This window comes from Grus americana, chromosome 2 (assembly GCF_028858705.1).
Source record: "Grus americana isolate bGruAme1 chromosome 2, bGruAme1.mat, whole genome shotgun sequence".
Lineage (NCBI taxonomy): Eukaryota > Metazoa > Chordata > Aves > Gruiformes > Gruidae > Grus > Grus americana.
Window position 1 is genome coordinate 38,861,559 of NC_072853.1, and position 72,089 is coordinate 38,933,647.

The 72,089-nt window shown below is 40.1% G+C and overlaps 1 long non-coding RNA gene across 1 annotated transcript; it reads right to left on the bottom strand.

Annotated features, from left to right (window-relative positions):
* Positions 1 to 42,625: 42,625 nt before the first annotated feature.
* On the bottom strand, positions 42,626 to 51,462 carry LOC129203680 (uncharacterized). Its single transcript, XR_008576108.1, has 3 exons — positions 51,285 to 51,462; positions 45,586 to 46,031; positions 42,626 to 44,668 (listed from the first exon to the last, which is right to left on the bottom strand). It is a non-coding gene; the product is annotated as an uncharacterized LOC129203680 (long non-coding RNA).
* Between the last annotated feature and the right edge of the window lie 20,627 nt (positions 51,463 to 72,089).

The window sequence follows — 72,089 nt, forward strand, 5'->3', positions numbered from 1 at the left end:
ATCAGTGGGCATGCAGACAACGGTGAAAGTAGTTCAATGATGGTTTTTACTCCATTTTCCTGCATTATGGCACTGCTGCTGCTGTTCAAAACCTCATGGTTCCAGATGTACGTTTTTTTTTAAAGCTGCACTTGAATGTGTATGTGGCCCCTATATGTTACACACTTTAGTATTTTCTGGTTGATTTCTCTATTTGCATCATAACTGGAGCCCAACCACTGTAATTTTGTGATGATTTTCACTTTGCCTTTGAAATCAATAGAGTTGTTCTGCCATTCGCATTCAGGGGCTTTGGTTTCCCCTTACCACTGATAACACAGCAAATTTCTGAAACTGTCAGGATTAAGTGGCAGTCCACAGGGGAAAAGGGGAGAAAATGAAAGGACAGGTTGTTACTCTTTAAATGAACTTTCAACTAATGTTCACACAAAGCTATAATATGAAATGCAGAGGATAGATTTAGTTCAATCCATTGGTGTCCCACCTATGGGACTTCCCTTGGAATGGATCCCAGACCAAGAGAGTGAAAGCCATTTCGAACTGATGACTGTAAAATGAGTGTAGGAGGTCTTTGAGTAGCTGCGTAATTGCAAAATTATTCATGATAATAAAAGCACTAATCTAGAATTCCCAGTTTCTTGGAGAATTTCCTGAGATGCCACAGGAAAATTGTGTAACTTCCTAACATCTTGGATATGCCAAACTGGTCCAAGCACAATATGAAAAAGAAGAGAAAGTTCATGGAAATATTTTTTATGATAGAAATATTTTTCTCCCGCTTTAATGCAGAAAAGGAAAACTACTTAGCAGAAAACATTTCAAGAACTGCAAATATGAAGTTCCTCTAATTCTTATAGACATCTAGACAGGAGAGCAAAGCAAAGGGAAAATACAGGTATCATTGACACCCGTCATTATGTTTGTGATCTAGATAATAAAGTAAGCAGACCCAAGCAATTCGCTAACACTAACGCTATTCTTTACATAAACAGTAAATGTTTAGATTTTCCTGTTCACTGACTAACAGCACACATATCATAAACACTAAGCTGTTATAGTACGTTTCGTGTGTTGATTCACTTTAACAGTTGTTAGTGTGAAGACAGGAAAAGAAAAGTGGGTGTAATGAGACCATGTGCAGTATGCTGTGAAAACAGAGGCCCTTATTTGGCATAATGGGTTGCACCATAAGGGCCATAAAATTGTGCATGTGTTAGTATCATTTTAATTATTACGGGTGCCACATGTTAAGCAGAATAGCGGAACTACTAAAACAGCTTCAAAATCCTTACTGCTGATCGCTGCATTTAATTACAAATAGGAACATTTGGAGATAGGTCACCATAAAACCCTTCTGTTGTCAAATGAGCTCAAATCTGATTTTTGTAATTATGTTTTTATACCACAGATCCTGTTGAATAACTATAGGGAATAAAATTTTAATAAGTACTGATTAAATGCAGGTACATCTTGCTTCCTAAGAATATTTATGAATGTTCTTCGCTACTTACATCAAGGTACCATCACTGCTTCTGTTTTGGTCAGTGGTGATCATTCAGCCTTAATGCAAATAAGCTGAATAACTTTATGTGCCATGAAATATTGTTTTTTTTCAGTGAAGCATAAAAGCACTGGATTTCAATTATTCATTCTGTTTGCTAGAGCTGTGTACTCTAATCCTCTAGTACCAAGGCACTTTCATTATAAAACTATGCGTAACATGCAGGAAGATACTATAATTAACGTTCCTAAGGCAGAGGTTTGGTGTAAGGAATGATAACTTTTATTGGTCTGTCCCCTTTTCCATTGTACTAGCATGTTCTTCAGTTCATGTTAATAATGTTCTTTGTTAGTCTCAAAATGAAAGTTGAAAATACATTGAATTTGCAGTTTAACAGGTTAAAAATCACTAGGATATTAAAAGGTGCTAAAAATGGTAATTTTGGACTTAGATAGGCAAACTTGCATTTTATGTAAATTTCTCTAACCAGACATTTATCTTGGGAGGAATGAAAAAATTAAAGATGTATTCAGTGATATAAAAGGAAAGTAGAAATTAAATAAATATGTAGATTCATCATAGGTTGTAGGCTGGATTTTGAGTTATACTGAGGACAGCAACATTGTATTTGACTATATTGTTCAAACAAGATTAAAGTGAGAATATATCTACCTGTATATATCCCGGCGCATTTACTTGTTCATACTCCATGTTTCCTTTTTGGAGATACATGAAAACCTAAACCAGGCTTGACCTTGTTGTTTTTCAGTTTTAAATATTGTCATCCATTAGAATGTTAAAAACAACTAGACGTTGTAATGCCTAAGGGAGGAAATCTTTTTTGTGAGAGATTACCATTGGACTCATGGGCTCACACCCAGTTCAGAACATGCTCCAGCGCTACTGCATGTACACTGGCTTCAGGAGACCATCAACTGGAAATAAGTAAATATACAGTGCCTCCTGGAAAGAGACTGATGTAATTTGTAAAATGTTCAGTAGAAGAGAATGACTTTGCCAGTTTTGATGCAGACTGACTGCTCTGCATCATGTAACTGCATGGTAAAAAACTCATTTAACCCAAACAGCGGTCCAAGAATCTATGGCCTGGCTCACAAGAAAAGAGGAAAACTCTTGTTGACTTTCATAACCTTTTCCAAAACGTGATTGAATGAGTGCTAAATAAAGACCTCCGGATGTACTGACTGACAAGAAAACAGCCCAGAAGCTTTGGGAATGGCAGTAGGCAAGTAACACTAGAAAATAATGAGCTCCTCTGTACTAGAACATTTGCAGGTTGTGTGCACGTCATGCAGAAACATTTGTACCCAACAGGGTAAAGACACAGATATTGATGGAAGTCTGGCTCCTTTCTGATCCCAGACCAGTTTGCACACTAGTACGACTCCGTTGGAACTCATATTATTTGTAGTCCTCTCTGTGAGGGCAGAATGGACTCCTTGTCGCACTCTGGCTCATCATTGGAATAATGCGCTATCTCTATGTCTAATGAAATTGCCTCTCACTAATGTGAAAATCTCATATGCCAATGTCACCCTCCTTCTAAAACACAGGTGGCTAAAATGAAACACTTGGCTTCAGTACTTCTGTTGCCACTCTGAATCCCATGGAGCTCTGGTTGTGATCCTATTTCACACTGTAAGGCGTGCTTAGTGTTGGACGGAATTATGTCCTTGCAGGGGAAAAGTAATAATAAAGGAGTGAGAAGAATACTCAGCTGATTCACCATCTTGTAGAGAAGGAGAAAAAAATGACATAAAAGATGCGTTTTATCTGTGGGGTTTGTTCCAGGTTAATTCCATGAACTGGTCTTGCTCTGCAATTGCAAGAATACGAATCACCTAGCAATAAGAGAAGAGGGAAGGGGATATCAATATAAATGGGAGATGATAAAGAATGGTAAGACATTATCTTACACAGTAGCACTACCGAGCCTGTAGGAATCCATTTGAGCTGAGTGGCAGATCTTGGGTTTTGATGTTGAAATGTGTTGAGAAGGGGAAAAGGTTAGAAACAGTAAAATAATGGTTCTAAACATGCATTTCTTTCCTGGGAAACAGACTATTTTACATAATCATTTATTTAACTTTAGTGTTTTGCTTCTTCACCAATCAAACCAATCACATCTTCTCTTATCTAATTTGTATCATTTCTCAGGGAATAAAGACCGTCATCCAACTGGTCACTGGTTACATTTAAAATCTGAGTTTATTACTAACTTTTTAGTAAAGAAATTCTTTGATAGTTCCAATCAGAGGAAAAATATCTTAATATGTTGCTATAAATTAAAAAGTCTCATCACAGGAACCTACAGTTTCAGTGACTGCATTAAATATATTTTGTGTTCTTACTTCTCCATCACTGGTACCTTGTAGGCAGTTGAAATTTTTGCTGCTGAATTAATTACTTTTGCTCAAATTTACAGGTACTAAAGCAGAAACATTTGTGGAAACTTAATTTTCACCTCCAAGTCTGTGAAGACTGTGAGAGTAAAGCATACATAAATGAAAGTAGTTTTGCTCTATAGATATTATTTCATTGTAAAGATAGTTAAAAAAAAATACCGATATTGGTACTCATTGGATTGATTTTGCAGAGCATCTCCAGAACTCTTCATTATTAATTCAGCCATGGAAACTTCATTTCAATTCAGAGTGGTTGGTGGCCCAAACCTGTTGTGGTGCTGGTACCCTGGCTCCTGCAGAGCTACTTCAAGGATAAGAAAGAAGACTAACTTTCTATCCTGAAAAGCACAACGGACAATTTTTGCAGGTCTCAGTGTTTTCCAAGTTTTAGTGCCCTACAGAATAAGCAAACTGAGTGGACATAATAGTGAAAAATGAGAATAACATATCAGTCAGCTGACTGACTGTCATTAAATGCAAAGAGAATTTTTTTTGCTACATAGTGAGAAGCACACTTGTTAAGACGTTCCAGCTGGGCCACTCTCTTGGCAAGGCTATTGATGAGGACTGCTGCTTGCAATTGTACCACAACACTCAGAACCTATGGGAAGCTCACAAATTTTGACAGTGACTTCAGCAATGGACATTAGAGAACAACTCTGTGAATTCCTGCAAATGAGTCTTTGAGCTCTAGAAAGGGATTTTCCCCTTGCAAAATGTTAATAGATGCTGGAGCTGAAATTCACCAGTCCACTAACTTTGCTTATCTATTAACTTCATATTCAGAAATATTTGCAAAATGCTCAAGGACCTTTTCGATATTGTGCAAAAAGTACTTGTCACTAACAGCCCTGCTTGCTGTATCATCCAGTTACTAGGGGTAACTTAACATGTCAATGCCTTTTGCTTTTAATTTTGGACACCATTAACAAATATACATTAGCTCCAGACTTGACCTGGCTCCTTCAGGTGCCTCCTCTGATCCATTAGCTTCAGGCTGGTACTTTGTGAACGCAGAGAGCAGCTGATGCCCATTCGGTACAATGATTGAGCTAACTAGCCCTGCAGAACCCACCCAGCTCTGTATCAATGATCTCGGTTCATTTTTCCGATAAGGGAGAAATGGCCATCGCCTTGTACATTGTGCATTTTTTTTTAATAATAATTTAAAGGAATCTCTAAACTTTTTTCATCTGTATCATGCACAGATACTCCATCCTTCTGAGCCAAATCATGCCCTAAGAAAAACTCTCACTCTACTTCCAGGAAATGTTACTTAGTATGCAAAAGTGTTGCCTGTGTAATTTTATGTGGAATCTTTCTGTTCCTCTCAATCTTATTATGATTGATTTGGCTGAGCTGTCTGCAAATATCAGATTCTCTGCTTGTCTTAGCCAAGATATTCTTATCCAGCTCTGTGTTTTTGTTTCATGGTGAACGTCTATCAATCACTTTATTAAAGACATTTAAGACTTTCCCTTCATCTAATAGCCCAGCTTATGTGAATCACAGTGCTTCCCCAGTTGTTATATGATGATGGTCATGAAGAAGAAATGCTTTACTTTCCTTGAGAGGCAACATAAGCGTATCATGGTACTCGGATGCATGCAAAATACCTGAATGACCCTTTAAAAGGCTCAGCAAGCAGACAGAAGTGCTAGCATTGGAGCAGGTTGTGACAGAAGGTAATTATTACTGTCCATAATACAGTAGAACTTAAAAGACACCACCAGATTGAAATTCCATTTCCTGGAAGTGTTCGAAGGGATAGAGAGATGCTCTCCTTGCTCAGAATCCTTACTATTTAATTTAAAGAAAGATGCCAAAAGGGGGGCGGGGGGGAGGGGGGGGGATCTTTTCATTACTAGTGCAATGATAATAAACAGAATAATCTTACAGCTTCACATATTCACAAACTATTAGTACCGATTGCTTAAAACTTTTTATTAAGGGCATATATGGAATTTTTAAGAATTCCATGTCAACCCATAGCCCTCTGTGCTCCCATTTTACACATTTGTCATCCCAGAAAATGTCAGTGATATTTCTCTGGCTATTCTTTCTATACTATTTATTCCTTTACTTATGTATACAGTTGAAAAGATGGATAAATTGTTAGAATAGGTAAATTATGAGATGGCATCCGTGCTGAAGCAGCTGAAAATGGGATAACCCAAGAGGATAATTCCTGTACTGAAACAGGAGCAGATGTCAAAAGAGACAGCTTGTCTGGTTTGTTTGGATGATGATTCTCTAGCATGTATTGACGGAGAAAGATTGTCAGACAGCCTGTTTGTGAAGTTCAGTGTTGCCTGTCTTAATCGTTCTTTATGGGGAGGTGACATTTTGTTGCAGGCAATTGTAGAGTGAAATTTCTGTGAATTGTTTAAAGTAAATTAAAACTGTCCTACCAAGCAGCATTCTTTGCAAATATCCAAAGTCCAGTGAGAACAAAGTGCCATTTTGACTTCTTCAAATTAAATTGGATGGGCTGCCCCATCTGTGCACTGTGTGCAGAGTTGTTCTGTTCACTTCCTCTGGTATCCAGATGAGGAGGATTCAACTGACAACAGTGACAAGGAAGGAGAGATCCATTCTAGACAGAAGGTTGGGTAAACCGAGTCATTTAGAAAGTAATATACATCTGCTACATCTAGGGAGACATGCTTGCTCAGGATGCAGCTTGTCTTATGATGCAGTTTTAGAGGAAAAGAAAATGAGGAATCTGAAGATTTTGGGGCGCTTAGTAGTGTCCAGAAAAACAAAATTCTACCTGGCTGACCTTGGCTGGTAATCATATTTTCAACTCTCTGCTGTCATGTGTAAGTAAACTAAAAAAAAAGGTGAAACGTTCAGCTGGAAAACTGATGTTAACTTGTTAAAGGGAATGAAGTTATCCCTCAGGTTTTATGAATCCCAATTAAGGATCAAGGCTCTGCTTAGCTTCTTTGTAGCAAACTAAGGAACAGAAAATACTCCCTCCCAGAAGAATAAGAAAGGAAGGTTTGTAAAACCCTGTCTTCACAGACAGAAATTTAGGTTTTAAGTTAACTTGACATGGTCATGTACACCCACCCACCTCCCACAAATTATTTTCTTCAAATTAAATCTTCTTTCTTAGCTACCTAACTCTTCAATTGAATTTTTCAGTAATTCTTTCACCAAAACACTTCCATTGCCTCAGGTTTTTTCTCCTCCTGATGCTGTGGTTGCTTTTGTTTGATGTACACAATATTCTGCTCCCCATCTCCTTTTGTCCTTCTCCCAGTTTCCTGAAGGCCATAAAACACTGATGATGACTTCAGATTTCACCCTTTGCATTTTAAATCCTTGTCTTTTGGATGACTAGGATTTTTCATGTCCAAATTGTTGGATTCTGCTCTCTCCTATTCCTGGTTTACTATTAGTAATGTGCTTTCTACTTCATTTGTCCATCCATGCACTTGTCCCATCATCCTTTGTGTGAGCTTTCCCATGTCCTTGAAACAACCTTCTGCCTCCTTTGTGCCAACCATCAAGCCCCGCTTCTTTCAAATCCATCCTTAACACACGTTGTTGCTTTTCACCTGCCAGTGATCATTTTGCCATAGCATAGGCCAGTAGAGCTCACCAAGTAAATAACAAAACCACAAAAAGACAAATCAAGACACAAGATTTGCAAATCTTATACTAATTCTCCTGCTCGGCATAATCTGCCCTTCCTTTTTGTATCTTTCCTGTTTAAAAGGATGTGGGCTAGTAGGCATTGCCTTTGTTTTTCTCCTTTTCTTTTTGTCTCTAAAAATGATCAATTGGTGTTGATATCAAGGTTTATACTAGCACCATATCAAGGCCTTCAGCTGAAAGATCCTGAGGTCAAGGACTTTGTTGTGCTTTTTCCTTGCTAAGTGCTATATATATTTCATTCAACATAGAAATAATAGTAGCAGACTGAATGAAAAGGCCTTCGGAGGTTAAACTTAACATTAGTAGGAAATCTGTTAAAACACAGGTGTTTTAACTACTGGTGTTTTTGTGCCAGCCATGACACACAGAGCAGACACCAAGGAGATGGAACTGAAGACTATTGTTAGAATGCATTAGTGTCATTTTACATTTTGAGCATTGCAATCTAATTTGCTAATCCAATTTATATCAGTGTACAAATGCTTATGCTTAAATGTATGATGAAACAACCACATATTTTAAAAAACGACGTATTTTTATTTACACTTAATTTTGCACTTCCTAGAATTATTCTGTCTTTTCATATTGCCTTATGGTGTGTTGCTTGACTCCCGTTCTCTGTAAGTGTGAAAAGTCAGGAGGAGAGTTCACAGCAGGTTGATGGCCTGGAGATTAAAAGTCTGTCTAAGGACATTTCAAAGTTGTAAAGGTATTATTCTCACATGTACTTATTTCTTGGTGGGTGTGAACAACAGCTACTCACCAAGCTGGTGTAGTGTGAAATAGTTTCCTGTGAAATGATGTGCAGACATATGCAGAAAGCCACATGTACAGCACATGCACAGACTCATCCCTGACTTATGATTACTGAGATTCTTGCTGATAACTGAGTTAGGAATGACCAGTGGGGCACCCGATGTTTTAATTACCCACACAACTATGTGGATTTTCCATATTTACCAGACTAAAACCATGATCCTGTCCTGATGCTTTGAGATTAACACACTGGAAATGACCTTGACTTCTCAGCAGTAGTTTGCTATTACTAGGCCAACTGCAGACTGAAGAATTTGCTGTGTGCATGGTTATTCTCTATGCATTCCTTTGTTTGTCAATGCCTGTGATCAATTTTTCCCATGCCCCACCGAAGAAAGTTTTATTCTACTAAATGCTAAAAATTTTTCTCATTCAACCTAAACATGTCAGCTAAGTTAAACGAAAGAAAGTCAGATCTTTTGAGCAGTTTTCAAAACCTGGGTAATAATTTGATATCTGGCTATTATGGGGATTAATATAGTAGATGAATATAGTATATAGAATGCAGTAGAACTGCTGCTGCTAATAATTTGCTTATATATTTTTAAGGCAGTGAATAGGATGCTGGAACAAGTGGCTCCAAGTCTTTTGACAAAGCCTGCCCAATCACGGAAGCCCAGTGTGACTGTGACTGTAACGAGGCCCCTTTTCAACATGCACAAAAGTGAGCTCTTCCTGCCCTACTGCTGTACACCAGCACAGCCACACCTTTCTGGTGGGCCAAAATTTAGTGTGACACATGCCAGAAATGACAATAAGAAATGAAAAGGCCATATGGAGCTGTTGCTGCCTGCCAGTCATTGCAGTAGGTGGCAACTGGGACAGGAGACATATTGGAGAGGGCCCCACACATTAGGGGACTGAGACAGTAATGCAAAACCTGGATATAATTCCTGGCAAATTTTAAATTATTTCCCTTTTTATGATACTTTTATCAGTTGTAACGTATTTATTATGCTAATAATGCCATATTAAGGATATACTGGAAACAGATCTCTGATTTGCTACAACTGCTAGGATGACAATATTCTTGGAATAGTATTTGGTGGATATTTACTAACATATGCAGATACTTCAGTCACCTGAAAGTCAGGCATTTCATCTGAAATAGTTGTGTAGACTTCCTCTGAAGTCATTGAAGAGGGCTAGATGACTCCAGGAGGGGAATTCTCCTATCATAACAGAAGCAGATTGGGTACGTCATACTTTAGTGGGGTTCATCTCATTCTAAAGTACTTGTCCTGGAGACCAGATCAAATGTGCCCTGGAAAAGCTGAATTCTGTCAAATTACTAGAGTGACTGCTTAGACGTGGATAATGCTCGGATGAGGTTAATCCAACTCCTGGTAAATACTTTCTGGTCAAGAACTTAGTGGGATGTATCAGCATTGTGAGGTCTTCTCAGATAATTCCTGGTAATTATGCATAAGGATAATTATAAAGTAATTATGCATAAAGGTTAAATTCAGATAAATTCAATGTAGGAACTAATGACGTTTAAATGGAAAAAGCTATTGCAGTATGAATTTGTACATTGAACTCAAGATACAGGCACATACTATAGTTCTGTTACTTTGATAAGAATATTTTACACTGAAGATGGAAATAATCTTTGATTTTGATTCCTAGTATACATCGCTGATGTTGCTTTGCTGTGGCATTGCCAGAGTTCTTTATTCTTTTGGGCTATCAGCTTAATTAATCTTTCCCTATTTAAGAATTTTTTTTTTTCTGAGATTTTCTGCATATTCCCTCTTCCCATCTTTCTGTCTTTTCTCGTATCTGATCCACTCCCTTTCATTAACAGAAAATCAAAATAAAAGTTTGGTAACTATTGTCTTGAATACTAAGGAGTTTAAACATAACTTCTGTTTCACTTAGCATGCTAAATACATATGTTTCTAAATACTAAGACAAACGTGATGAAAATAAAATCTCAGTGCATTAGTTGTTCCCTCAAGTACCTGTTGAGACCATTCTTAATTTTTTTAATACAGGAAGACCTCTGTGCATATAGAAAATCACAAATACTCTAAATGATTTCTTAGGGTGCTGTACTGTACCACACTTGTTGCCAGATATCCCACCTCAAGCTCTAACCTTGCACCTTGTCCTGTGGAGATCAACCTCTGCAGAACAAACTAATAGTTTCTACATTTTAGGAGATTACTCTGAGAGCAAATAAACATTCTGTGTGAATAAGGCTGCCAGACTGTGATCCTAAAAAGTATTCATTTTTGTTCAGCTGTAACCTAGCTTAAGCCAAGGAAGATCCAAACCAAAGAGAGAAGTGCAAAGTTCTTGCATGACATTCAGCAACCTCCAGGTGAATATCCCCATCCATGCCAGTCACTAGCACATTATCAAAGGAACCAGACTGCAAAGAAGGCAAGCACATTTCAGAATAAGGCTTATGCTGGAAACAATCCCAGGGGGAACAGTTAGTTATCATCTGGCTCAGGTAAAACAAAGGGAAAAAAAGAGCACTGTGCAGTCTTGTACCAGTCTGTCTATTTTGCGTGCTTGTGTGCTGATGAACGGAATTTCTCTAAAGGAAAATAAAGGCCAGACTGGATAGGGCTTTGGGCAACCTGGTCTGGTGGAGGGTGTCCCTGCCTATGGCAGGGGGGTTGGAACTAGATGATCTTTGAGGTCCCTTCCAACCCAAACCATTCTATGATTCTATGAAAATAGAGAAAAAGGAAGGTAAAGCAGTCCAGTTGGTGAAATTTTCATTAAACATGAATGCCATTATCAGTGATCAGGTGTCATTCTCCTAAAAAAAAATTAATCCCAGAGGTGTTCATCATGACTCATGTGTTCTCATCATAGTCTCACTATAGGGCTGTGTGTCCAGAGTGTGATAGATCTCTGTCTGGAAAAGAGGGAGTTTTGTATTTTTTTCTTGCTCCGTGTTCAGTCCTCTGTTTATTTCAAGCATTATCAGTGAGTAATTTGGCTTCATCTTCATCTTCCTTCCAACTACAATAAACTTTGTGGACATGACCACAGGTTATAGGCAGATTGCTCCACTATAAACACCATTTTCATTTGTTTCACAGTGACTGAAGGAAGAGGTGATGTTACTGATTTTCTAAAAGAAACTATTGTGAGTGCAGAGGTAGAGCTTTCCTCTTTCCAGCAACTTGCAAGGTAGCTCTGTAGACTCATAAAAAGGCACAGAGCCATTTAGGAAGGAAATGAACTCAAAAGGCCATCTGTCTAGACTAACCTCCTGCTCAAGCAAGGCTACTTGCATCAGGTACCTTGTCTGGATAAGTCTGAGTATCTCCAAGGACAGAGGTTCCACAATTTCTCTGGGAAACTTGTTCTGCTGTTGGACCTTGTTCACAGTGAATGTTCGTGTCCTGGTATCTCATTGCAATTTCCATTATTGCAACTTGTGTTTGTGGCCCATGTGCTGTCTCTGTGTGCTGCTAAGATCTGTCCTCCAGGCTGTATGTGGCTGGCCTTCTCTGTTGGATGGGTGCAGTGCTGACTTATCCTCAGCTGTTTATGCACTTGTCTCATCTCTCAAAATATGTGATGAATTTCCACATTTGGAGAAGGAGGGGAACATGTCCGTTTCCCTTCTACTTCTCACTTTCCTAGTTCACTACAAGAAAAAACTAATGCAGAGGAAACACACTCACTCACATAATCCTTATATATTTCTTTATTCATGCCACAGAACCTACAGTAAATCTGCTGTTTGAATTCTTCATTGTTGAAAACTTTTATTCCAAGGGACCATTAATTTTCCTGTTCAATGAGAGTGGGAATTTAAGACACAATTTCAGATAGATTCAATGAAAGGTTGTATTTCTACGTGTGAAATCTATCAAATTATCACAGAGGTATGTGCTTTCATGCATAGTTTGGACCAGTTGGAACTGGGAGTAAGGACCATGTTTCTGCTACAAATCACTGTTAAGTTTTGAATAAATAATTAAGAGAGAACTGTCTTGATACGTCTTTCTGATGCTTCCTACATTGTGAGTAAAAGCTATTCTTAGAAGTAGTCTACTTAATTGGAAGGTCCTGTGGAATATCTCAGACTGTAAGCACATCTGCAGAAATCTCTTCTGTACCTGGTTCCTGAAAAATAAATAAATAAAAGAAAGACGCAGAAAAGAGGAGAGAATGAAATAGAGTAGTAATTATCTGCCTTCAAAAAAGCACATTGAAATTATGGGTGCAAGATTCTACTCAAGCAAAACCAGTGTTGCTTTAATTACTCTTATAATTTATATTTCTTTAATGGATTTCTAATTAATCAATTTCTATACACAAATTTGTGTCTCATTGTATGTAAACAGTTATGCCAACGAAAAAAAGGGTTCTACTATCTGTAGAGAACAGAAAATTAGGCCCTGAAGAGAGTCAGCACATCATTATGGAATTAAATTAGGTCTATTGATTAAACCTTCATATTATGGTTGGGCTTTTTGGAGGCATGAAGTAGTCTCATTTAGTTACATTACAGCAGTGAGGGGAAGTATATTTAAGGGAAAGGGAATTGCCTGTTCTCTGCAGAACATTTTGCAATTTACTGACTAATAATAATAATAAAGTGACACAATTTTAAGCTAGAAGAAATATTTTCCTGTTAGGTTTTGGTAATAACAATTTCAAAAGCAATGTTTGATTGACTTCTCAGGTTTCTGCTGGAGATCTTGTGCCACTCTAACCTGTCTCTCCCTTGACAACACCATGGCCATTTGGAGGACACGAAGATCTGCCATTCAGAGGTCTTTCATGGTTCGCATGCATTGCAGCGTGCTGAGTCCATGAATGTCACTCCAGACTCCTCCTAGCAACTCTTTTTCTTCTCTCCCCACACCCTCTTCTCCCTCTCTAATACTTTTGCTGCATCTCCTCCTCTCCCCTTTCCTATTTTCACAGGAAAAGCTGAGGAATTAAACTGTGTGTTAAATATTTATTACCCAGCTGAGAACTGGAAGAGAAGATTTTACCTGAATATCTCTTTCTAACAGTCTGTCTAGTTCTTAAAGTCAAAAGTTGCTCCTTTTGTGGACAGTTTCTGTCTACAATTCGGGTAACGAGTAAGATATATTGCTAGTAAAATGTGCAGTTCTGTGTCATCTGCTGGCTAAAGCCGTGCAGTGCAGAAACAACTTCGCTGCCATGGCTGACTTGCTAATAACTTTGTTATTATGGTCCTGGATGTGGAACGGAGAACACTAGCTGACCTAACCTGCCTCGTAAGGGTAAACTTCCACCTGAGGTTAGGATAAAGCCAAAAGACTCAGACCCATTTGTGACCAATGGAAAATTTGGACCCAGGTGTTTCAGAAGTGCAAGGATACTTTTCATCAACAATAGCGATTAGCGCCTTTCTTACATCATTTTATTGCTTAGCCATGTGTTGGTCTGTGTCAACACAGATTGACAAAGTCATAGAATTTTATTGGACAATGTGAAAACTCATTTGAAAATTTTATTGCAGTCCATCATTGCCTGCATTCACAGTCCAGAGGTCTTCCATTGTTGTGAATAACAATTGGGAACAATTTCTGGCTATGGTCAATGTAGAGGTTGCAGTCTTCCACCGACAGGTGTTCTTTCCTAATTGCTTCCATTAGTTTTTCTTTATTACAAGGCTTCATCGCCCGATGAATGTAGTGCTTCAACAGTACCAGACCAGATCTATCAGCTCCAGTGTGTGGCATGATAATCAATGTACACTCATCAAGCCCAACCTTAGTAAAATGCTCTAGTCAAATGTACAGTACTTATTTCCCAATAAAATAGTTATTATACCAAATGCAATATTTTAAATAGAAAAAGCTATTGGTGCAGAATTTGTGGCGAATACAAGTACTTGCCAACATTTGTAAATATGCTGACAAAAGAAGGTGTGATTCCCGTGGGAAGTAAAGAAACTTCTGACCTGATAACCTCATTGCACCATAAAGCTTGATTTTATTCTAGATTAAGAACATTCTTGTTCATCGAATCGTTGTCTACTTTGGATCAGAATCATAGGTATTTTAGGAAAAAGAAGAGTTCATTTTGATTCCTCTTCCTTTCCATACTCACTGAAGTATTGGCACAGATATCAGAGAAAACTGGATTTTTGCTTGCATCTTGCATTCTGGGTTATCTAAATTTTGTGGCACTGCACAGAGGCAAATGAAGACAGAATATGCCTTTCAGGCCTTTTCCTCAAGCCAGAAAGAATATCACTTGATTTTTTTTTTTCAGATCTGAGGTTACGTTTGCAGAAATGACATTTAAAAATAACAATAAATGCCCAGTGTCTTCTTACTTAGGAACTAAAGAAATTCAATTGAGTATTCTTAAAGACAAAAAGCCTAGAGAATCATTGTATGCCTTTTTAGTGTCTTTCCCCAGAATAGAACTGCAGTTTGACCAAAACCACAGTTACGTAACTCCATAGCTGCAAGGAATTTCTTCAGAAGTCCCTTTCTGCTCTGGTATTACTTTAAAAATATTCTTCAGTGCCAAATTTCCATTAAAAGTAAAGACCTTTTTTTTGAGTGATTCCATTGTACATTCAAAGGTAGATGTTGACTTTCCTAAAAGCACTGATTTTTGTTTCTGAAATAAATTGTTCTCTACCATTGTCTTTTTGCATTCGTTCTCTCCCCGTGGCTCTCTTTCTCCATGGTAACACAGAAGTTGATAATAATGTATTACACTTACCAGCAGAAGGATTCGGAAGGGAGAAGCATAAACTACAAGAGGTGTAGAAACCTGTGCTTAGAGCTGCACACGAGCTTTCTAACTTCTGCAGGTTTTAAACTTTTTTTTTCTGCTCTGTTCACATTTGGCTCATTCTCCAAACTGACTGGGTCTAATGGGTTTTGTCTGTCATTTACTTTACCCCTCTTCTCTTCCCTTTATTTCTTCCTCAAAGCGCAAAACATTTCCTCAAGCTTTCCTGTTGAATGAGGAGCGCCTGCTACCCTGAATGCAAAGGTAGATATCAATACATCTCATACCAATGGAGGCCTGCAAGTGGAAACGGAACCAGTCAGCAGCATAATCATAAGAACAACAGTCAGTCTCTGTTTCACAAGCATTTTTTAGCACAAAACGAAATTTCCCTGGATGAAGTTCCTCTGGACCATGTATTGGTTTTCTGGCAAACTCCCAGCAGACCATTCATTGGCGTACTCATGGCTCTTGCGCCTGGACCAGACTCTGTTGCTGGGAGAATTCTTTGCACCAAGAACAACCAGAAATTAGTTTTTTCAATCAATGTCATTTTGTCTCTTTGCTCTATAGGCCAAATTACAAAAATGAAAGGACTTTCAGATCTCTCATTTGTTTCCACTAGACTACACAGAAGTGCCCAAAATCGCCTGATGTCCTTCCCTGCTACCTGATGTAAACAGGATGTCTCGTGCATTCTGGTACATTTGTACACCTGTACATTTTTGACTGTTTCTTGTACCACAGTGTCTCACAACTGTGTTGGCCAAATGCTTAGCCAAGTAAAAGGCTAAATTGGTCTGGAGGACTCATAAAACACAGTTCATGACTACATTCTCCCTATAACTGCAGTGAATTCAAATAATCCCTATTTTCTATTGGTGTCCCAGAAAGGATGCAAATATCGGCACAATGATATGAATTTGTAACATTTTTTACACACATACACACTCTTTTTTGGTTTTGGGCATGCATCCAACAGAACAATATGTGTCACTGAAGTTTAGAGCCATTTGCTTAATCCTACCTTCTGGCTTGCTCACCTGAGAGCCACAGCCACAGTTACCGATGGGATAGATAGATAGATCCCCCAGAGTGCAAACCCCTGCTTCAGACTTGCTCTCCCTTAAACTAGCTGGCAGAGATAGGGATTGTCTGGCAAAGACAGTTAAGTGCTGAAATACTCATTGTTGGAAAATGGGGGGTTCGTACACATTTTGGAGGATGATTTGGGTAAAATGTTGCACTGTGACATTTTTTCAGTCCAGAGTATTTCTATTTTTGGTACCAAAAGCAGCTTTTCAAAAAACAGTCTTCATTTCAGCTAGTGAAATCAATTATTCATAGACTTTTATTGCATAGTGAAGGTGTCTAGCTGTGCTTGGGCCCAGTGCTTGTAAGCTCGGCTGCCTTTTTGCTCTCACATTTCAATTTTTGCTCCTTCGCTTCCCTAGATCCGTGTTCCTTAGAAGCAGCATATTTGAGAACAAAGAGTTATTTACTGCAAAGAGTTAAAACAGCAAACAAAGCCAGCCTAGGACATAGCACTCCACACTGCTTGCTCTTCCCAGTTCAAAAAAAAAGGGGGTTTTGTCATGCTGGCTTGCATGGGTGTAGACTGAGTGAATATGAAGTGCTTTGGGGCAGCGCGCAGAGGAGGAGTTGATGCTGGTTTGAAGTCAGTGGACTACCTGTTGGGACAGGGCGGGTGACACCTCCTCCCACCACTGGCAGTCTTACCAGCATGGCTAAGAATTTGCCCCTTTTATGCCAGAAGCCATGATCTCATATTTGTTAGGTATTGGAAGCAGTCAAAGTCAAAAACACTCCTACAGTTTTGAGGACGTGAGGATATTATTCTACTGCTACGCTACAGCTAGTTATGCTGTGCTGCTCTCACTTACTACCTCCTGTGCCACCACCTGCCAGACCCAGCCCGCCTCATCCGAGCGCCGTCTGGCATTGCTGGAGCGTGAGGGGCACGGCCTCCCCGTGAAGGTGGAGTATGTTGGCACCGCAGGCCAACAACCCTTCATTCTTCAATATGGCTGGCGCCCAGGGTCAGCGCAGGAGAAGTTTGTTTTTTTTTTTTTCTGGTCCAAGTAGCTCAAACAAAAGCCAATTATTGCGCATACGATGAGTCTAACAGCGCTCCCTGAAAGCAACACTGTGATTGTACAGCAGATACATGCAAGTCCCCAATGTACCATTGGATTGGGAAATGTCACGTTTCCTTGGCAGTTTAAGAATTTAGACACTAAACCTGCCTTAAGATACAATATAAATTGAACGTCCTTTTATTGAAACCATGGACCTGCTTCCATGAGGTCTGCATTTACTTCCTTACTTTCAGTCTTTACAGCTGGTAACAAACAGTCCAACAGGTTTGAGGGTTTTTTTTGTCCTTTTCTAGGACAAATCCACTGCCCCCTCTCCACGGTCAGGGCGAAACTGCAGAGCGGAGGCATGGCAGGGCTCAGGCACGTGCTTCCATGGAAGAGCAGTGCAGGCGACGGCGCGGCAGCTTGTGGCGTTATGGTATGTAGCCCATACAACAGCAGAGAGCAGATTGGCTGGCCCGAGCGGAGCCTATTCTGCCGAGGTGCTCTACCATGGGCTTACTGAAGTGGGGACCTGTAGGCTGGACCCCCTCCTCTATTCACCCCCCACACTCGCCGCCATGGCCGCAGTCCAGATGGACACTGAGTTACGCAGGCTGGAGATGAGGCTTTGTTCCCGCTGTCAGTACTGTGGAGCCCATTTTTCTGAGGAAGCAGCTTTCACATATTTGGGGTTGTGCCAGGTCCTGATAATCCAGAAAATCCTGAATTTAAGCATGTTCCTTAAAAACAGTGTTCCCTGCACCTTTCTGTCCCAGGTTCCAAAACTTGCCGTGGGAGTGAGAGCACCTTGTTTGGCAGAGGATTTTGTAGGTTCATGTGTGGCTTTTGTTTTAAAATATATTAATTTATTATAATGTAAGATCATCTGCCTGGGGGATGTGGGATGTTGTTGGACTACAACCAAGTATTGGCTTGTAGCCTTCTAAACCAGGGTGCTAAGAAATAAATCCTAAATAGAAATGGATGAACGGTTTATGTTGAAAATGTATTCAGCTAACTTCACTCTTCTTTTCTAAGGGTTTTCCTCAAAACAGTTTATGTTTTCTAGATTTGTTCAGCACATGAAATGCTGTATGCTGATACTGCAAACAACAAAAGTTGTTCGCTTAATTGCAAATTATTTGAAACGTCTTTTCCCTCTTTAGGGGCCCCACGGTCTTCTAATTACATTGCACTATTCCTTCTCTCTGATTAGATGAGAAAAAAATTCATAGACAAAACAGACATTAATTATAACTAGTTTCCTTTAGGTGTTATCTTAATATCAGTACTCATATATAAAGCAATAACTAAAGAATGTGGGAAGGAAAAACATACCAAAAAGCTATTGTAAAATTACTAATTTGAGTGTTATTCAAGCAGCACATTCTTTTCCTTCCAAATAATATTTGAAGCATACTTCCTACACCTTGCAGTCACTCCTCTACATTTTAGTTCTCGTTCTACTAACTCGTTGATACTGATTTCCTGAGGTCTTACAAAAACTACTTAAAAAGATCCCCTAAAGGTGAGGATTTAAAGATTCATAGATATTACTTTTTTTTCCCTTCCATTGATGTTTTAGCAGGACAATACACTGTTCTAGAGTAAGATCATTATATTGGCAATGATAGTTATGACCTCTCATATGTCCGCTTACAGAATTTGTCAGACTTTTTTAGAATATTTGGTGAATTGTAATGACTTTTTTTTGGTCAGTTGCTGCCAAGTGAAATGTAGGTTAGTATAATGTTATTACATTACTGATGATTGATTTGCATGTTTGCAATATCTGAAGATCAATGAGGAAAGGGGACCACTATGCTACCCTCTTTAGAAACACAAAAACTAAGCGAGCACTGATTTTTAACATCACAGCGTTTAATAGTCCTGCAGCACTTCTGCAATTGGTGGTATTTAAAGCATCTTGCTGCATCCACTGGCACTTCCTTGACCTTAAAGGAGCTCCCCATGGGAATGGCCGTCTTCTCATATTTTGCCAGTTATAAGGTTGGGAGAAAAAGACAGAGGGAAGAGATATAATGTGCAAGCAAGATTGATGGACATAAATTAACCCAAGCCAGCCCTTTGCAATATGAAGTATTCAAATCTGTATTTGATGCATTTCACATTGATTGTTCCCTTTGCAAACTGAAATTGGACTAGAATGGTGTGAAGGAATAGTTAAAGGCATTAGCTTTGACCTTAATTGAATTGTAGAATGATCATATTTGTGGTTACAGGTGCACCTTGTTTTTAATTGCAAACTATCAGAAGGAATGCACATTTTGGGGTTTGGAAGGATAATCACAGAGTATTGGGTTGAAAGTGCTGATATTGTCTCAAAATATTCAGAGATTTCAACAAATAACATCATTACCCTCTTCTTATCAGCACTCATTATGCTCAGGGAAAAGCTTCTGTCTAAATCCAGAAATCTGCCATGCTATGCTCCCGTAATTTCATCTTTACAATTAGTTTTTAACACAGTGTCAGCAGAAGAATGCCAGTTGACAATGACTAAGCAGAGGGAAAGGAGTCTATTTTTTACATGGCAAAACATTTTTATTTTTTCATTTCCTCACTTACCCACACTATTTGTCTCTTTCCATCATCTGTTTTGTCTCTTCAGAAAGCCAGGCTGAGAGCTGTCTGTGGCAGGCACACATTTTTCATTATCTGTGCAGGTAGGTATTCCAATATAAAAAAAATAATAAAAAGTCTTTGTCACTCCTCAGACAATAAAACATTTAGTGTAAATGATGAGACTACTACTTGGGTGTGAACACGTTGCATTGAGGTTCCAGCTACAGATCATTTCGATCGATATAGAAACTCCATCAAGAAACTACCACAGACTTTGTACGTGCTGAGTTGAAAATGTGTGTGTCCCCCATGAGCCCCCCATTGTGGATTATCTGGGGAAAAAACACCAAACCACAACCCCGAAAGAGAAAAAGAAGGACTGTGATCTTCTAATAACATGAATGGTAACAGCATAGTTACCTGCATGTTTGACTACCTCAGAAGGGATTTATAAATTTATGCTTGACTACCTCAAAGATCTTGAAATTTAGATTGGTAATCAAAAATATTTTGATTGCAAGCTTTGTCTCTTGAGAAGCCTTACAAGAAGGCACTAAATTCACATAATTAACTAAGTAAGTAAGTAAACCAGACAATTATATAAGAAACCTTAGCTAGAACAGACTTCTGAGGGATTTGACAGATTACAGGCTGCTAACACTGTCATAATCACTGTTAAAATCTGTAATCTCATTAACATTAAAGAACTGGAATCAAACTGAACAAAACTGAAAAATGATTCAAAAAAGATAAGAAATCTTTTTACTATACCATCCAGCACTGTTGTGACATATGAGGAAATGAACGAGAGCAAGAACGTTTTCAGAAGAGGCTGATGAAATGAAAGCTGTGATGAAATATCTCCTGCCTTCCTTTCCAGCATTTACAGTTGAAGATCCCACGTTTACTCCAAACCGATGTTTGTTAAGAGTGCTCTGTCATGGGGGGCAGGGGGGTATATAAAAATGATGCATAACAGTAATCATAAAATCAGGGAAGACAGAACGGTGGAGCTCGTAATTTTCTCCATTGTTAAAAATCCTGCATATCTGTTCAATGATGTTTACATCAAATGACTGTTTTAGTACATTCTTGTTGTTTAAGTCAAAATTTCCTAACAGGTTAGAAGCACAAAATCAGCATTTTTGTACTTATGTTTTTATCTGGGGTAGAAGGAGCTGGTGAGCTTAGTTAGACTGTATACCTCAGTTATTGTTGTTTTGCAGACGGAATTACAAGATTATTGAAGAAGATAACATCATCAGGTGGTTTTATGCCTTTTTGTCAACCGTGATCTTTTTACAAGATTTTGAAGATTCAATATTTATGTAGATTAAAAAAAGGGGAGCTTTCTATTTGATGTAAGCAGTCCTAATGCACAGACCCATGAGAAACCCTAAATGTGGCAATTCAGCATAAACCAAAGCAATTCTTTTTACATTACAACGCTCTTTGTATGTTACAAGCAACATCTTGTCAAAAACTAGGATGGGAAGGTGAGCAGATTCTCCTATGTCAACACCATGCAAGAAGTAAACTCAAAATAAAGAATAAATTACAGATAAATAAATAAATTCCTGCTGTTCACAGTAAGAGATATGACATGGAAAGCCCTCTCCAGGAGGTGGGCTTCAAGCTGTGAAGTCAAAACCATCGAGCCCATATTCAGGGTGTACTAGCCATGGCACAGTGCTAGAGCTATGCTGATGGAGAGCAAGCAACAACTCTGCCCTAGATCCAGTTTCTGTGATCATTTTAGTGTGTAGTCTTGTTTAGAGTATGTTATGATAATGTAATCTGGAACATACAAGGGCTGGATGATAGTTGATGATTGTCTCTGAAAGATAGTATTGATCTGTAAATATATGCTTCTAAATGGGGAAAAAACCCAACTGACCACTTATTTTCAAAGAATTTAAATAATTCTTAGATTGTAAGATCTGATTACCTAATATTTTATTGGAAAATTAAACCAAAATTTTATGTGAGATGTTGTTGAAGAAAATGGATTCCAGGTCTGTGATCCTCCAACATTTGCTAAAGCTGGCATCTGTTTGCGGAAAAGAATAAGAGAACTCTAGAATGGAGGTGAAATAACTCGCTTCAGATAACTGGCATGCTTCTGATTAGAGGTAGTCTCAGAGAGGTCATAGATAAGAAATACACATTTTGTATTCACAGCAGAAATACAACGGCAAAGTTATTACAAACAAGACAGGAGCATATTCACACAGTTAATTATGACTCCTATTGCAGACATGTTAACTTTCTGGTCCCTCATCTATTTAGAATTTTTAAAATCAAGGCTGTGTGAAGGTTAAGCAGACAGAGGGAGAACAGGGTTTCATGGGACAACCCCAGCTGGGCCCTTTGATCAATCATTCCAGGGCATCTTCTGAGTCTAGAGTAGGAACGGTAGAAAAACTGCGAAGGCAATATAATCAGCATGTAGGTTAGTAGGACCTCATGGAGAGGGTTAGCAAAGCCTGCTCTCAGTTTTAAAAGAACAAGGATGGACACCTGGCTGTTCCGTAGAGAAAATGAGAATAGTAAGCAACGCAGTATATGCAATCTCCTGTCTTAACAGCAGACTACACACATAGTCCTAAATTTTTGTCTCTCTGAATTGGCTATCGGGATTACAGATGCTACCAAAGCTGCCTTTTTGCCACTTTTTTTACTAATCTTCTGCTATCTGCAGAATACATGGCTGTGTGTACAGGGGTCTAAATTAGGGGAACAAAAACAGGGCTCTTGTTCTCTGCTCATCCTTCAATAAGTGCAAAAGGGAAATGAGATTCCCCAGACCAGGTTTGGTCCAATGAATGCGCAATGGTAACCTTTTCCAACCCCAAAACCATATGATACCTGAGGCTTGGTGTGGCTTTGCTCCAAATCAGGGTGAGATAATAACTGCTCTCATTCCTGCCAACAAGGTCCTTATGTAGGCTTTGTTGTATTGTGACCCGTAGGAAGACCGACGTTATGCTTCCTTCCCCAAGTCTGTCTGGACCATGAATCAACGCTTCTGGGTCAGTTACAGCATCTGAAGTTATGCGTGCTTTTTGCTCAAGCAGGGGAAGGCTTATGTTCATTAATCCAGCACTGCTGGGTTCAGTTCCTGTAGTTGGGGTGCTATTATACTACAACTGTATCTTCCAGTAGGACAGATGGGCAATATCAACAATGGCTCTTTGAAAACAATTAAGAAGCATTTTTGAGCAGAGGCCAGTGTGACCACCATCATGGTAAAGTAGTCAGTCTATTTTGGGTACTGTTCCTGTTAGTCTGATTCAAAGAGAGAGAAAGAAAGAAAAAAATCATTCATGAACAAAATGGGTTCCATATTTGGATGTATTAAAAGCAAAGCATGCATATTTAAAAAATGGAACTGGACACCATTCAGGCAGTGCTCTACCATTTTGACACACCATGTGGACTCTGGTATAAAAAAAAAAAAAAAGAAAAAAAATGCATATGTGTGGTAATAATCTGCACATGACTGGTTGCTGTAATGTGCACTGCTGTAGTGCCAGCAGGGAAGTGAGTGATTGCCTCTCGCCTACACAATGGACGCTGGCTTTGCCTCACATGGTTTTTCAGCAGGAGAACAAATAAGAGGGGGGGAAATAAGGAATGAAAACCACTGCCTGACCCCACTGCTTCCCAACACTTGAGGCTTGATTAAGTAGTCAATACAAATTTTTCTGGCTTTTTAAAATTGTTTAGGTGGGCTACTGTGCCCAGGGAACTTGCTGAGCGAGAGACGAAAGGCAACTACCTGCCTTTTGCTTTGACCTCTGTGTCTTTTATCCTAGGTGGTGAGACATATGCCACAGGAGCTGTGCTCATCGGGAAAGTTTCTACTTGTTTTGCTAGTCTGGTGGCTCATCCGGAGCAGTTTGATATTCAAATGAATCTGTCAGGAACAAGAGTGTGGTGCTTCAGTTCTTGCTCGGGCCTGATGACATTGATTTGTGAGCATACTGCTTGACTACGGGATGTGTGACAGATAAATTTTATCAAAATTAAGGCACAATTAAACATTTCATCTTCCTAATTACTGGCTGTAGATTCAGCCTGATGACCATGTGCTGTAAGAAATCAGCGACCATTACACATTTTAATGGAGCACAGCTGTCTTACAGCTTGGTAATATTTGCACAGTGCCACAGAACTGTAATTTATGATAAAAAGAAAAAATGTGTATTGGCTCTTTTTTGCCAAAATAGATTAAGGATTCATATACTTTAATGAGATTTGGACCTAGCCTTGGATTATCGTTATAAATGATTTATGTGCATGTTGGTGGACTCCTGTAGTTTTGAGTTGATTTGTGTTTTGGTCGACCAATATGTAATTCAGTATTTCCTTGTGTGCCAGTATTTGCATTCTTTCCCCTCTCTCCATTTCAGTTCTATTTTTCCGCCATAACTTAGCGAGAAGGGCAAGTGGGAAGGTTAAGAAAGCATCGAGGCGTATTTTCCAGGAGCCTCCCTCCCAGCAAAACCCACTCCCGAAATCCCTCCCCTGCTCCCTTGCTCCTCACCCCGAGTGCAGAGAGGACAGGAGGGAGGGAGGCGAGGGGAGGTGGGTGACACCGCCCTGGCTCAGGGTCACTCCTGCAGCCTGGAAAGCAGGGCACAGGGGAACAGATGCTACCTGAACCCCTGCTCAGGCAGAGAACCTGCTCAAACATTGCCGTATCTCAAGGCAGAGTATCAAAAACCTTCCTCCTGCTTATTTAAAGCATGACCTACAAAAGGGTGTTTGTTTGCTCCCCCACTTGATATTTTTCCTGTTCCAGTCAGTTTTTCCAGAAAAGGTGCTGCTTCTCTAAAGGAAAAAAAAACCCAACAGCAACATATGTACCCAAGTTATAATTTTTGGAACCACCTTTCTTCTCCATTCTTTTCTTCACTAGGTTTCTTTCACAGATTATTTAGAGAGTGTGTGGAGCAAGAGGAATGATGAAGATAAAATTAGGTGTTTTATATATACACATATATAAATACATATATATACACAATGCCTGTGTTTGTATTTGTGCATAGATTATTTTTACATTAAATTTAGTGAACCAGATTCGCACTAAGTTTAACTACCTAGATTTCCAAGGAGTCACGCTTAAGTCCAGAGTTTGGCCCCATATGTTGTGAAACCCTGAGATCCATATGTGCAGACGAAAAGAGAAACTAAATTCTAATTTTCATTAAAAAAAAATAAAATCCTGTCCAAGCTTGATTTACTTCAGTGTTCATATGCTGGAATGTTTCATACTGTACCAGGTTGCATATGCTTGCACACTAATTCTCAATTGCCGTATGCAGTTTGTGACAACCATCTGCTAAGACCTCCCTTAGAGTTCTTTCTCCCACTCAGCCCAGCTGAAATAAAAATATGGACAGAAACAACTTCTGCAGGGAGATGAAAAAGTTAATAGGGGACCTGGAGTTAGACTGCGTATCTGATTCGAATTCAATTGCTCCTACAACTTATGCCCTACTTATAAAACATTCCTGAGGTGTAAAACATTAAATGTAATGGAAAACCATAAAATAAAGCCATAGTTCCTTTGACAGACTTGACTGTGCTAGAAAGGTAATAATAAAATATGTACACACAGTGCACATGTGTTAGCTAGCTCTCACTAACAATTCTAAAACAGCAGCTTAGACTAACTGTGTATAGCACCTTATCACATTAAAGCACCCTAAAGCAGGAGGGGGATGAGTGGTGAGAAAAAGAGGGTGTGAGAGAGAAGGGGCTGAAAAATCTGCTCTCGGTTTCATCACTAGAGAAGTAATTCCATTTAAGCCAATCTCTTCAGAAACTCTGAGTGGCAGGTGTCAGCTGCTCCTGTTCAAGCCAGAGGGGCAAGCCAGCGACCAGAGCATCTGAAAATCAGGTGAGGGCAATGGATAGATGAACAAGTGATGAGCAACGATAGAGGAGGGAGCCGTGGGTTGAGAAAGTGAGGATAGACTGTTACCTTCGAGTATCTGATCATCTCCAGTTTTCCATTTCACCTTATTATGCAGCAATGGGTTAAATTCCCCATCAGGAGTATTTTTGAATACTCATGAAAACAGGAGAGAGAGAGAGTTCAAAAGTACCCAGACCCCTGCCTCCAAACAGGACTGGCTATGCCAAAGCCATGGAGTGCAGGTGGCAGTGACAGCAAGTTAGCGTTTAGCTAATTTGTTCTTGAAAACCTCCTGATACAATAAAGTTGATCCAGTCAGATTTCTCCTAAGATCAAATCTATTTCCATTCCTACCATTTAAAGCCGCATGCTTCTTGCTGCAGTGTCAGCTGTGATGGAAAACGGTGGTGGTGGGTTTCCCTAGTGCTGCTCCTCTGCACGTTCACTGAGGTCCTGGTAGTGTGGAGCAGAGGTAAAGATGACTCCAGGTGCCTTCTGGGCAAGAAATCTATATCTATATGACAATATGATGTTCATCTAGTTCGTAACAGCATGATGGTTTTGCCCCAGGTTTGGTTTGTGAGAGACTAGTGTCCCAGCAGAAGAATGAGGAATTATACATTTTTGAGGTAGAAATCATGAGCCTTGGTCTGCATTTCTGTGATGGCTTTACTTCAGCAGGTTTTCAGTGTGTGAGTGAAAAATGAATCCCAGTGACAAAGCCTAACTGCTCAGAATTAAAAAGGGGAGAAGGGAAAAGGGCAGAGAAGAATCATTTTAGATCTGATGAAAAAGGCATACCTGAAACTCATGTTTTGTTATATTTTTAAAGGCAAGCACAGTATTCCTAGGTCAGACTGTCTCAGGTGATACTTTGGGTTTTAAAGGCTCAGTAAGTCATAAGGGATTTTTGCCCTAGAAATTGTAAGGCTGCACATATGTAAACCTTGAAGCTGAAATGGGTTTGAACTGTTTTAAGAGCTTTTGAAAGGCTGGCATATTAAGTTATATATCAATCTGTCCCCCATTGGTTATTATCTTAACAGCTGCTATAAGTGTAGCCTATCAGTTTTAAATATAGGAACAGCAGTAAATAGTGCATTATGATATTCCAGATGGAACACTTAAAATAAATTGAAATATCCGTATATTTGAGAGTTTTCTACAGCACCACTATTATGTCATCATTTTCTGTAGGTAGTATAACAATCTCTTATCCCTCCAGCATTAAAAAGTTTGAAGACATGGATGAGTGGAGAACTGATGACAACCAAATTTTCAGCAAGACCTTTTGGCTGCAGAAAATGTTTCAGGGTTTAGTGCAGGAGTGGAAGAGAAGAGGGAGTGTAGCAGGCTCTGGGATCCGATTTCTCTTCTTCTGGGTTCTTCCTACTCATGCCGACTGTTGGAAACCTCTGTGAGGCCATGGCATTGTGAACCATCTATTGCTGACTTGTGGCATGTGGTGCCTTGAGGGGTGTCTGCTTTACGAGGGGAATAACTACATTAAATGGAATTAGGGAGAAGGGCAGCTCTAGTGACCCAGCATTTTTGATGGGGAAAACATCCAGAATCCAACTGAAGGTCTCATGGCCTTCCCATCACACAGAATAATTGATGCACTTTTTTCCTCTGCTGTGAAATTAGCTGCACTAGGGTATAGCAGCTTGCCTTTGAGGGACTGGGGCTTGATGTGAGGTGGTATAATTCAATACCTGAGCTGAGCGACTGGCCTGCTGAGCCCTGGACATGATACCTGTACTAATTACCGTGCAGGTTAGTATTGCACTAATGACTACATGCAAGCCTCTGCAAATCTGGTTTATTTCCCGTTTGCATTGCTTAGGATGCCGATGCTCGCCCCATTGCACAGACAGGGAGTTTAGCTGCTGGCCTTACTGCAGGTGCTCCAGAATGCCAGTAGCTCAGCAGCTTTTGAAACACAGAAGGCAAGTTATCATGTCTCTTTGGGCACGTGTGCTTGATCACTGGGGCATTGAGTAGGATGACTTAACCCTACTATAAAAATGTAAATCTATACCATGACATACATCCTACCACAAAGTGAGGAAGATAGGACAAATGCCAGACGGTAGTGTAACTGCGATGGTGCAAAACTATGCAAGGTGTCTTGTCTGTCCCTGCTGGTCTTGTGTGCAGTTCAGTTGGCTTTAGAGCACCACGTTCTTTGGAAGATGCTTGGGAAAGACATTGAGCAGGCCCAGGAAATATTGCTTTTATTGGATGCAAATACACATTACTTGTTATCTACTTCAGTTTTCCTCACCTCTTTGAAAGCCAGTTCCTGCACTGCGATGTTGTGGTCACTTTTCAAGTAAGATACAGCCAGCATCTTTAGCATGTAATCTGCAGCGCTATACAAGTGGTAAGTATTTGTTACTGTTGTTCCTACCTTTAAACTCCAGAATCTTGTGCTCCAGGAGGTGCTACAGGTGGACGACAACTAAACAGCAAATGCTGATCTTCCTTTTGCTTAACTGATTTGGTATTATCTTACTGTTCAGCAGCTATCTTGGATGTTATTAAACACACAGTGGATAAACGTGCAAGTTTCCTCTTCAGAACTGATGAGGCTAATAGACGACAGACTGCATACCTGTAGTTTTTCTGAGGTACTTTTCACTGAGTTGGCTCTATGTTTAAACTGTTGGAATTAATTAAAATAGTAATTAGACTATAAAACACCCTGATGCTGTGGCCAGGCAAGCCCTTATCTCCTGTTAGCCTCATATGTAAAGCTGTTTCTGCCCAGTGGTTAATTCCCCCCTCCCTACCCATGCCAGGGGAGATATCAATATGGACTGTACTCATGCTTATCAGGCACAACGGAAGGGAAATGGGTCAGCTCACATCTCTGCTGAAAACAAGGTACCATGGAGATGGCTTAGGTGGAATCACAGAATAACTTACTGGCTGCTTTGCAGCGTGGCCGGTTAGCACCAGGTTCCCGTTCTGGTACTGCATCTCAACCAGGGGCAGGGGTCTTCAGCTCACTGGTGAAAACCTTTTTAACCAGGAGTGCATGTGCCCACCCGATCATGTCAAGAGACTCGTGTACTGTCATTCTTAGGAAACAATTCAGCCTCCAGCAACTTTCCTGCTTAGTCAGCTACAAAATTAGTTTTCTTTTGTAAATGGGAAAAAACCCTCAAACCTCTCCACCTCCCTGAGGTCAGTTGGTGAGCCCAGGTCCATACAGGACATAGAAGTGTAGCTCTCAAATGATCAGTCCTGTTTTTCTAGCTATTGGACTATGCTACACCTCAGCTTTATTTCTAGAGAATATATGATATTTATTTATAAGAGGTCATGCTTAAGCAATCAAGACAAAAGTGACACTAGAATTAATTATAAGACCTTCCTTAGCACCCAGTTCATGGAGTCTCGATCTCTAACTTTGGGTGCAACCATAGCAACCCTGTGGGTTTCAATAAAATTTCCACTTATTGACACCAGTGTGAACTGCTGAAAGCAATTACCTACACATTGCTCTGTATGTGCTGGGAAGAAGCACATTACAGGATGCCTATAGCCACATAACTCAGTATCAGTGGCAAGAGTCACTATAGGAGCAACTCGATAACTGAATGCTGAAAAACCTCTGGCAGATTAGTTCCTCTTACTGGTAGGTGTTACTGTGACAATATATCAATCGTTTTAAAGTAATGCATTACCATTCACAGGTCCGTGGGCTGCTTTTATACTTCCATCATCATATCTGTGGCCTTCAGAGTTACAGCTGATGGACCTTCTGTCAAGACCCAGATATTTAATCAATGTGACAGCATCCTACATTTTTTGAACCCCAGAGGCCTTGGAAAAGTTTAATGCAGCTTCCAGGTAAAGTTCAATCCACATGGCTGAGTCCCCTGAAGTATTTTCTGCAGAGAACTCCCCTCCCCCACATTTTAACATACCCAATGTCCTTTACATTTGAAGAAAGCGAAGAGCTAAGCTGGAAGGCCAGGTATTGTTGCAAGAGAAATATGTGCTTTACAGAGCTCTGTTGCCCACTAAGAAGTTGGGTGCAAGACCTATATTTAACTCCTCCACTTGGAAGAAACAGTTAGGATGAGGCTTTGGGCAGTGTGGTCTAGCGGAGGGTGTCCCTGCCCGCAGCAGGGGGGTTGGAACTAGATGATCTTTGAGGTCCCTTCCAACCCAAACCATTCTATGATTCTATGATTCTATGACTTTTGCCAACAATAATGATTTTCTCCCCATCACAATAACCTACCATTAAATGTATGTTTGTGAGCATTTTGTAGCCTAGAATATGAAGAGGAACATTTTTTGTGGAAAGAAAAATGCATATTAATATTTGATGGGCACAGCAACAGTTTTGTTAATAAACTTCCCAAAGCTGATCTCCGTTGCAACGTGAATGCGCTGTCACAACCCCATCAGTGACCTCAAGTTATTTAGCACTGTTATAACTGCAATCACCAGATGATGCTAGGGAAGTAGGATCACTTGAGAAAGGATCACTGCGGGCCTGGAGGCCTCTCTGCTTTCCCCAGCTATAGCATCTGACCTCGGAAAAGACAGTCCCCCTTTCCACATATCTTGCTTCCTCAGGATAAAATTATTCCCCCTCTCTCTTTATATGTACAGCGAAGCATGCATACAGGGTCAGAATCTGGCCCACAGTTCTTTTGTTCACAGCACTTGCAAATGAATGCCAATTATATGTAAAATAAATAAATGCTAGCCACATTATGATATGAATTTCCTTCAGAAGGGAATGTTCCAGAATCCTAATGGCTGCATTTTCCTTGTCTCTTTGAGTTTTACCCTTTACATGCAACATTATTAAATATAGTTATCATCCCACTTAAACAAACAATAATGCCTGTAATTATAGCAGAAGCCAGTTCACTTATGGTTAAGTTAAAATGCTATATATAAGGTATGTCGATGTGATCTGTATAATACCAAAAATTTAAACAATGAAGAATAACGTTATCAAACATGAAAATCCACTAATGCTAGTCATTAGATTGTAACTATGCTTTTAGGGTTGTTAATGTGGAGAAGGGGAAGACACTTCAGCTGACCATGCCTAATGCTGCAAGCATGCAGCAGAATTAAATTCTTTATTTTCCCAGTACTCAATAAAGAAAACAGGAGCATTGCCTATTAAAATCTACCACCTTTGACGAAAAGATTCCTTAGTTCCTAGTCCCTTACAATAGCTTCCAGAAATTGTACTGCAGGTACTACATTGCATAAATAAGCTGACCTGTCAGGTTTGGGGCAATTTATGGGGCTGGTCAGCCTGTACATTCGTGCAGTTTTTTGTTGCAATGAGATGTAATGGCTTTTCAGCGCACCATAAGCACAGTTGTGACCACAGGCTCACTAGTGTCATTTTGTGTGCAGTAATGAAGCCTGACGAGTGGTCTCCTGCTTGCAGATAGCCGGCTGTTGTCCTAAAAATGCAAACCATTGCCTCAGGCCATGGAATCAGGAACAGGCAAAGGACAGTGGCACAGGCACGGCTCCCCACTGCTCACCCTCCCTTTAGCACACTGTACTTGGATGCAGTAGAATAGTCTTTACCCTTGTACATAAGGACACAATGAGAGAAAGTGATAAAAGCAATTGTATGAAGGCCATGTTGGAAATCAGGTTTCGTGAAGTTGCTGAGCTGACGCTGGGGGAAAAAAAAAAAAGTCCATTGCCAATACGTGTTCTCTCCTGCACAGTGAGTCCTTTGAGCAAAAATGCTGCTACTTCATCATCGTTTCCCTTCCTGTTTTTTTAATCTGTATAAATATTTGTGCAGAAATGTGCGTGCGTGCTTATTTATATTTATTTATATTTTGAGAATATGTACTTACACCCACACTAGCACACACGCACGCATGTATACATATATACAGAGAGACAGAGCTAGCAGGCACAGCAAATCACAGGAACAAGCCTCACTGCTTTTTTTCGCAGCTCATCAATATTCCACGGCCCAGGAAGGCCAGGCGTGCACGGGGGTTCACACTTCCCACGGCACAGCCGGCCCCACGGCAGATCCCCCTCCTCGCTGTGACACCCGAGGGTCGCCAGAGAACCGCTCTGAGCTGGGTAGCACAGTGCTGGGAGATGGCTTGTTTTCCACAGAAAGATGAAAAATAAGTCTGTCCTGGGTCAAATAGCAATTAGGTCTTGTCCTGGAATTGTGTGATTTGTGATTTAATTAAGCCCCTTTCCGTTCACCGGGTACCACCAAGCACCCTGGGAGTTTGTGGCAGGGGACTCCCTGAATCCTGAAACCTGAAGGGTGGTTTGCTCTTCAAGAGGGTAGGAACTGCTTTTGTGGTTTCCACGTGCACACCCAGTGTTTTGTAAACAGCTACAGGCAAAGGATATTGGAGCACAAGTTACAAATCTGTTTCAGTTATAACCTCGTTGTCATATTCCTTCTCACTGCTTCATAGCTGTCTGGGTGTCATTCTTCCCCCCAAAACTTTTCACGTGGTGGGAAGCATCTTCGTAAAATGCCATGTTAGAGGAGAACATGGAGCCCAAGGCTCTCACGCTTGGCTTGGCTGAGACCTTTCCAATCTTCATCCTCAAAATATTTGTCCCCTCATCTCACAGACTGCAAAAAACTGCGGTTTACTTGGTGTTTCTCGTGCAGAGGTAGAGTTGGGTGGTGTGTGAGGCTGAGGAGGAGGGAGGCCGGAGGGAGGCAGGACAGGGGATTGCTTGCGGATACTGCTCATCACCTGCATTTCTGTCTTAGAAGTGAGACCCTGGCACATTACATTTATCTTTATTTCTTAAATGTGTAGCTTAATATTGATATTTTTGAAATGTTAAATATAAATCAGAAAACATACAGAAGGTACAGCGTTGCCTTGGGAACCTTTACTTTCTTTTTTTTTCCCCTTTGTGAAATTTTATGATAGAAACTCTGCAAAGCGAAGGTAGCATTAACCCAGTCTTTGGGTATATATAATACAAAATGCTTGAACTTCTGGGACAGCAGCTATTTCTATGGATACAGTATGTTGAACAGACATGGAACAAAGAAAACCAAAACAGTTGGTTCTCTGCTGTCAAGGAAACAAGCTGCTCTTTCTGCTTAAATATCTCTTACCAAAACTAGGAAGAAAAAATCCTCCAAAACTCGAGTTCGCACTTAAAAAGAAGAAATCTGACTTATAGGCACTGGAATGAATGTATTTTCAGTTATTTCAGTAAGGGCTATTGTTATGGCTGATATAGGTAAATCAACATATCTCCATGAAAGCCCCTAAGGTTAAGGTTATTCTTAAAGGAAAATATTAAATCATTTTCTGAGAACAGTAAGAGTCCAGAAGGAAACTGATAAAACATTCAGCAGTGTTCTGGTTTTTGTGCTGCATGCAGATTACTTATTTAGATTAAATTCTGTTATTTGTTCTCCTGTAATTCAAATTCCTTCTTTGCCCCTATTCAAGCCACTAAGAGTTTTGTGGTTTAAAATAACAAAAGCTAAACCTGATATTTATTGAAAACCAGAACATTTTAATGGATATGTTTCTTTCAGAAGCATAAAAAAAAAGGTATACTGAATAGAATTACTTCATCCGATAAACAGGATAAGTGATGATGCATATATGTTCTATATGATGCTTCCAATGTACAAATGATATGGGAGATGGCCCAGAAACATGATTAAGGTTACATGAAAGAAAGGGACTATAAGAAAAAATGAAATGACTCATAACATTTTTAAAATCTTGGAGTTACCTCCTGGTGAGTGACGTTCTGATTCTGGTTGGAACAAACTTCATCTTGAGCTCCTGCACTTTCGTGAAGGGTATTGCAAAACTCTCAGGGAAACACCGCACCAGGAAATAGGTTTCTTCTAAGACAGAAAAACATCCTAGGAAAAAGATTGCGATCTGACACATACCACATAAGCTCACAGCGTTTCTAGATGTATAAGTAGACCCCAAATGACCAGCTAGCTCTGAAACAAGTTCACAGGCATGAATCCTCGCCTGTTCACAGCACCATTTCTAATTTGAATCAGGGAGCACAAATGAGGTTGAAGCAAATGGTCCGTTGAGTTAAAGTTGGCTTTGTTTATGGACCATGTAGACTCTCTCTAGCAGGTTTTGTAACACCACTGGTGGGCTTACACCTACGATGACTGGATACCAACTGTCCTCGCAGCAATCGGTACTCTCCACGTGCATGTTCTTAGCCCATGGTAATGGAAAAGGTATTCTTACTCAGTACTTTACCCTTCTGTGAACAGGAATTGAAGTAAACCATATCACCATACTTTTCGTGAGGGCTAGGAGCCGCAAGGGAACCCGGGTGTATAAAACAATCTTGTGTCCAGAGATAGCATCTGCCTTGGTAGGAACTTACAGAGAAATTCAGTGTATTTGGCCCATCGCATACAAGTGGTTAAGGTTGATTTTTTAAGAGAATCGCTATGAAAATCCCTGCTCCTTATAAAAAGTGACCAGAAGTAAGCCCTTTGCCTATGTATTCTTGCTTGCTACATTAGCTTTGTTTGTCTTGTAGGCTAGAGTTAGTTTTTAGAGTGCTTTTTTGAGAAAAGGTTGTGAAACAATTTAAAAACACAGCCCTTAAGGAACAAGCAACTGATAGATTCAAAAGGCATACTCTGAAATGTTGTTAAAGATGCTACACACAACCCCACTAAAATAAGAATTACTATGGAAGACCTAGTACTCATCCATAATTAACTTCACAGTGTCTTCTTCACAAGTGCATGGATTATAAAATTCTGTATATAACCTTCTTATCTTTGAATTTCCTGGCTTTTCTTACTTTGTTTAGACACTATTGTAGCAGAAAAGAGGACTGGGGGTGCGGGGGGGTGGGGGGGGGTGGAGGGCTAGTTTGTACACTTCTGAATATTTGAGCTGTGTTTAATCATTCTCATGTGTGAAATCTTTTATTAAAAAAAAAAATCAGTTTATCTGATACTCACTGCTCTTTAGTACAGCACAGCTTGGTAGCACTAGGTACGTCTTGTTGAAAGTATGTCCATAAATATGTCCCTTGCAGCACAGAACAGCTTGTTAACTTGGCAATCCTCAGCAATTTGCTTTGAAAAGTTTGCCTCAGTTTTGATAGTCCAAATGTAGGGCAAAAACTCGGAGTAACTTTTTAGCTAATTTTACCAATTGACACTTTCCTCTCGGATTTAACTGCCTGCTTACTAGAACAAGGACTGCAATGCTTCTTCCTCCTCATTCAATAAGCTTTTTTTTGCAAGGTTTTTTTCATTTTTAATGGGCTGAGACTACTGATTTTCTGTTTTCCTAATGTACAATCTAAAAAAAAGAGTCCATCATCTTCAGGAAATACTATTCTATTATCTTAACTGTATGTAAACCCGGTGCCACTATTATATAGGGGATGGTATTACTATGAATTTGCAGTGCTTTCAATCTAGAGAATTGCAAAAGTGGGCAAATTACATCTGTCCCTATGTCACATGCAGAATAAATGGGGTACAGAGAGGACAAATAAATTGACCAGTGCCCAAAGGCTACAAAGGATCAGCAGCCTTGAGAAAAAAAACAGATTTTTGCATGTCTGGTGCTGTCAAAAATTTCTTCACTCCTTTTTCGGTTTAGTAACACTTTCAGCTAGCTTTGTTGGATATCCTTTTTAATGGGAGAATGGAAGTAGGATGCCTGCATTATTTCTACACCAAATACATTAGGCTGGCTTATGGGAGAAACCCTGAAGTGAAAACTCTTGAGTCTATGTTCTAATTTAACCACATGAGAACTGTGATTGGAGATACTTCAAAGTGGGTTACAATGGTTAACTAAGTGAAAGATAATATCCCTTTGCCATTACTGTCTAGTAGATCTCATTACTCCTCTGGGCATGCTCCTTAGAATAAATTAAAAGGATCCACTGAGAACCATTTTGCTTTGGGTTTTTTTTTAATGATTGCCAAAAGCCATTTGCTAGAATAGTACAGAATGTTTACAGATGCCTTAGGAAGAAAACAGCAGAATGTGGAACTAATTGTGTTTATTCAAGATAATTATGAAACGCAAATGACCATTACTTACAACAAGTCCCCTGATAGCTAGAGTTTGACTCATGGGGCCAGGATCAAACTCGGTAAAGAAAGGCCTTAATGTTAAGTTCTACTGTCCATATGGACAACACATATCAGCGCTAGCTATTGCAGTTATTGCTCGCCCCTCAGTGCTCTTATACCCAACTAGTGTTCAGCACAGAAGAACCACAGCTGCTAACTTTGAAGGGGAAAGGCAGGTGGAAATGATGAGTGCTTCAGAAGGAAGATCCTGCTGGGGTGAGAAGCTCTGAGAAATGCAACCACAGACTTTTCTGGCAATTAAAGTGGAAGTTCTGTCATAGGAAAATGAACCAGCTTTGCTGCATCAGTGATGGGCATTTAATCTTATCAGAGAATGGGATACATAAAGCAAATCTAAAGACATGACTATTAATTCCACCGTAAAGACCAATGCTATACACGCTGCCTCTGTGTTCATCCCAAAACAGTTTGTCAAGCCATCTCTACATATCCATGTAAAACTGGTATGCATATGTCATTCTTGAAGAAGAGGACAAGAGAAATTCAGTGCAGTGCAGTGTTGGAATTGCGTAAAGGTAGATAGAGAAGAAAACTAGTGAAAAATTTCATAGTGAAAAAATTGAAGTAGATTGGATGCTAGATTAAGGGAGCAAGGAATAATCTGATTTCTTGGTTTTGTATGGGGCATTGAAGTGTGGTTTTTTAATTGATCTAGGAGGTTTTCTCTAATAATACTCAAATGGGTCAATATTGTCATTACAGTTTCATTTAATTTACTTCATTCTTGCTGTTGCTGTAGTTGATTTATTTTTTTCCCTTTGGACAAAAAAGGAGATATTTAGACTATCAAAAAATGTATTAACATGTGGTTCTCATACAAAGAGGTCATTTATATCCTTAACAGTGTGAAAACACGATGCAGTCTGTACTGCTTTTGTTGATTCCATTTTCTGGCAACATACACAAAATCCAAAGCTCAGTAATGTCTAAAGGAAAAAAACAGCAAGTTCTTTATTGACTTTGGATCTTGCTTACCCATCTGTATGAGGACACACCTTGGTGAAATTCTGGCTGCTAAATCACTGCGGGTTTTGGTTCAGTGGTCACTTAATATACCACACATTTAACTTATGTTGAATGTTATAAATCAGCACTCTGTGTAGATTTCAAAATTCCAGGAAAAAGGATGACTGTTAGAACTGGCGCACTAATACAGAATTGTTGATGAATGTTGAAACCCACTAGCAAATACGTTGTGACTGAAAAATGCTGGCAGCTCAAGGGGACCAGAAATGATCTCAGCACACAGGTTGGATCTTAGCAGTCTGGGTCCCTGTTAACTAAGCTCCCATGTTTCAGTCTTGGTGCTTTTTCCTGGGAAAGGATACCTCCACTTAGCTCAGTGTTTAATATGGCCAGAAGAAATTGGACTGAGATCTCAAACTAAATCTCAAAAATTTTACAGATGGTTTATCACACCTCCTGTGGTCTTTCAATTTGTGAGGTAAATAATAGTAAGTTCACTCATATCCAGCAATGAGCCCCTTGTTGTCATTGTTTTTCCTTGCCCTTTTCCTTGCTTTCTTCTCAAGGTAGTGCCAAGACCGCAGGCGGTACCCCCAGGTATGTGCTGATGCTGGGCAGGAGCAACCCACCATGGGCAGGAGTCGCTTCCCTGGGGGAGGAAAACAAAAGGGAATGAACCAAGACCTTGCCCACCCTGGGGAGCAGGCACAGGCACGGTTCAGTTGTTTTGGGGCATGTTTGTGAGAGAGCGGCAGGAGAGTTGGCTCCAGCAGCAAGGTCCAGGTGCTGCCAGTGTCCGGGGAAGCGCCCCGGCAGGGTCCCCTCCGCCTTCCACTGGGCTCACGGCAGAACCAGACACTTCTCTGTGGAGAATGAATGAGCCAAGCAGGTTGTTTCACATGGACTGAAATGACTCCTGGTGCAGGGTGGAATTTGGTGACTCCTTTTTGGTTGTTTGGAAGAGGTAGGGGATTAGAAGATTTCAGAAAACTGTCACTGTAACATTTCTGCTTTGACTTTTATTTTTCATATAATGGAAGATCTAACCGTAAGAAGGGAAAAATTATTTTTAAAGGATTGAAGAACCTCAGAATGAAATGAAACATATAACTGTCAAGCAAAAAGCTTCAGCAGGGCTTGAAAAATTTTCCATGGGTTTTCATTTAATAGCTTTAAACAATGTTTTACTTCGACCCAGATATACTTTTTCTCACAGATTTTCAGTTCAGCCAGCTCAGACCAGAGGGTCAGTCCCTCCCAGTTTCAAGCCCTTTTCCCTGCCTGTTACAAGAACCAGGCTGTGCTGAGTTCACCAGTTTCCCAAACCATATTTTTAGCCAGAAGGAAGCCTCACCTCTGCCCTATCAGGACGTCATTTTCTTCTACCACTACACTTAATGATACAGGTTGAAGGGGATGTATGAGGGAAAGAAGGGGGAGAAGCAGAAGGTAGATAGCATCCTGGGAAGAGCAGTTTATACTAGCAAGAAGTCCTTGAAGCTCTCGTCCAGTGCATCTGGGCAAGGAAAAGAGTGGGAATTAATTTTATGGGAGCTGTGAAAAATAACAACAATGCAAAAAGACTGGCAAACTTTTTTTTTTTTTCTTGGAGCAGGGAAGGCTTGTCAAAATCTCCCCAGCGGTACGCAGGACGTCTTAGCAAAGCGAAGCAGAACCACGGCCTGATGAACTTGATGCCTAAGCCCACGTTTGAGTGGCCTGCCTTCTTGGAGGTGACTGCAAACAGCTTCTAGTGATGCCAGTCAACTGGGCAGAACCAGAGAGAAGGACCTCTGCCTGCCTTCCCCTCCTTGGTGGTCGTAGCCCATAAGGGTTAACGAAGTGCCCGCCAGCTGCCAGGCCCCGGTAACCACCCTGCTCTCCTCTCAGCCGCCAGCTGATCCCCCCGCCAAGCCGCTGAGGTGAGAGTTCACTGACAAGAGGTGGATGAGGTTAAAGATAATAAGAGTCTAAACATCCATGGGGAGTTCGGCTCATGTACGCAGCCATAATTACATAAGCCATTACCATTGTCCGGGTGAAAAGAAATCGCTGCAAGCAGGGCTAGAAAACATTTGCAAAGACAGGCTTAAGAAGCAAGGACGGAAAATATCAGACTTTCTCCAGTGGATGCACTGTGGCTTTAGCTAGGCTATAAAATGTGGATTGTTTGGTTATTCAAGTAGAAACCTGTTAAATGGATAACCTTGTTGCAACAAATTTTAATTTTTTTAGCAGGTCTGTTCTTTCAACAGGTATTGATCCAAGCAGCCTCTGCTATTTTTATCAAATGCATTTCAGAGGCACAGAAAATGCCACTGAGGATTTAAACCCCTAGTAGCTGCACAGAGGCAGTGTTTGTAATACACTGCTTGATGCTTTCACAAGCTGGACAAACCTCATACATTATGGGCCAAATTATGCCCTTGGATGAGTACGTCTGATTCCCACTGCTGTCAATGTGGCTGTCATAGAAATCTGTGGGAGACTAGCTTGTGCATCCAAAGAGGAATCTGGCCTAAAATCTATTGTGCTCGTATTCCTTGTTACTTACATATTTCTCGTGTCTGCCTGACTCACTCTTTTTTGTTGTTGTTGTGGTAAAATAAAGACATTTAAAGATCTTCTTTTTTAAAAAAAAAAAAGAATAGAAGATCTCTAGTGCTACAGTGATTTGTCTGTGTGTGTGACTATCATTAATGGGTGTTCTTTATTCAAGGTTTCCTTGAAAAGTCACTATATAGATGGGTTTATGGAAATCTAGTGTTTCTGCAGCCTTTTGAGTTTTGGACAGGCCTGGCTGGTGTCCCCTACAAAGTGAGAAAACATGGTCATTTCACCCCAAGTTTTACTCTGCCAATCTGCAGTTGCCCATCAGTGCTGCCATCCCCAAAGAAAATGCCTGAAAAGAGCCATTCAGGAAACATTCTGCTGCCTCTGTGACGAAGGAGCATCTCCCTTCTTCACTCAGGTGGTTTGTCTGGGAGTAAATGATGGTCTGGACAAAATAATTTGAAAATATAAAATACTAGGAAAAGCCAGTTTTGGGATGGGTAGCCCCCATGAAACTCAGGCTGAACATACCTTGTGCATCCCCCCGTGGGTACTATTGTGGAGAACGTGGACCTGAGGGCGCGTGGATGATGGCAGGAAGGACAGCGCTAAGGGCCAGCTCCTCTGGAGATATTTCCACTGGCCCCTCCGAACATCGCCTGGTGTCCTGGCCACTTCCATGAGCTGGATACCAGGTTCAAGATTTACTCCTCTCAATACGGTTGCTTTGAATTTATTTTATTCCTATGCAGCTAGTTGGAGTGGTAAATTTATACATGCATTCAGCATTGTCATAGTCATATCTTGCCTGAGGGCATATTGATCCTTGTTACCATATTGACTTGATGCTTTTACATCTGCCAGCAATAGGTCTACACATTTTTTTTCTACAAAGATTGCACATTTTCCTTCCTCTGCCCCAAATCTCCCTCCACACAGTCCCCTTTTATTAAGGTAAACCACTTTTCTTTCTTTCTTTTTTTTTTTTTTTTTTTACTGCAGCTTTTTAAATGTGTCTGTTTGCTCAGGTAAAGCTTGCGCAATGATTTCTGACTCTAATGAAAAGGAAGGGTAAAGCAAACAGTTGGAAATTAACTGGCAACAGAGCTTCCTTTCTAAATTATAAATACACAGAAAGCATGTTTTGTATTTACTTTCCAGAGTGAAAGAAACAAAGCAAAGGGGAAGTTACCCGTTCATTTATAATTAAATCACTGAAGAATAGGGGAACAGCAGCAAGTTGGTCCTTGGTGACTGATACGCTTGCGACAGCAGAATTGCCATCACAGGCAATTTCTTATTTTCATTCATGTTCTCCATACAATTTCAACTATAAAGGTCACTAACCAAAAGCAGATGCTAAAGTGGATCCAAAATAGTTTTTGCTTAACTTTTAGCATTTACTTAACTGATTACTAGTTACAAATCTGACACACAGCAGACATAACAGTGCTCTCAAGGAGATTAAAGGATTAGTCACTCACTAGCTTAATCAGATTAATCAGAGATTTTGAACACAATATATAATTCTGTCCACAGAGGGGATACATGATAGCACATGCTAGCCTAATTTGGGAAGGGATACTAGGATGGATAGACCCAGACAAAAGAGGGCAGAAAAAATCGCTAGCCATCACAAGGATTCTTCTATGTACTGCACTTGTAATACCACCTAGAAACCTTATACTTTCTAGTGGAATTACAAATTCACAAAATATAACACCAACATCAGCTAGTAGCCTACGCAAAACTAGAAGACGACTAACATAATGCCCTGATATAAGCTTGCGATACTGGTATACAGTAAACATATGCGTGTGTTTTTCCTTATTTAATTTTACATTTGAAAACTTGTTTTTAACTTGTGGGGGGAAGTTTTTTTTCTTTTTCTTTTGATGCCACAGCATCCAGGATCTGAAACATAAAGTGTGGCAAAGGACAGTGTAGAATATTAAATGCTTTGTGACAAAATTGGAAGATGCTATTTGATACAGTAAGATATTCCAAAGTAGGAAAAAAAAAAAAAAAAAGATTTGCCGTCATGTGAGAGCTGCCAAAGCTAGAATTTAAACTTGGAGAAATCTGGTACTTTTTTAAGAAAACATTTCTCTTCCACGTGATTTGAATAACAGGAAAAGTGGGGCGGAATCTCAGGATATTGAAACTGAGGTTTTCCTGTAGTAGAAGTTACTTACAACTGTAGTATTTCTACCAGTAATTAACAAAAAGAAATCATAGACAACATTGATATGAGCCGTTTTTACATGTAAAGAAATAGAGCAAGGAAAAAATCAACGTAGCTGATGCTATCTTAAACTATCACCCTCTTCTTAAGAAAACCTCAGAATGTTCTTTCTTAATGCATTTTTTTCATTTTCCTGGGTTTTTTCCATTTCTGGGATAGTGACTTTAACAAGTTCCCTTAGCATTTTGGAAGGTGTCGGTCTCGTGTCTGAATCATATCTCCCTGACATCCAGTCTTCAGAAAAGAAGCACTTGTAAGAAAGAAACAAACAAATTAATCTCCATGTGCTTCAGGAAAGACACTGTAGTTGGAAGTAGGCCAGGTTTTCACTCTGAAGGATGCTCTGTGCTTGGCAAAGCCCAGAAATATGTGTCTGCAATGGTTCTTCTGCTAAAATGTTAAGATTTAATAATTACAGTTCTTTCAAGGAGGAACTACGGCTTAATGGAAACATAGCGGCTAACAAGGAAAAACCATGTTACCAGCAATTAAGTGTTTGTTTTGCAGAAACTGCAAAAAGAAGCTGAACTCTCAGAGAGAAACACCCAGACTGTGCAATCTGGCAGCCCGTACCCGGGGTCATGCATGCGGTACATGTACCAAACGCGTTGAGGTGAGCGTCTGCGCTACGTGCAGGCTGCCGACGCTCCCTTCCCTCTCTCGGCAAAGAGCGACTGGAGGACCCCTCTTTGCCAAGAGGATTCAACAAACCTCTTTAGAGCGGTCCGCCCGTACGCTCAGCGTTTGCCATCGCCTCTCCGGCGGCTGCCCCGCTCCCTCTCCCAGCCGGCCCCGGCCCCAGCGCGGCTCCCCGCAGCCGGCTCCTCTTCCCCCAGCCGCGGCAGCCGGATTTCAGCCACGCAACCCGTGGCAACCAGCATCCCATCGCTGCTCTCCGACAGGAGAAACACAGACGCAAACACAAAGCTGCCTTTGGAAAAACAGCAATCGCGTGCTCAGGCTTCGCTTTAAAGAAAGAACGTGCTGAATTAAAAATGTGCCAAGAACAACCAGGATGGCATTGCTTTATTTTCACAAAGAAGTCTCTCCTAATTGCACATTAACTGTCTTTTTGCGAACAAACTTGTTTCCACCTAACGCTGACAGTCATGGGAGCCCGAGCGTATGTGTGTGCCGAGGGGGGGGGAGCTGCTTTGTGGCAGTGTCTGTACGTCTCGTGCCTGTGCTGATGGAATTATTGTTTATTTTTTTAATTTTCAGAGGTAGGTTGATGACAGCTGAAGAAGACTGTATTTGCTGAAGAGCAGCATGATGGTAGAGAGGAGCGGAGCTCCTGAGGGAGATCTAATGGTGCCTCTCCTTCCTGCGCAGAGATAAAGACTTATAATAAGCGTGTATGTTCACCATCTGGCTCTGTGCATGTGGTCCTTATGGAGGCGAAAGCAGCACAATCTGTAAATGATCAGGAGCCATCGCACTCTCTCCAGAGAATCCACGATGCAATCAAGGTGACAGATGGCATGGCCGCTGCTGTGGCCTCATGGAGAAGATCAAAATCACCTTCAATAAACTCTGACTGAAATGGGCATGAGCACCTCAAAAAAGTCAGTTTGTCAGTCAAACTGCGACAGCAAGCTGCATTGGGGAAACATAGCGGCCAGCTCTCTGTTTTCAATCGTTTCCGTCTGACTGAGCCTGAACTATGATCTTTCTCAAATTGTCCTTTCTGTTTAGCTGAAGCAGGCCAGCAAATTGCCAGATTCATAGCTTTATTGAAGGAAATTGAAAACATGATGTCCTCAATTCAAGGGACAAACAGCTGGCAGGTGCTTGGACACCCAAGCACATAAAATGGACCCCTAGTCTTTTGGACAAGTTTGTCCAACTTTTGTCAGAATAAATATAGATATATAATAAAATAGATATAATAAAATTCCAATTGAGGCAGGGTTTATCAGGCATTAGCTGACAGCGATTATATGGCTGCAAATGAACCTTGTGCTACGTATTAAATGCTGGGTTTTCCCATTTATGCTAAAAATGCCACATCTACGGCTAATTATAGTGATTTTTGTTTCCCCATGTTTGGATGAATATCTTAGTATAGCCTTTTTGCTGTGACTGCTTATCAAATACAGACATTAAGGGCCTGATCCTGCAAGGTTCCCAACACCCCTGACCAGGTGGCTCAGCACCTTACAGGACCAGCCTGACCCTCCAAAGCATCCAGTTGCTCCTGGCAACGTCCATCACACCACCAGCAGCCACAAACATCAAATTCCCATTCTTGCGCAGGTGGGGAGGTACCTACCAGGCATTTTCTGGGTTTTGTGCAACTCCACGAGCACCCAAGGACTAGGTGAGCTTCCTTGAATGCAGTGATGAAGAAATATATCCATTCCTTTTTTTTTTCCTAATTCTTTCTATAGTTATTTTTTACCGTGTCCTTGGCTTGATCAACTCCTTTTTTTAAGGGAAGCTAAAGTAATGCTCTTATCACTGTTTTCAAGCTTGCACATGAGGGCTTTCAGGCTGAAGCCCTATCACCAGGCTGAAGCAAGAAGGACACGCTGCGAGGTGACAGAGGGAGAGAAGGGCAGCCTTCCTCCTGCCCGCGGGATCCTGCCCCGAGATCTTCCTGGGGCCCACCGCGGGTCTGCTTCGGTACGAGAAGTGGATCGACGGCTGCATCCCCGCTCTGTGTGGCAGATGGTCACTGTCTTTCTCAGTTTGCTTGCTTGCATGTTTGGTTTTCTACCACCACATTTTAAAAGGTCCCTGTCGCCCTTAAGCCTTTCCAGCTACTCATTTTTAGCTTCGTTACTCGTGAAATATTCTAGAAAGTCCTTTGGTCTGGTTCAAAGTGTGTTAATGGCAATGGGTCTTTTCATCAACTTCATTGGGTTTGAGGAAGTCCTTGGCACGCACTTCTCTGTACTACAGAGCTTTATCAAAGGCAATTTTTTTTTATTATTTTATTTTTCGGTTGGGTGTGGAGCATGGGTCACGTTTTACACTCCAGGTTCCTGTTCCATCTGACTGATTTTGCACGTATAGTTGACCATCCTGGGTTGCACATTTCATGTCTGCAAAATAAATCAATAGGTTGCCTTTGTACCAGCTATCCCTGCTCCTCTCTACCAATGTGACTTTTTGCATGCATGGGAGAAGAGCTATGCTTCCTCTCACCAGGACATGGACACCAAGAGACTGGGACAGAAGTGGCCCAGCGTAAGCCCAAGATTTTCACCAGGCAGAATGGTATTTTGCTAGTCCTGCACTCTGGGAGTTGGATCAAAAGGCATTGGCAAAATCTTCATCTGACAAACCAAGAGGAGCTGCTAGAAGAACAAGGAGGGAATTTTAGAGGTAAAATCTTCAGGGTTTCTGCCCTCTCTATTGAAAAGTTTGATTTGGGATTACAAGATCTTGCACTGCTTTTTACTGTAATGTAGTACCAGGGAGCACTCCCAGAGCTGAACCTTTTCACAGTTGACTGTGCTGTTGGTGTCCAGTTCATCCTCAGGGAAACATCTGAGTATTGCATTGACCTTTCCTATGGTGCGGTTTCCAAGACGGAGCTAATGTAACAGTACATTCATGTACATTCAATAACACTATAAGCTTGAGGTTCTTGTGTGGACCTTGTAGAAACATCTGAATATCTGACATCTTTATTATGGCAACCAACCTGTGTGGTGAGACACTAAAGCATTTGGACACCAAGATTTTGAAACTAAAGTATTTTGAAAAACTAATGTGCTTGCCACAGGAAACACTGAATTGGGGTCTCTCTAAGTTGTAGCTAAACCTCAGTAGTCTTCTGTCTTTGGACTATATCCTATTTTACCTGCTGTTTGTTTTTCACACTGATCACAAAGGGAGTAGCAGGGAAGTTTGCTCCTTTGGTAAATAAGGCAAAGTCCAGGGTAATTTAGTTGACAAGCCTCAGCCTACAGCTGTGTTGTGCGGAGCCCCCATTGCAGAGTATATTTTCCCCTACCTTGATCTTCAGAGGGTGCCTGCAAGGTGTCTGTCTCCTGATGGAGGAGAGGCCTGAATAGGTTCCTCTGTGGGAAGAAGAAGGTGAAATCACCTTCCCAGACTGTTTTGAGTACAATGAATGGTTTTACTTTTTGTTTAGTGGGGGACATAATGCATGTCACATAGTGCACTGGAAATTTAAATCAATATCTGCATTAGATTAATGGAGAAAAAGCCAGGCCCAATGGAATTTTGCCACTGCATGGCTGAGAAAGTGGAGGTCTTTCCCCAGCGGAGGGAAGTTTCACTTAATGCATAGAAATTTGATGTCATATATTATGAGGAGGAAAAAAAGGATAGGTTTGTAGATAATTGAATGAAGTGAAGGGAAATTTAGGGCCAGAAATGCGTTTGTCCTTGAATGTTCTTTTATCATATTCCAAATAAGGACTCCATGTCATGGACCTGTGAATACAAAGACTGGTTTTAAATCTCTACTTCTTGCATGACTGACACTTACAATTCAGTAACATCTTTCAAGACATCCTTTGTGCACATTTATTTCAAAATAATGTATTGAACCTGTAAAATCTTATTAGAATATTTTTGCTGCAATTACACTCCCATATTATGTGATCAACATTTAAGTTGATTGTGCCTTGTTTTAATATGACCTTATACTACGACAGCATAAATACAATGACAGCCACTGTCTGAAATTAAACAGCTTTTATACCACGTACTGTGGCTATTTTGTTACATATTGATGGAGGGGATAGATGATTGAAAAAGGAAAATGTTTTGTTTTCTGGAAGAAAAATACAGAATTTGGAGCCTAGCAACGTTGCCTGGGGAACGTTTAATAATATTGCCATGCCTGCCACATACCAGAGAAATGAACTTCCCAGCTATGCCTAGAAATCCAGGATCGCTCCTTAACCTTCTTTTGTTTGTTTGATTGCTTTATCTCTTTGACCCTCCTTCTAGTTATAAAAACATATTGCTCCAATCTTCTTTAGAAATAATTTAGAATGGATGGAAATCAGGAGAAGGGGGATATCAACATAGAGCAACCCACTCTCAAGAGTGGAGTCTCAGTTCAGGGCAATTTCCATTCCAGTTCCCTGGACAGCTTTATGGGGAAATGGGATGTTCTACTTCCATGGTTATCACTGCAGCAAAGGCAATGAAATACCCCCTTAAGAGGAGGTCAACAGAGTCCAGTATCAAAAGCAGGAGGTTTCAATGAGAAAATTGAAATAAAGGATTGATTTTGAACAACAATGCCAGTGCTTCGTACATATAACTGTCTTTCATCTAATGAAAATACCTTACAGAGGGGAAAAAATAATTCATAAACACAGCAGATATCTTCTCTGTGTGAACTAACATGAATTTCCCACATTACTCTGATCAGCTATCACCAGAAAGAGGGAATGGCTATCATAATGTTCAACTGCGAATTTTTCTTTTAAAATATCTGGGACATTTTGCATAGTCTGAATGGTGGATATGCTGGGATCAGCAGCATGAACTGAAATGTAGAGGAAATCAAACTAATATGGAGTGGCCATTCGGAAGTATTTGGATGTGTGGATTAAGATTGCAAAAGTTGATATGGGCAAAACCAGGATTTTGCATTCGTTTTTTTTTCTTTTGTGCATGTGGACAAAGAATTACCATCACAAAAGGTAGACAGATACATTTGTGGATGCTATTAAATAGCTACAAAAACTATACCCCTATTTAGAAAGGTCCATTTACCCAGTGGTCTCAATTGTTCATGTATCATTATTTGAACAAAAAAACCTGTAATTGCTCCTGTGGTATGAGCAAATTAGTGAACTCAGAATGATCTATCTAAAATCAGAAACCGGGAGCTGAAAATATTCAGTATGAGTGTGGTATATTTTGTGTTACGAATGTACCACAGAGCCCTCAGACCATTATGTACTTGCATTAGTATTTTGACAACAGCTGCTACATCTGGGTGGTAGGTAGGGTCTACTCCTACCTACCTGCAGCTCTACCAGAGCCAAAGAATGGATGTCTGATACGGGGAGATGCATTGCTTTGTATGATAAAAGGTACTTTCTTTGTCTGGCAAACCACTCCTTTTGTATGCACATCAACCAGATGGCCATTTCAGTTTGTCTCCGGCTGTGAATCAGACAATATGGCAGAATTAAGGGAAAAGCAAAACCTTCCCCTCCACCCCTCCTCTCTGTACATAAAATTAGAAATAAACAACCTTTAGGGAGATTTAATTTTAATACTTCATTTCTTTGTTAATTTAGGGACTTTTGACTTGCTCAGTCAGTTACCGTGCATCGCTCTCATTAAGGTGTGACTAGCTAAATGCTTAAGGACCATGAGACAGAAAAAAGGGGGGTAAGAGATTGAGTAACAGAAGAGGCGTGAGAGGCAGTGGTTATTAAAAAAAAAAAAAAAGGGCAGTGTGTAATTTTGGTGCTTTGATTTGATACAAACTACATTTTGCATGGTGAGATTCCTGATGATGTTACATAGACAGTTTTTGCAGTTCTCTCTCATGTCACATCAAGTCGTCTGTGGTCTTCTTGTAGGATTAAACACAGGAAGTTCTTTGCTGATGGTCTATGCTGTTTTATCCTACACTGGAGATCCTTCTGTGGAATTTGGGCAGCCACATCATTAACCTGTAGAATTTGCAGAGAATTTGGAAAACCAAGGTGTTTTGAGACCAGGATGTGAAAGGCAGCTACCCCACTGCAGGCATCTCCCACACAGTTGGGGAATGCTACATGCTCTTGATATCTAAATTTGATGGGTTCACAGGGAGAGGAAGAAACAAGGTGAGGAAAGAGGTCTAACAGAAATCTCAGTTAAACTAAATCTTCACAAAAGACTGAAATATGCAACAGGAACCCTAAGGACCTTGGGTGTGGGACTTCCAGGGCAGAAAGGTCTTATGTGGTTTACAGAGACCTACTGTACACAGCACGTAGTTGCTAACATAATTTTGAGCCTCCTGACACTGTTAATTTGACTTATTAGGCACAACTGTGTGGATAAAATTTGACAATAAGTGACTCAAAGCCACTATGCCAGAAAAAACCTCTAGTCCCCGGAAGGATATGGCAGGTCTATATTAAATCCTGTATTTGACTGGGGTTAATTTTGCACTTTTCCAGCTACTGTACCAGAATTTTTCAAGCATATACATACTGATTTTAGCACATCTCTCAACCCAAAATTATCTGAGTACCAGTAACTTTTGCCACAATACAGTGATAGCCATGTGCAGGTGTGAAGAGACACATGCCTCATTGAAAAGAAGAGATTGTTCTTCCTATATAAAGCATGTATCTATATTTTAGCAACTGCTAAAACTAAATCTATGGGTTGAGTCTTCAGGTTGCCTGCTGTTTTCACCTACTAGTAACCAAGGAACTTCAGGTATTTCTGTACTGTGCGAGTAGAAATATTCACTGTGAGTAGAAGCTGACCCTTGGAGAAACTCCCCGTTCAAAAGAAGAGAGGCTGTTCCTCAGGCAGGTTGTAGAGAGCTTGGTTTTAAGGACAGGACAATAGCTGGTCTATAGATGTAAGCTTATAACATCCTCTTGGCTCACAGAAGATCTCCAAGAATGACCTTGGAAGTTTATGTGAAATTAAAGGATATAAGAGATCCCATGAAATAATGAAACTGGGCAAACTCGGGATTTTCCCTGCAGTTGGAAAGAATTCCTGTTGACTTCTATTAAAACAGAGTTTCAAATCCTGCTCTAAACCTTTATTTATCAAACACTGTAACTGCATTCAAGTGACAGTTAACAACGAGGGCAGTGGAGAAGAGCACTTTCCCATGCATCCCTTCTTGGCCACTTTGAATGTATGCCAACAGTGACAAGCAGCAATTGTATTTCATAGTTTCTTCCGTGTTGTATATACCTGGTTTGAGTCTAACTTTAATGAAAATCACACGGTATTCCATTTATACACACAAATTTTGCCAGAAACTGTGGGAAGAAAACAGCAGTAAAAACCATTTGAGAACATGTAATTTATTAGTGAGCGCCACTCTACACAGGAATAAGGGAATAGGTTATAACTAACTCAATTTCAAGAGAATTTGGGATGTGTTACAACTTCAATCATTTATCCTAAGGCTCTGGAAATTAGATTTTGCAGGGCTGGTTGCTGTTATAGTGAAAGTAAACATAACAACAGGCAAAAAATTAAACATTCTGGAGTTTTGAAATGATTAGTTGCAATTCTTATGTATTTACTTGTGTTAAGAAAATGTTGTGAGTCCCAGCAGACATTTTACTAATGTTTAGTGGGAGATAGCTTTTGCTCCAAAAGTTTAAGGGTCAGCTTGCCAACACAAAGAATGGATAAGATAGAAGAAAAAATTAATAATCACAATTTTACAGGAATTAAGGTTTGGTTTCATCCAGAGATGCGTGAAAAATCTCTTGTAGAACTGAGGTTGAACTCTGGAATGTCAGGTATGTACTACCAAATAAATATCAACCATACAATATCTGCTTATAAAATCTCATGAATATAAACTATGTCTAAAATAGTCCATGTGGTCTGCTAATGAGGCAAAAATTCTGGAAAAACGTTGCATGACAGTTAGTTGAGTACTTGTAAAATTAATTTTCTAGGTGGGGAAAGACAAAAGGTAGAAGCAGCGAACATACAAGTAGTTTATGAACTTTCCTTGTCTCAAGACCTGTATTCTGAAATTTAAGCACTTACACCCAAGGGGCTTGGTTTTCAACCATTTGATACCCATTTTCAGCTTTATATTAGATATATCTTTCACTTTACAAGCTTAAGTTTTATCTGTTCTTTATAGTTCCTAGGTCAAGTAAGGCATCCATTACAGTCTGAATGCTGTGAGATCCTTGAAAAATCTGTGAAATTAAAATACCTCAGTGCAAATCTAAGATCTATGGGGATTAACCAATTCTGATGAGGAGTTTGTACATCAGTGTTCCTGTCTGTAGAAATGAGACAGTAATATGTAATTCCTTTGCAGAGTACCTTGAGAACTAAAATCTTTGACCATAACTATGTAATAACTAGGTTTTGTTATCAGTTAGTAGTGCATTGTTGGTACCAGATGTATTAGAGAAAGGCAGAAGAGATCGTGTGATGTATAATATGGAATAAACTCCCCAAGGGAAATTCCTTCTTTATCCATGACATTTTTACCTAAATGTAGAGGAAAAAAAACAGGATGGTATTCTGAAAAGACTGATCAAATTGCTTTTTTATCCAAGGACTGATAGAATTAACATGCTATCTGGTACATAGTAGCTGTTTTACTGGGAGAAAGAATAAAGTTGCCAGCATAATATCTACATTTTGATAGTCCTGCCATATAAAACTGACACACTAGATCTCAAGTGCAAGCACAAGAATCTACATATCCATCTTTATCATTACAATAAAAAGGAGTAAAACTGTTGGTTTGCTTGATAATTTTTTAATAAAAACCCTTAATGGGCAGGAAAATTTTAGCAAGGTAACTGTAAATCTCAGCACAGTTCTCTTATCAGATAATCTGCAATCTTACTCTAAAGTCACTTCAAACCTTTGGAAGAAAATCCTAAAGGTCAAAAAAAAAATCATTTTTCTTCTTTGAACTGGCATGCAATTTTTACGTTAAATAAAATTTATACCCTTATATAAACAGATTGCTGAAAAGTAATGTCTTCCTACCTTTATCCAGTTATCTTCTCATGATTTTAAATAATCAGAAGTCATAACTTAAGGCATATGAAGACTTGAGTGTTTTATATGTTGTTATCATTCCTGAGCATGGCTTCCGCAGATGTACGTATAGCCTGCAGTGTGTGTACATGTATATCCTCTCTCTAATAACTAGTGAGCCTCTGGAGACAAAGCCACCTCTTGTGCAGTTCTGAAGTACATGAATAACCTTAAGCACATGACTCATTCTGTTGACTGGGATATCTCATGCATTTAAAGTTACGTATGTGCTAAAGTGCTTTGATGGATCAGGGCCAAAACAAATAGGGACTATAGCACTGTGGGGCTAATGATGCTTTTATTGTAAGACTCGTTGTCCCTGGTTTTGCATGAATTTTAACAAAGCAAAGGGATTTTGATTAGTGGGAATTCTTTAAGGTTTATTTTGTTTGATTTCATTCCATTGTGCATGGCCCATTTTTATGCCTGTGTTTCCAAGGAAACAGTTATAAAATGGAATTTGATATGATGTGTTATCAGGTTTCTTGTCAGTAAGTTTCAAGTGATAGCTATGAATTTGACAAATTAAGTTGAAAAAAATTATGAGTATTAAGATAGAACTACATGTATAATGTTTGTTTTCATGTGAATTATGTTCTAAAGCTTTCATTTGTTTGCGGACAGAGAAATTGTTCTGATTGCTGCAAGGAGGCCATAGTATTGATAACACATACACAAAGTACAACGTATGCAATGCTGAAATCAATGTTTGATCCCAGTAACGCGATCTCATGAGGAAGTGTATTGAGTTAAATCAGACTGACTCCACTTAAGAAGTCCTTTATCTTTACTGGATGGCTAACAATAAAAGGAAAGTGCAATGTAATTGGGGCCCACGTCTCATGTACCAAAATCCAAGTAGGGGTTATATATACAGTAAGTCTAAGCGGAAGCAGTACTTTGGATGGTATTTACAAGCTGTTAATTGCTGTGCAAGCACAAACGCAAATGTTTATTCCAAAACATTTGTACAAATGTACCTGTTTTAGAGAGCAACAAACCGACTTTTTTCACAGTTATTGACCTCAGGAAAAAGATGAACAGGAAACTCCAAACTCATGCTGAGGACTCCGTTTCACATAATACTGTTTTTCAATGACACTTGCAAGACAAAATATTTCAGGAATAGTTCGGTATTCTGTTGGGAATAGCTTTTTTCTTAAAGTAATCTGTATGGGCCAGTTACCTGGATTGAAGCCTGGGGAGATAGGCAAAACCCTGAGAAACTAGAAAGACCTCTGCAAGTGACACAAAATCCCTGGGTTTGAGGGAAGGAAAATAGGGATTTGTCACTGGAGTGTATTCCAGCAGTGCTCCCTTTCTAAGTGGGGAAATTATTTGGTTTAGTTTTAATTCAACTAGGTTTTTTGTTTCAGATATTTAATAAAAGTCATGTCAGGACTCGCAGAACTCTCAATATCACGGTTTCTTTGTCTTTTGTCTGAGCGTCCCTGCAAGGTATGCCAGGAGTTGAGACATCAATGTGTGGACCTTGATCTCTGGTACTTGGCATGGCCTGCGCTGAGGTCATGGTCTCCCCGTTGACAAGATGTGGGACCACAACAAAGCCCACCTCTTCTCTCGCATCTGCGCTCACTTTTCCATGAAACTTAGTGTGCTGGAGAGAACAACTGGGATCACCAATACGGGCATTTCTCCAGCATCGGGATGCAGACAGGACATGCATTTCAGCCCACAAGACCAGAAGCACTCTTGGTTCCCCATATTTAGAGGTCAAGTGTGAAACCTTAACAGGTTTGGGGAAGGGGGTGGGGGGACAGGATCTTAATTATAGCCTAAGGAACAGGGTTGTGCAGGCAACTTTAGGCCAAGCAAGGAGTCAAACCTGGTTTTCCTCAGCTGTAGGCTGTTGTCTTAACGTCTGAGCTGACCCCCTCCCCCAATTCACAAGTGACTGTAAATGAAAATAAAAAATATCTAAATGGTTGTTACTGAAATGTTCACATCTTGACATCTTCAGAGCACAGAGAATAGGGGCTAAGACTCCCAAATTCTAGCTTTTTATGCACAAGAAAGTTATTGCCTACTCCTGATTTAGTATTATCTTGAACCTTTGGTACACGTGATCCCAGGCAGGTGAATTTTAACACTGGAAGGAAGAAATAATTTCTAAAATGTTTGACGCTGCCCAGGAATTTGGCATTTTTAAGGTTCTTGATGAGATGGGTTTCTGAAAAAAGGCAGGTGCGATGTTATAGCTGAATTAATTTCAAACATGGCCCTGCCTGAAGAAATCGCCACTACTTGTATAAGTTGTATGTGCACACAGACACATACATGCACATATTGTGCATTATTTGTTTTTCATATGTTAAGCTTAAAACTGATTTATGGTTTTGCATTAACAATTTGAAGTAAGTTCATTTAAAATCACAGTAGCTGCACTTGGTGAGGCAAGGGTGAAGTGTACACTTTCATTCGTAGAAGCAAGTCATTTCATTAAAAATGTTGCATGATTGTAGTTATATTTGTCTTAGCCTTTTCCCTTTAGTTACAGTTTAAAAGAAGGAAAAGGAAAACAATTCATCTTGAAGACAATTGAACCTGACACAAAAGACCGTAAAAGCTTGAAAGATGGTCTAATGTGGAAATACATATTTCAACAATTTCTAAATTGTGCATTATATACTCAGTGAATAATTGTGATCTGTTTACAAAATATGAATGCAGACAATTGGGAATGTACTATCACATTAGTCCACGCGACAGAGACATTATATTGTTGATACAAAAGTGCACATTGAAGAAACAGTACCAAAGAAATAAATACTTACCACTCTTCAAGCATTAATAAAAGAGCTGTTTTAATGTTTTTAGAGGCCAGAAGAAGTCTCATTTTGAGGTAACTCAAACTTTAAGACTCCATTCCCTGAATGTATATTATAAGAGTGCAAAATGCATCCACATACGATGTGTTGCTATCCTGTCTGTCTCTTTTTCTAATTCTATCTTTTGATGTCATTTTAAAATGGCTAGGGGAGTGTTTTGAAGGCTTGTAAAAAAAAAAAAAGCAAAAAAAAAAAAAGCTGCTCTCATTTCCAAGACAAGCCTTGCTGTGAAGTCTCAGGGATCAGTTTGGGTGAGTTATTGCAAATCCTTTAAGAAAATGGGAATACACAGGCTATAACAGCGCTATTTAAAATATAAAATCTACTTTGTGTGTGCGTGTGTGTGTGCGCGCGTGTGTGTGTGCAGGCAAACATGGCATTCAGGAGAGTGAAATGAAATGAGCCAGAAACTTCTCACATTTTCCTGGCATCTGTGGCGTGTCGCCATATGAGAACCATATGACTGCTGGCAGATTGGCATGTCAGCTCAAGCATGTACAACTTGACCTCACTGAGCTCTGTGTTTATCAGTTTATAACAGGAATATTGATACAATTTTAGCTGCAGTCTTTCTGTGCAAGGACACTTCATCCTTTCACAGTCCTAATTCTCCTTTGCTAAAATGACAGCACCTTGTTTTTGAAGTTGCTTTTCCACTTGGGGAAAAAAAAAAAGCAAAGGCGGCAGAAGACAGCAGAAAGCTGTTCTGTGTGCCAGAATGATGTTTCATTCATTGTTTTGTTAACTGTGAAGTCCTTAGTGGAGTTTGTCATGGGATTGCCTGGCTGACTTGCGCTGTCTTTGTGGTTGAAAACCACAGCAGTATTAGAGACAGAAGTGGAGACAAAAATCTGGATTGTTGTTAAAGCTGAAAGTCAGTGCTGAAGTATATCTGCACAGAGCAGACTATCGTCTCAGCGTTTATTCACTCAGAAGAAGGATAAAAGGATAATACATAAAAATGTGGATGGGCAGGTTTTCATCTCAAGTCAGCTTTAGACGTCCTGATCTCCAAATGAGTGGGATGTAAGCATATACATAGTTGCCACAACTCATAGATACGCAGTTAAATATCAGAATGGTGGACGTGATATAAAATATGAGACAAATAGCGCTCTGTCAAGAATGAGAAACTGGATAGAAGTGTAATCATAAATCTGAGTTTGCTTCAAAAAATCAAACGTCATACAAACTTGTCTGGCTGTTTATGGCTGGGCGAGAGTTGATAACAGTGAAATGATGCGGGTACAGCCCGACCATGATCTGGATTGTGGACAGAAATAAAAAGTACAGAGAGTACTTCTGACCATACAATTTCATTTAAACTGTCTTCATCACCATCATTTCCTTCAAGAATAAGAGTATACCTCTGATCCTCCAGCACTTTTAAACATACACTTACATTATGACTTGTTCCACTTAACAGTGTGGAAAGATGTTGTAATGAATGTGCATCACTTCACATCAGCGTCTGCAACTGCACTCACACCGTCTTTCAGAAATAACGTTATTCGTAACTGCTCAAGCTTCCTTGAAGGTTAAGCTTTAAACTGCTGTGATTTTCTAATTTTCTCTATACTGGCAACTTAATTAGAATTTCGTCAGGGCAGGTTCTAGGACTGAAGTTAAAACTTTCTCATCCACTGTCTTGACCAAAAACATTATAGAAATGGTACTGTAATGTATAGATCCTCTGTAAGGACTGGCAGGAAGGATATGTGGAAAAGCAGTGAAGAACACTCGCAGGAAATGAATTAGACAATGTTCTGAAGACAAAAAAAGAAAATGAGAGTAATTTTGCTTGTTAAATTTTTTTAAAAAAACTAGGAACTGAAAGAAACTGAGATATAAAATTTCAGTTCCCCCAGAGACAGACTATGGGAGACTATGGGATAGAAAGAAACACCTTGCCACATGCAAATATATAATTCTGTGTAACTCAGATAGGCAATCTGCAGTAATCAAAATTGCCATTTACAGTGCCCTTGATGGAATTTATCAGAAAATCTATGATATTGGGGTGTATTTTCCAGAATTTCATTCAACAGTCTTTTCATACTGACGGATTGGAGGAAATAATAGAAAAATAGAAATAAAAAAGGGAGGAAAAATGGCTCTGTTCTGCTGAAAATGGAGAGCTATTTACTTCTAGTTTGTTTTGGCAGGTGACGTTTGGCCAGCAAATCTAATATTGTGCTAAGGCCAAATGTTTTTGAGTTTACCCACCTGTAACCTCCGCACAAGGTACAGAATTTAAAAATTTCAAAGTTTCAGAATCTTTCATGTATGACGAACTCGGATTTAGTTTTCATTATCATCTGTAGTCTGAATCTCTGCTGATAGCTTGAGAAAACTTGCCATATCAAATTACTGCAAAAAGATGTCCAGTCTCTGGAAATGAACAATGAGCAACATCTATTTGACAATTGTCTTTTCTGTTGGCCGAGACATACTTTGTCAAAAGCACCAGTATGGATCGATGCTGACATCTAAAGGGGCAAAGTGCATACTTAGAAAGACCATTGAAAATCAAATATGACCACAAATTCTCATGAATGTGTCAGTTCATGAATTTACACATATATTTGCACTGTTGCACATTCATATTCAGACTTGAGACGCCACTGACATTTATAGGTGGGCTAGACTCTCTCCCAAATGTATATATGGGTCTGTGATCTTTTTCCTTTATTAGGAAAAAAAAAAAAAAAGAGAGATTTGCAACTACAGTCAGATTTTCTTATCATGTCTATTATAGATTTAATTTTTTTAATAGTAACAAAAATGCTTTGAGAAGCAGTAAGAATTGAAAGTGTACCTGTCGTTCATATGCCTTTTTAAGGAAAGGTAAAACCACTTCTGAGCAATGAGCTGGTCTTAAACAATGGCTGCCAAATAATCGAATTATAGTCATCTGGTGAGAATGACATAAGTCTGCATAAACCAATATAATAGATTTTACAGTAGTTATAGTGTAAACTTGGCTAAATGGTAGATTTATACATGAACAAGCAAAGCCCCTCATCATTAAATACTACTTAGTGTAAATGGACAAGTCAAGCTGTTTGTGCCTTTTTGTTTCTTTTCATACAAGTGTAGTGGGGGGTGCTTAAGTGTATGATTCAGAAAGGAGGGAAAATCATTTACTGCAGCATGTGGACAGGTTTGAATGAGAGCAGATTTCCATGCAGGAATGAAATATGAGCCAGGGAAAACACCCCTTTTTGAACACACTCACAAGCCCTGATTACATGGCCCACAGCTGGAGTTAATCCAGATTCCTGTTTAATTAAATAGTAGCAGTCATTCTGCTGCATTACATCAACATGCACAAAGGTGACATGGAGGTGAAACACAAAATGTGATATCCACCTCTCTTCATTGCTACTGAGAAAAGATAAGATTTATTTAAAATATTTTAATGAATATCTATTAACTGTGCAGAATAAATTCTAACTGCATAGACAAATGTATGTGATAAAGTGATAGTCTTACTAACACACCAAATTTTATTATTGAATAAACTCCGTATCAAATAACCTGTGCTATAATTTGCTGTGAGAAAATCCATCCTACCCTGAGCCCACATTATCATTCTATTTCTGAAAAAGAATAATTCAAAGGCTTTTTCCTTTATCACAATAAGAAGAAAAACATCAGCTGAAGGATCTTTATATGAAACAACCAAGATACACTGTCCCCTTTTAAAGCTGGGCACTTAGTTATCCCATGTGCAGGACTTATCCTTCAGCATCTATCTATCTGTCTGTCTGTCGTCTGTCTATCTTCAACACTTTCATAGATGAGAGTTGGAAATATTCCTCAAATAGTCTTTAGGGACTGGCAACTCATCTATAACACAAGTTGAGTTAGATGTGAAATGTACCATCCAAGGTTAAAGGATATGATAGAAGTAACCATGTGAGAACTTCCTTACAATCTTAAAAAGAATATATACGTTCTACTTATCCCTAGAAGGAAGATCTTTTCTTTACTACTCTGTTCATCTGTGGCACAGGTATCCTGATTTCATTGCATGCCAGAGGTGGCCTGATTTAGAAGACACAGATACTTGGGGAAACACAGACCATGGATATTTCCTTTCATTGAAAAATCCATTTTTTCTAGCATATCATCTCATGTAGGGAAATAGTAGGGATAGATGTTATGGGATTATGCATTTTTATAGCATTTTGTGTTAAATATGGCTAGCATCCTTGGAGAAATAATAACAACCACCTTTGTTTCCTCCTGTCATGAAATATAAGGGTTGAGTTCGCTTTGTTATTTGACTGAAGTCAACAGCAAAGAAAATTGTTGACTACAGACAGCAAAGAGGTTCTGGCTCCTTGAAGAGAAAGACAGCTATTGGGTGGGTAAGCAAAAAGTGAAGGTCAGAGGAGCAACATTTTCACCACAAACACATTAGCCCACTCTTTAAAAAAAGATTTCTTCCTATATTTTTCCTTAAAAGCATAAAATGAGAGCAATAAATGAACCTGAATTGCAGGTCAAACTTAAATGTTGTCTTTATGTAACTCCTTATTAACTGGTGTAATTCCTTTCACAGATATTACTGAGTCAAAAATCAGCAGGATTCAGCAAATGTGTAAAACCTTTCTGTGGATATTGAGAGCATTCAGTCACATTAAATTAGAATAAATTATTTCCTAACAGTATGAGTACTTCTATCTTAAAGAATGATACGCCCTGACTGCTTGCTCATCCTGGCTAGGACATTATTTCCAGTGCAGGTATATAACTCAATATGGGTTTTTAAGCCTTGCTGTGACACATCAGAGGCCAATTAGATGGACTATTGGTCTGATCTGCTGTGATTATTCTTATATCATGATGTTGCTTATCTTTGTGTCTGTTTTAGCTTCATCCTTCTCAGCGCTTAGGCACATCTTTGAGCAGGTAAAAATACATTACTTTCTTCACATAACTTGTCTGGCCCTATCCTGTTGCCCTCTGCTTCATCACTGGTAGTCCGAACATGCCATCTGTGCCCAGAATCCCGCTCTGTGTTTCTCCTGACACCTTTCAACTCTGTGGGAACAACCTGTAAAGACTCCCTTAAAGACTGAAGTAGTAATTCATTTCCACCTTTCTCCACTCCTTCCTTCCACAGGTTTGCTGCTGGGATGGAAAGGATGGCGATAAACACATTCAGGGTTTCCTGACATCTAGAAAAAAGAGCAGCATTTCAAAAGAAGAAGAGGGCTGCTCTAAATTCTGCTTAACATATCTGTAAAATCTGGTTTTCAAATCCATCCTCAAATTCGCCCCTTTTTCTTCTCTGGCTTCGAGACCACTGTCCCCCCACTCCTGGAAGAGAACCCTCAGAAGCGATGCTTTGCTGCAGGTCTCCTCCCCCAGGCAGCCCACGGGGGCCAGGGTGCAGCTGGCCTCGGCTTGCGCTACCCTGCCAGTCCTGGCTCCTGTTTCGCCCTCCCTCGTGTTCCTGGCGATGGAGCCAGGTTGGAAACACTCTTCTGGGCACCGTGCTCTGGGCAGTGCCTGCTAGGACACACACCACAGGTAAATCATGTGCTCTACAAAATGAAGCATTCTCATCCAAGAGGAGAGGGATGTCATCTCCATTTTCTTGCCAGCCACATTGCAGCCTGTGCAATACATTCACTTTATGACACCCAAAAAGGGCAAGGATTTGCCATCACAGCTGCTTCATCTATATGCTTTTTGTGTGTGCTCCATGCATATATAGTGTGTCTGTGGCCAGTCTGGGACTCCCCAGAAGCCTCAGAGGGCTCCCACGCTGGCAGCGTCTCCCGTGAGAGACAGCGGGGTTTCCTGGCGTGGGTCACATCCCTACTGCGGGAAGGCAGGAGCAGGCGGGGATGCCCCGGACCGGTGAGGCTGTTGTTCTACAGCTCAGTCCTGTCTCCTGGTGCTGCTGGGGGAAGCCTGGAGCACCCTATCTGGTTCATGTTTTCTCATTGTGTTGTCATTGTTTTGGACTTTTTTCTCTCTCGGCATGTTTTTGTTTCTTCAGACTATATTTGACCATCTTTATCTCTTTCTCCATGTATTGGTCCTATTTCTTTCCTTTTCCTGCAATGGCCTTATTTGTCCAGCTGTTTGTTTCTTTCTGCACTTTTACAGCTCCTTTTCTGCCCAAATCAGAGAACTCAATTTCTTAAGGGAAACAAGCCTTAAGTTTGAAACTTAGGCTTTTGGTTTGGCAGAATGGAGTTTCCTCTCCTCATGGCAATTTCCCTCCTTCCCTCAATCCAGCTTTAATACCTATTGGAAACATAAGCCAGACTGGACTAAAGAGAAACCCGGTTTTAATGAAACATCATTCAGGTTTTGAATGACAGAGTGAGGCTGTGTATTTGATATACTATAAAAAGCCTTAAACACCAGTATATTATGTGAAAAAGTAACTGCTGTTCTTTGTGAAGGTGCCATTTATCAGCATCTGAGGAGGTTATTCAAGTGAATAGATTAACAAACATGAACTAAAGTGTAATGTTTATCAGCTGTCCTGTTTAACTCTAAATAACATAACGGAAGATGGCTCTTAAAAGTGAAATGGCCATCAATCAATACGCGTCGCCGTTTTACACGAGAGGTTATATATAGCCCTATGGAAACAATGCACATGTGAGGTGTGCCGCCGGAGGTCACTCCACCAGGCAAAGGAGAGAGGCTGAATCACACACCTTGGGCAGGCACAGACAAGCACTCTGTCATTTTAATAACGCTCTCATTGCAGAAAGTTTCACCAGTTATGGCCATGATGCTTAATTGCTCTCATTTATCTCCCTAATAAATGATGTCATTGACTTAGAGCTGTTGTACGAATACAACTGGCAAGTCAGTGAGTAAACTTGCTATCACACCTACTGATGAGAGTGGGGGAATAAATGGGAGTAAGAAATGCAGCAAAGGCCCTAGCAGTGTAGATGACAGATGAAAGTTAGGACAGCAAAACAGATATTTTATTGCCTTCTTTCTCTATTTGTCTGAGAACATCTAAATTTATCAGTGATAAACTAAAAATACATACAAAGAAACACCAAATGCTCTGAGTGCAGAAGTAAGACTATTTTGTAATGCTGGCTTGAGAGTTTGAGGGGTGACAGTTTTCCTTTGGTCCTGCTGCATCTTCACATAGGTGGAGATAGCTGCAACGCTGTGCAGCACATCCCTCACTCTGTGCATAGAAAAAAAGGCTTTCAGCTCCATATTTTCCTCTGTAGCGAGGTTTTACTCTTGCATGAGGTAGAAGAATGAAAGCAATACAGTGAAAAAAGCAAACAAATAAACCAAAGCAAACAAAAAGCCCCCCAAATGGCTTTACTCAAGCTGAGTGAGCAAATAGAAAAAATTCTTAGCAGTGACTCTGCTTTATCTCCATAGGGTACAAATCATTGCCATTTCCAAGTCTTTATCTCCCTTGCAGAGGTTAACACCTGCTGCATTTCCAGCAGGTCTGGATGGTTTTGCCGTGGCCTGGCCGGGGGCCGTCAGAACTACTGTGCCCAGGCAGGATGATCTGTGAGTGTGCAGGAGACGCGTCCAAGGTGGCCAGGTTTTTGTTTGCTTGCTCATTTGCTCTCTTGTATTTCTAGGGAAGGAAACTATCTCTAAGAGGAATCTGTTGTGACAGAGCTCATCTTTTGGAGCCAGTCTGAACTTCTCATCTCACCTCTCCCCCTTAATGGGGGAAAACATGAGAGAGCTGTTAATGTCCTGCTTCCTAGAAATCCTCCTTTCCCAGGCTCAGGGAATAAATGGCTGGAGTTTGACAATTCAGAAAAGTTGCCTAATCTCCGTTAACCTTTGTGCCTACAAGGGCAGAAAGCAGCAGGACTTTACAAGTCTGAGCGCGCTAAAAGTGGTCATGCGAGATGATGAGCGTCTTGGGGTATCCTGTGCCGCTTCATGCAGGAAATTAGGTGATTATTGGAAATAAACTTCCTGGGAATTGCTAGGTTCCTCAACACAGGATAAAAAAGATGAAAGCTCCTTTAAGGGAAGCATAAAGGGAGTGAGAGAGGCAGAGCGTGAGCAGAGAAAAGCCAAGGGGCTTCTGCAGGGCCAGAAGGAGGTAATCGTCTACGTGAGCAAATGAGAGGTAGAGCGAGGAGGATCGATGACCCTGCAGCAAAGCCAGGCTCCTCAGCCTGCTCCTTTCTCAGACGAGTTTGTTTCTCTTGCTGTAATTCCATTGCTTTCCAAGCTAGGGAAAACGATTTTTATAAATGCTCCCTGTTTATAGCATGGCTTTAGATTTTTTTTTTTTTTTGTAAGGTCTTGCACCTCTATCTGGAGCGCTCAAACTGCCAGTGGGCAGATAGCTTGCCACCGCAGCGCCGAGAGACTTCCTCAGCAGAGTTCACAACTGCAGCTAACAGTTTGGGTGGTTCTACTAAAAATACATTACACCTGGAGATACTTGATGACTCTTTTCCTGGAGCTGATGAAAATTACTGTTACTTTTTTGAAGGGAATTTTCAGGAAGTGTTAAAAATATCTATAATAAGAGGAGTTGGCTTTAAATGTAATATTCACCACAGCTTTGAACTGTTGGTAAATCCAGTTTGCTTCCTACAATTTCCCCACATTTCTTTATGGAAATAACTTCACACAGTTGGAATCTGTGAGAAAGAAGGTGATACAGGTCATGAAATGATACCAGATTTTAATTTCTACTGTATGAAATTCATAGCGTGCAGGATTTCAAACAGCAGCTAACAAGTTAGATATTGTATTCTTAATATAGATTCTCAAACCCTTTTATGATTAGACATTGACTTTTCCTATGTGAAAGCACAAAAGGTTTATTCTGTGTGGGAAGTTCAAGGCACCCAGATTACAAGGTGTAAAAATAAGGAGAAATAAGAATTATTTTTCTATTCTAAAGTCCTTTTAAAATGTTGGAAAAATGTTTCAGGCCATTTCAAAACCAGTGTTTTTGAAATGTTGGTAGGATGATAAAATATTTTTTAAAAATATTGAAAGAAGCCTTTGTTTTTAAAATGGCTCTCACTGGTGCTAAAGAAAATTGTAAACCAAGAGGAACTAATTATTACAAACCCAAAAATTCAAATTTGTGTTTAAAAATGCTGAAGAAAAAGACTTCAGTTTGTTCAACAGTATGTTTAAAGCCTTTTAATTTTCCTAGGTGAACAATTTGGTAAAAATAATGCAACTTCACAAAATGCTTCAGTTTTGCTGACAGAAATTCGTAAACATTTCACCCAGGTGTCTGTGGTAGGGACAAGTACGTGGTCTGCGAAGGGCTAGGGATTTACTAGGACCGGAAGACTGCAGTAAAAGCAGAGAATAGAGACAGGGAAGTCAAGAAACTACTGCACAAGTCAGAGGGTAGATGAAAATTGAGACACCAAGAAGAAAGTCAATAACATGAAAGGAGACTCGACAACTGAGATAAAGGAGCTATTGAGAATGTAAACTGAATGGAAAGCCAATGAGTTGCATTGGCGTAGCGAGAGAAACATTGAAAGGTTGTAGGAGAAAGACATTAAGAAGCAAAAGAAGCAGAAGAAAAGACCACAGTGGAGCACTGGTGATAGATCAGAAAGTAGACCTGCAAGACAGCGGGGCTGCAAAAGAGAAACAGAATATAGAGGTAGTGCAGAGGGTATGGAATGACGGCTGGAAATGGCTGTGCAAGCCAAGTGCCCATACGTGTTCCACAATAACACATATTCATTTATTCCCTCTGGGTGAAATCCTGGCTCAGTCGCAGACCGTGGGAGTTTTGCCATTGACTTCACTGGGGCCAGGATTTGCTGGTTTTGGTTTAGTTCCACAAACAGTGTCTGTCTCATTTTGAGTGCAGAAAGATGTTTAAAAATTAAGAAGAAAATGAAGTTTGTAAATCAACAAGGCCATTACTTGAAAGATTGGACCAGGGGCACAGAACCCCCTTGCTCAGAAACCAGTTGGGTGGGCAGCTTCTGCATGAACGAATTCTCATGCCTGTGCCTAGAAATAAACGTACCAACCATTTTTGTTGTGCTTATGTATAGTTGTATAATAGGCATAAGCTATATTCTTCTCCTCTCCTTTTTTTGTGTTCTGTAAGAAAATTTCCACTAATGTGAAATTTCAATAAAAGTTGCAAAGAAATATTTTGCTTTCTTTCTACTCATTGGGTAGCGAGTATATAGTAATAAAAGAATGAATTTTTAACAACCTGTGAACTAAGTATAGTTTTATGATAAATGAAACATCAAGGTATACTTTAAACTAAAGGAGTAAAATCCTGATCTTTTGGAAAGCAATAAGGTTTCTTAGCTGTGTCAAAGTGAAGTTGGTTTTGATGCCTAAATAAATATCACATGGGAATATTAGCATAACCAAGAAGGATATTATTTGATTCAAAATATAGATATATTATATACCAAATGATATCATGCAAATAAAGCTGCTTTGGGTGTTATCAGGGTAATGATGTTGAAAAACATTATTCTTGACTGGTAACCTTATCTTTCACACCCTTAGCAAGATATCTAAAATGCCATATTAAGAGAGTTTTAAAAATAAATAATTTCTTCCACTTCCTGAAGTGAAGTGCTTTTCTTCAGAGCATAATTTCAGTATAAAAATAAAAAGAAACCTTTGCAATTTTTCTGCAAAATTAAACACTGCTGTCTGAACCACTGACAGAAATATATTTACATATTTCAGGCTAAAGATCTTTTGTAAATGTTTAGTTACCACATTCAAACCTTTCAACACTTCTCCTGAAATCACATTATTCTTATGAAGATACAACAAGAAGTCAAAGAATAAAATGTAAAAAGCTCCACTTCAATAATATGAAGGTTGTGAAATGGGCTGACAGCATCCAGGAAGCTCGAAGTTATGGCTGACAGTCTGTCCTTAACTCATGCTGTGTGAAAAAAGCAAATGGCACTAACGCATGTTAGCTGAGCTGGAAATTTGAACCCCTCGGCCCATCCCTCCTTCTCTATTTGAGTTACGGGAGCCCTCGCTTTGAGGTCTGATTTTCAAACTTGGCTTGGGTGTCGCTGTTAGAAAGCGTGCGTGGCACGCACACACTAAATAAATCTTTGCTCCAAAAGCTCCGTTTTGTCCAAGCACGTGCTGGTGCGGCAGCCGGGACTCAAGATGTTGGTTACAAACATCGATGCCTTTCCGCAGGCTTCGAAGGCTTCGGCAAACACGCAACAGCTTGCTGTACCACCAGTTCAGAAAACATTTGCTTTACCTGCTTTCTGTCTTTTACCCCTGCTATAGTTTATTGGTCTTTTACGTATTTCGAAGTGGTAATACTCAATAAGGACAACACTTAACAAGCTAAGTACTCCCATATATGTTTAAAACCTCTGGGGAACTCAGAGCTGACCCACAGGTCTGAAGTTTATTCCCTCCTAGAACTGGACGCCTGTAACTGCGTGGAGAGGACAGAGAACGCTCCCTTCTCAAAACCGCCTCTGATAGTGCTTGGGGAAAATAACTGCATTTCAATAGGTTATGTAGCCAGCTTAAAGGAAGCAGGACAGACTTCCACCCATGCCTTGGGAATTTAAGAATATAAATAAGTTTCCTGAAAACTGACTAAGGCAGCTTTTAGTAGTCCTCAGCCTAAGAAATCTCTCATGCACATCCAAAGATATGACCAAGAACATTGTTTCAGCTAACAGAAACACTTTCTCAAACTGTTTAAATCCTTGCATACCTTCACACTGGGCAAGACAATAGACAGAAGTCTGTGCCTATCTTATAGCATTTTTCTTTTCCAAACTAGTGATCAAATATTCAATACCTGTAATCTATAAATCCAGAGGAGTGCCTGTATTTCAGTAGAAACAAGATGTCTGCAGGATTTTGGTATTTACTTTCTTTGAATGCTCCTTTTCTTTACCACTGCTTCCCAAGTCACTGTATACTTGTATTGCAGATTAATCTGAGCAGTTTCCATAAGAGTGAGCCTTGACAATGTTCTCAGGTTCTTGTGGGATAACACTTCTGTGACTCCTATTTGTGAAACTTTCCTGCCTGTTCCTGACAATGTCTCCTTAACAAACATGAGCTCAAACAACTACTGGAAGGTGCTAGTAGCAGAATAATAATAATATTTTGTAAAAAAACCCCACAACCAACCAACCAACCCCCACACTAGAGGAGGTATTTAAAAAAATTAGAACATCTGAGATAAAAAGGTGTAGGGAACATGACAGTCTGTCAGTAGAAGTCTGAGCTGATAAAGCCAGCAGTTTGTTGAAATGTAACGGCCTTCTACTAAAATGCTAGGAGAGTAACAAGGCACCCATGCAAAAAAAAAAAAAAAAAAAAAAAAAGGCTGAATGAACATTTTAATTAACTCATGTGCAATTTTAATTAAAAACATAATGTGTCAGGAAAATGAATAATGCCTTGGGGCAATAAAATAGCTAGATTTTCTGTTCAGTCTTCTGCTTCATATCTTTTGTGGAAGTAGGATATTATTGTTAAAGGGGAAAAAACCACCCCCTCCAGCCTCCCACCCCCTTTCCACATACCAAGAACATGTAAGGTAACAAAAACCGAAGGTGTGGACAAAACAAACAGGATTAAATCAGGATATCATACAAGATATTCTATGTGTTGCCATCACGTTGGTTGTGCCCTAACTTTTCTGGCTTTTAACACAAAACCCATCAACTTCAAAGTCAGTGTCTTGGTCTTAATAGTATGCACAGAAAATGTGGGTGCTCACATTTTTTCAAGTGAAAACTTGAAATGTCTAAGTATTATCAGATCTCAATGAAGAACTGATTGTCTCCACCCTTTACAGATGAAGACATTTAAAACCATTGGGATTCTGTAACCTGAGATACCAGAAATCACGACTTTTTAAATGAGGAAAAAAAAAGGTTTTCAAATATTAGAAAGGAACAGGAATAAAATAAACCACGGGGAACAAAAGTTGAAGAAAGTTAACTTTTCCCCAAATGGAAAATGTGGAATGTCCAAACCTATTTATTTCTTTTCTTTGCTCAGCTACCACTCAGCCCTCACTGAAAGAGATTTGAAATTCTAGCAGCTATAGCATAGCCCGGGGCAAAGGCAGGGTCACAAGCACCATCATGTAACACATTTTAAAGGCTGTCAGAGATGTTTCTTCAGTCTCTGTGTCCTCAGCAGTCCCAGAGCCGCTGGTTTGCTGCAGGGACCTGCTACCTGGTCATACCTTTTCTGTGGCTCACATCATTTTGACCGTAAATCACATCTAAACTGTGAGAAGGCTGTTTTCCTTAATGTGCTCTGAAAGCAGATGAAGCTTTGTGTGCAAACAGTCCTGGGCCACATCCAGTCTGCCGCAGATTTTGCAGAGCTCTGGTCACCCATTGGCTTCCATGGGCTTCAATGGGAAGCGCTGACCCCCAGGATCTCCTCTAACACTCCCATATGTATTTAAGACCCTAATTTTAGGCTTCTAACTTTGAAATCCTGGTACCAGTTATAAAAAAAGTTTATGGTCTGATTTTCCTTTTGTTCTTGCAAGCAGAAAAAGGAGGTGCGATGCTGTGATGAGCTCTTCAGCCGCAATTAAACCCTGTAAATACTTTGATGCCTGAGAAGCAGTATGGAAATCACAGAAAAGCCTTTACCATGCTCCTGCCTATTTACTTTAGGGCTTCCATGTTAAAGGGAAAACATCTGCTATTTAGCAGTGGTGAGCGACGTTTTGAGGGTGATGCTCCTGGGTGCCCTTAGCACGGACACCTGGAGGGGCAGCGCCTGGTCTCCTGCCTTCCTTAAGTCCTGCCTTAAGAAAGCTGTGGCCTTCTTGTGCCATCCACTCCTCCAGTTTCACTGTTAGGGAACATGGCTGCAACCCACACAGAAATGATTATATATTCTCCAGGAAATGATGGACTTTTCAAAAGGAGTATAGAAGATTCAAAAATAAATCAGCTTTTCAACTGATTTGTCTTACAGAAATAAAAACAGTGGGGACTTTCATACAGCCCCTAACTGTGAGCTCAAGAATCACAAATGAGTCTGCTCTGGCCAGTTTTCTTTTTTGCCTGACACCAAATTCATGGATATTCAGACACAGTACCTTCTCCTGCCCAAGCGGCTCCCATAGTTCACGTCCTATATGATTAATGGATTTGCTTTGGACTCAGGGAGAAATTTCTGCTAGCTGCAGACTCTCTGAAACCCTGGTTGTGTGATTTTTTTCTCTCTGCCTACCTGTAAGGTAGTGAGCACAGCACTTCCCCAGCTCACAAGACTGCTGCGGGGATGGATAGACTACAGGGTCCTCACACCCCAGCATGGTGGAGTCACATAGATGCACAGGAGAGACACAGGTGCTGTGGGGCCATATCTGCCAGAGTCCCTAGATAACACATTTGTAAAATCTTGCTGGTCCATTTAATTTTCTCTTCCTGGTCCATTTAATTTCCTGTAATTCCTCCAGCTTTTCCCTGACAGGTTGTTGGGTTTTTTTTTTCTTTTTCCAAAGAACTCCCCACACTTGTTGAAGGGTTATGGGTCTGCACCAAAGCAACAGTGCATGAGTCCCTCTCAGAGTAAATGTTCAAGGATGAACATTTATGGTATCTCACGGCAAGTTTTCTTCCTCCCCAGGGCAGGCGTGGTGGGAGGCTCATTGCACAGCCTGGTGCCCACCCTGCAGAAACAAACGCCTCTGCTGCTGGAGCTGCAGCGGCGTCAGCTGCACCCTCAAGCATCACCTCCACATCACCGCTGTTCACAGGTCAAACTCAAAGAGCCAAGCCAAGTCGTGGTCTGTAGTCATCCAGAAAATGGTGGAGGGCTTGCTACAGAAACATCCAGGGTTTAGAAATTTAACAATTAAATGGGAGGTAAGGATTAGCCTACAAAGACAAGCCTCCAAGGTCACTGCATTTATACTGCACGTATATGTCTGCATTCACTTAAAACAGTGAAATTCCTGAGTGCAAAGTTGTAATGTTTGTTTTCCAGAGCCTGAGGGGAAAACCTAAATTGATTTTCACTGTACAGAAAATTTCCTTGCAAGAAATGCCTTTTAAATGCCTTCTCACACCTGTTACTTGTCTTTTTCCCTTTTTGTTTCCCATCAAATTATAGGCTATAGCATATCTACCAAATAAAAAGTATAATTCCAGGTTGTATGCGCTATTGCCGAACAAATAAATTTTAACAATATGCCTGCCATTTATGTTTACTTCTCGCAAATAAGCTTGCCTTTGTCACGGCAGGAGTACCCACAAAAAGAGTTAATTTTATGCAAATTCTGGAGAATATTCCAGTTTAATTCCTTCTTTTTTTTTTTCACCCCCCTTTTCCCCCAGTCATTCACTTGATTCTAAGACTGTCATTCACTGAAGGAATAGTAACACACCATTTGATTTAGGAGAGCAATCACAGTTCATGTTTCAAATCCTGAATATTCACAATAAGCTGAGACAAATTATTACAGAATTATTCATCAAATTGCTTTGAATAACAAATAAATGCTGTGGAATTACAGTCTGAATGCAGACACTTCACAAAGGGGCAAATACGGTAAAAAGATTTAAATAAATTCTTCGGTGCTAATTAGGGTTTAGACTGCTATACTCTTGGATCCTTTGAGCAGCAAGTACTTTGTAACTTATCCCACTGATTTCAGTGGGATGATCTGTGCTGGTATGATTTGCAATATAAAGATTTTGCCATAGAAATGCTGGAGCAATGAAAATAGAAATAATTTGAAAGCTTCACCCAGTATCTTTGTTTCTGGACGTAGGTTAGACGGACCTGAAAAGATGTACTTATTCTCATGAGCCAGAAAGCAAATTTCTTGGCTTACCTCTCTGTTTACAAACTTAGAGCAAGTGTTAAGGAGTTGAAGTTTGCCCACTGAATATTGCATGCCACTCTCATCATTCCTCTGTACACTTGGCCAGCCTTAGAGGTCTCTGAAAACCATGTCTGTCGGTCAGCTGGGATGCCCGATCTGCATCTGTGTGTATAAGGGAGATGCTGCCTCTGACGACAGCAGGGTTCTGTCCCCTGGCCACAGGGATTTTGTACAGCCTGAACTGAGCAGGCAGGGACTGAGCAGAGGCTCCAGAAGGCTAATTCCAGACACTGGCTGACAGTTATTTTCGCTCAGTTCCTACTTACATCAGTTTGGTTAAAACTATTAAAGTAATTTATTTGTGTTTTGCTTAGTAAGGATTTGCCTGCATCAAAACTGGAGCCAAAATTCAGTTGGTCACATCTGTTTTGGTAGAAGTCCACATGGGGACACTGCTGCAATAAATGTGCCTGCTTTTGAGACAGATTGGGACTGAAATGAAATAAAAGTACCTCTAGTTGCAAAATCGGAATTTTTCATGGACTTCTTCAAGAGGTACAGGTATAGTTTATAGGCAAATTAAATAACTTGTTCCATATAGACAAGCTCTATATTATTTTATAGGCTAAATATAAGATCTCATTTCTAAAGGCATTACATGAGAAGTGATTCCCCAGCCCTTTAGAGTACCCAACAACAGACTTACTGCCTAAATATCTGTTGGGTCACCTATGCTACTGAGGCCTGACTGGCAGTTAACTGGTGGTTAGCAGAGACTGTCCTCCCTTTCTGTATCTGCGTGGTGGTGCAAACCCCCTTCTCTTCTGCTGCTCAGTACTTGGCGCAATCTCTTTCTCCTCTTTTTCTGGGCCACCTACCTGAGCAGCAGACCAGAGCATTAAGGCATCCCCTTGATGTGTCTGGTTCTTGCCTCCTTGGTAACGGGAACAGCCTGGTACGTCTGCATTTGAACCATAACATTCTTGTTCCCTTGTTACTTGGGAACAATAGTGACAATGGATCACCTCCTGACAGCCAGGTACACCTGTGCCTGAGCCCTGGCCCAAAAGAGGGAGATGCCAGAAAAGTTCTGAGTCTGCCCAACAGGTGGGAAGTACCAGAATATTTCACCATCCGAGCTGGGCCGGAGTGGAAAAGTACCTGGCAAATGTCAATTATCTCGGACCCTATAAATAGCTATTCTAAGCTATTTAGGTATTTAGGTATCCCACCTAAGCTGAGACACCTCTCAGGCATGAATTCAGCGAGAATCATCTGCCAGGGTGAAGCCATCCTTCTCTTGTCTCAACTGTCATCGCCCATTGAGGAATGCCGATGCATTGTATTTACTCTAAACTCAAAGAGGGAAATACTAACTATGACCTAGCTTCCTTCATCCACCTCTCTACTTATGTGCACATTTAAATACATACATTTGCCTTTATGAGTGTGGGTAGCATATGTCACTGGACCCAAAATACTTCTGTTTATCTGTCTATATCTGTTTGTCTTACATTTTATGTATATATAATATATATCTACCTATCTATACACTTTGATTTATGATACCTTATAGTTAGTGTGAATCTTGTCATCTTTGTATTTAAGTCGCTGTTTTGATCGTAATATATTTTACTTCTAATTTCTAAATCTTTAAAATTAGTCAGTCATTAAATGCTGCTAAAATTTAACCTTTGATTTACCTTATACTATTAATAAATTCTGAATTGACTAAATCTTAGCCGTGTCAAACACCTCCATCAGTGACAGCCTGCCAGACACTTGCCTACAGGTCAGGGGTGGGAACAGCAGTGAAACACAACTCTCGCCTCTGGTTTAAGGGGCAGGAAATTATTCAAACCACTGTTGTAAACCAAAGCTGCTCGTGATAAGCTTTTCTCACCCGATTTCTCCCAAAATACTTACATCATGGCTACAAAGTGGGTTTTAGTCATGATACAAATATGACAGCATTTGGCCTTCCAGGGTATGTGGTTATTAGTCTTTTGCAAAACGTTCATGAATGTGGCAACTATGAATGGACCTAAATATAAGTGGAAGAGACCCACATACCCTTTACAAGGAAGTTTCATG